The sequence below is a fragment of the Prionailurus bengalensis genome, chromosome E4, assembly GCF_016509475.1.
Source record: "Prionailurus bengalensis isolate Pbe53 chromosome E4, Fcat_Pben_1.1_paternal_pri, whole genome shotgun sequence".
Lineage (NCBI taxonomy): Eukaryota > Metazoa > Chordata > Mammalia > Carnivora > Felidae > Prionailurus > Prionailurus bengalensis.
Genome location: NC_057360.1, coordinates 37,569,580 through 37,641,668, shown reverse-complemented (window position 1 = coordinate 37,641,668; position 72,089 = coordinate 37,569,580). Strand labels below are relative to the sequence as shown.

The 72,089-nt window shown below is 35.6% G+C and overlaps 1 long non-coding RNA gene across 1 annotated transcript; it reads left to right on the top strand.

Moving 5' to 3' along the window:
• Positions 1-18,190: 18,190 nt before the first annotated feature.
• On the top strand, positions 18,191-58,489 carry LOC122475594. The gene is made up of 2 exons (XR_006295251.1): positions 18,191-18,433; positions 56,242-58,489. It is a non-coding gene; the product is annotated as an uncharacterized LOC122475594 (long non-coding RNA).
• Positions 58,490-72,089: the final 13,600 nt, after the last annotated feature.

The following is a 72,089-nucleotide window of genomic DNA, read 5'->3' as shown; positions in this document are numbered from 1 at the left end:
GGTAGGTCTACCTTCTGGGAGCTAGAGCTGGGGTAGGAAGCTCCATACTGCAATTGACGAATTGCTAGCAGCTCAGTGCAGACAACTTTGAGAATCAAAAACTCCAGGGGGACCTACTCATGCAGAGGGCCCTCAAAACATTGTGTGATTTAGGGGCACCTGGGCGGCTCAGTCAGTTAAGCGTCTGACTTTGGCTTGGGTCATGATCTCACAGTTCATGGGTTCATGGGTTTGGGCCCCACACTGGGCTCTATGCTGACAGCTCAGAGCCTGGAGCTTGCTTCGGATTCTGTGACTCCCCTCTCTCTGCCCTTCCTCCACTCATGTTCTTTCTTTATCTCTCAAAAATAAATAAAACATTAAAAATTAAAAAAAAATATATATATATATATATATATATATATATATTTGTGCAATTTATCTCCTGGAGTTCCCCCAGGTTCCTACAGTGAATATGGAACAGAAATACCCTTAGACTTCTGGCAGAGGGAAGGGGAAAGGAAACCATTTCAGGTACATCAGTGTAACTTATTCTCAACAAGAACTGCCCTCATGGGAATCTGCTTAACCAGAGCTTAACCTGCTGGCGGTTATAGGTGCCTAACTGACCCGGGAAGTGAAATGAAAACCTCTAGCTCATTCTAGCCATCCTGTTTCACCTAAGTGCTGGGGAGGAAGAGGAAAAAAACAAAACAAAACAAATAAAACTCTTGTGAAGTTCACAGTCCAGAAGTACAGTTTCACTAAAAGGCTGAGACCTATTCAGAGGACCAGAGAAAGCTTTCTCTCCTCTCATACCTCACTACCACATTACTAAGGACCTATTCACAGACACAATTTATGTCTATTATGTCTGCTTGTCAAGAATAAAAAAAAATTACAAGGCATACCAAAGGCAAACAACACAATTTGAAGAGACAGAGCAAGCATTAGAAACAGGCATGGCAGGGATGTTAAAAGCAGACCAGGAATTTAAAACAACTATGATTAACAAGGGATCTAATGGATAAAGGAGACAGCATGTAAGAACAGACAATGGAAGCAGAGAAGCAGAGAGCTGAGATCCCAAGAAAGAACAAAAAATGCTAGAGACAAAAACATTGTAACAGAAACAAAGGATGCTTCTGATGGACTTGTTAGTAGACAGGACACAGGGGAGGGAAAATCTCTTCCCCAGGTGCTTAAAGACACATCAGTACAAACCTCCAGGAATAAAGAGCAAAGAGAAGAGTGAGGAAAACAGAAGACCCAAGGACTGTGGGACAGCTACAAAAGGTATAACGTATGCCTGATGGGGACACAGGAAAGAAGAGAAAGAAAGAAAAGAACAGGAGAAGTATTTGAGACAATGACTGAGAATTTCCCCCAAATTAATACCAGACACCAAACCACAGATCTACAAAGCTCATAGAGCATGAAGCAGAATAAATGCAAAAAAAAAAAAAAAAAAAAAACAACAACAAAAACAAACCACCTCAGCATATAATTTTCTGGTTACAGAACATCAAACATACAGAAAAAAATCCTGAAAGAAGGCAGAAGGGGAAAAGGCCCACCTTACTTACAGAAGAACAAAGATAAGAGTTACATCTACCTTCTCCTTGGAAATCCTGCAGTCAAGAAAATAGTACAGTGAGATATTTAAAGCTTTGGGAGAACGAACGCATCAACCTAGAATTCTGTATGCTGCAAAATTATCTTTCAAAAGCGAAGGAGAAATAAAAACTCAGACAAACAAAAATTGAGGGAATTTGTTGCCAGTGGATCTGCTTTATAAGAAATCATATAAATTTGCTTTATAAGATCTGCTTTTTAAGAAATCTTAGAACTTTCTAAAAGCAGTCCTTTAGAAAGAAGGAAAATGAGACAAGTCAGAAGCTTAGATCTACAAAAAGAAAGGAAGAACATTGAAAACAGAACAAGTGAAGGCAAAATAAGCTTTCATTCTTCTTATTTTTAATTAATCTAACACAACAGTTCAGAGTAATTGCAACAAGTGTTCAGTATGTATGCTTCTGTATATATCTTATAATAAATGTGTATGATATATATGTATTTATCCATGTTTATGTTTACTTATATATAAGAGAAATGAGTGAGAGCAGTGATACGAAGGGAGAGGAAGAAGGAAGTAGGATTATTTGGTTGTTACAAGGTACTCACACTATCCATGAAGTAGCACTGTGTTATTTGAAAGTGGACTTGGATTAGTTGTAAATGCATATTGAAAGCTCTAGGATAACCACTAAAAAAAGTAAAAAAAAAAGATTAATGATGTGCTAAGAAAAAAATGGAATCATATAAAACGCCCGATTAAAGCCACGAAAGTCAGGAAAAGAGTGAGAGAAGCACTGTTGCTGGCAAGGAGTGTTTGGTTATTCCTCAGCTATCAGAAATGCACGGATTTTGTTGGCTCAAGTGACTCTATCCAATAATCTGGAAATTAATGACAGAACCCAATTTGTGAAACTCTGATGGGTGTACCTCTTCTGTCTTTACTGTCTGTGTCCTCAATAGCCCAGTGGTAAGGGGTACTTCTGCTTATTGGAAGTCCTGTTCCTAAAATTGGCCCAACTCCTTCCCATAGTACATCTATGACTTCTGTCTTTACTGCAGGATTACCAGAATGTCTGTGTGGGCAGACTTCTGCAAAACTGCAGGATGGACCTAACAGTCCCTTACATGAGGAGGATTGGGCACGCTACATGGATGGAAGAGGGACATGTGACTCCTTCCTCTTAGATTCATGTGACTAGGACTTTACCTTAGAAAGAGGGAGAAGCTTCACAAGTGGCCTCATCCCTGCTCTTGTTAGCCTAGTTTTCTTTCCTCGTTTTGTCTAGAATGGCTCACACATTCTGCTCACGGACTTGGGTGTTCTTCTTGTCATCTTTAGGGCACTTGAGAGCTTCCCAGAGCTTCTCCAGTGCCTTTTCCACTCTGCTTATATATCACCACTCTCTTCCTTAAGCAAAGAATTTCCTCTGCCACCTTCTCCATTGAAACAAACGAAAGCCAGACTTAAACTATCCCCTCCCATTCTCTCCCTTTCTAACCCACCTTTGATTCAATTGATAAACTTGCTTTATCTCACTTATTCCCACATCTCCTATACCACCGTATGCCCCAGAGCAGATCATAGCATTTCCTGTCCTTGTTTTTTTCCTTACCCAGGCACTTGAATCTGTACTTTTTGCCCCGCCCATTCAAAGTATAGGCTGTATTGCTGCACACTCACCATGGTTGTATTGAGTTATCACAGAAAAAAGATGAATTCAACCAGTTGAGGCAATGTATTCATCACACAAAAACAAACGTTCATGTGTGGTTATACAGGCAGTAGGGGGTATCTGGCCAGCTCAAGGGACCTCCAAGTTTCCTTGATTTAAATTTTTTATTTTAAACCAGTTCCAGGGGCCATTTAGTCAACATTTAATGTATGAAATATCCACCATGTCACGATACTTAGGAACTCTCTAACTTAAGGCTTCTAATCAGAGGTAGAGTTTTCCAAGGAGAGACTACAATTTTTCATAGGCCTGGCAATGCCTATACTGCTCTCACAACCACTCATCCTAATCCAAATCTTCTCTCTACATCAGTTTAATCCCCACATTGCCACCAGAGTTATTTCCCTAAAAATAAATCAGTAAATTTGGTTTGAATGTCCCATTTTTCGCTCAAGGCTCCATGCCCTTCAGGCTCTACATAAACTGTTATAACCTTCTTCTCTTTGAATTTTTATTCTACAGACCTAACTCAGACACGTCACTTACATGAAACCTTCTGCTAACCTGCCTGGAAACTAGTCATTCTTCCCTCTGCGGTGTCTTTTCAGGAAAAAAAAAAAAAAAGAATACAAAGTTTATTTATTGAGTTGTTTTGACATGTAACTGTCTCTGCAAGGCTATATTTGGCCACACACATTTCTGGAAATTTTTATAGCATATAGATAATTACTCATAAAAACAGATAACTTGTAGGAAAATAAACCCTGAATGTAAGCAACCACAGTAAGCACATTTGCAGAAATCTGTTTTGAAAGTCTAGTGCAAATGTGAAAACTACCTAGTGGTTGGAATTGAAACCCCGCTGGATAGGCTTGTAGCAGCCAGTTGTACACATCTTCTCCTCATGTGTTCAGTGATGTCACATCAGCCACATTAGGTGCATTTACATCATGGAAATCAGCAAATGCTACAAATCAGGACTCTTTCCTACCTCCTCTGTACCCCTCCCCAAATCAAACATTTTTCAACACTCCACTGAGTAACGTTCCTTTTTACAAAACCATCCCGCATCTGTGGTTTGTAATCAAACCTTCTTTATTATCCTTATTTAAAAATTCTTAGTCTTATCATCAGATTTTATTTTAAAAAGAATGCTTTTGCTTACTAATACATTTCATGGCAGTATGAATTTATCTTCTGAGGTTATTTCCACAAACACTTGACTAGTTAAGCTCTATAGTTGACTCAATCAGCTTGATAAAATAATTCTGAATTTTAAAATCAATATTTTATACCATTATTATGGGAGAATATTACATAAAAATACAAATGATGTCACCAAAGTTAAAAATTATTTATAAGAATGAATGATTTAAACAAACTATGAAGTATAATGTGATTCTTCTATTATATTTAGCTTGTTTTCATTTTTCCTTGATACTTACATTCTGTTCCTTGTGGCTTGTAGCCTCTGGTGTCTGCTGGCATTCCTTGGGTTCTGGCCACATCATTCCCGTCTCTACCTCCGTCATCATCATACCTTCACGTGTGTGTGTGTGTGTGTGTGTCTTTTCTGCTTGTGTCAAATCTCCATGTGCCTCTGTCTTATAAGGTGACTTATAAATGTGATTACATTATACCCACCTGGAAAATCTCAAGATATTACCCATCTCCAAATATTTAATTACATCTTTTACCATTTAAGGTAATATTTACAGGTTCCAGAGATGAGATTAGAACTCAATATCATCCCACTACATCACTGATCATATTTTAAAAAACCACTAAGTATTTGTAAAAACCTATTCCAAGGGAGCCTAAGTGTTTCAACCATTTTTTTCAGAGGCTTGAACAAAGTTGTCTAGTATTGCCAAGCATTCACTGAACACTCAGGAGTGGCAAAAATAAAGACACAAACGATCTATCTTATTAATATTCATGGATTATTTTGGTTATTTTTGAACTTCATTCTATGCATGTCATTTTAAAGTTTATTATGTATGAAATACCTTGCTTCCCCCCCCCCCCTTTCATAGGTATGGTACAATCCCCTGTTCATTTTTAAAGTTAGGTTGTTTATTCATGAACAAATATTTTTCAATACTCACCTTGTATTAAGTACTTTTTAATTTCTTACCTGAACATTTTATGACAGGTGTTACCAATGATGTATTTTTTCATAAGTCCCAGCATACATGAATCAAACTGATTTGCCAAGATTCCTTATAATCATGATTTGAATTATAACATTCCCATTGAAAATGTTTTTATTGAATGCCAAGTATGTCTACAGTGCTTTATCATCTTCTCAGAAAAAGAAAAAAACCACAAGCTACTGTTAAGGAATTACAGAGTTTTAAAGGCAACAGAGAGAAGTGAACTAGTGCAGCAAGATCGAGACCTTCAGCCATTTCAGCTGGTTTAAAACAATGTATGAGAGTATTGATTCAGATGATCTTATTTTGCCAGGGTTTCATGTTTACTACCTCCTGTATTACATGGAATTTAACAATGGAGAAATCATTCATGAGTTATAGATAGCTTAGAAGGGTGATGGGGGATGTTTTTGGATTCAGACTTGGTTGGTTTCTTGATTCTGGCTCATATGTGGACAAATCATGAAACTAAACAAATAATTACCTTGCTGTATTCATTTATACTAAATGAATAGACATAGTCAGCCTCCCAATATATGATAATGCCTACTAGAATAAATAAAATATGAGAAGACATATTATATGGTTAGAGACTACATGTGCTTATGTGTACGGGATTTTTTTAATGACAATTATTTTTTGAGAGAATAAGAGAAGGCTTTAGGAAGGAAGGTCTTCAACCTTGAAAGATTGAGGAAAGGGATGAGGAGAAAACACATTACACACACACACACACACACACACACGAAGGAGGAATAAGATCAGAAGGAAGAGGATAAAGTTGTGGCAGATGAAACTAACATGGTATGTTTATATGACAGCTGGAAGCAGCCCTGACTGCATTAGGGAGAATGTTAGGTAATACTAGGAAATAACGTTCCACAGCTAGAAGACACAGACACTATAGATCTTGAAAATCAGGGGGAAAAATTGGTTACATATGATGAGACAAGAGATAGAGAACCATTGAAGGTTTTTGAGCAGAAGAGTGACATAATGGAAATAGTTGATAATTTGCATATATAGTGAAAGAGTTTAAAGAATACTAATCAAATGAAATTGGGAACTGAGAAAAATATTTCTTCTGAAATAGACAATTTAATGGAAAATAGTGACAGTATCCAAGTAAATAACATAACAAGAAAAAGACTTTGCAGAATATTGATTTAATGCATCACTTAAGCAAGAGAATATCTCAAACCTGCATTATCTATGCTCTATTTCCTTGTACCTTGGACAGCTTATCTATTTACCTCCCTCCAAAGAACAGGCACATTTTTCTACATGAATTGTTTGCTTATGATGTATAGTATTTAACAGTATGATAAACTGCATCTCAAAGAGTATTCAGCACTTTTAGAAGTTATGTATTTGTTAATATGCCATGGGTTAGAATATCATAATAAAAATGACTAAAATTAAATTCAGACCAGCAGAGAATAACTGCCATCATCATCATCTGTTGAAAACATATCACTGCCAAAGAAATCACTTTCAATATGCACAAAAGTTTGTAAATTGCAATTTGACCTCATTGTATAAATTTCAATAGTCATCTGAAACATCAAAAGAACCCATTTAAAATAATTATGTTGATTCTAAATTGTACATTCAAATGATATGTTCAGTTCACAGATTGATGAAATGACAAGAACATATGCCATAAAACCAAGATGAAAAGTTGAAGTTAGTTATCAAGCCTGTTGTTAATTTTTAGATGCAGGTATGGAAAATCTACCTCTTTAAATTAAGAGGTCTAATCTGAAAAAAAAAAAAACAAAGAGAAATTGTGTGGTTATATCTATGTAGTTACCATATTAGAGATAAAATTAGCCTTTATTACAAGGAAAACTCTGGAATTCTTTTAGGATAGGAAAATAAATGTCATTCCCCATTAGAATGAAGCAAATGCCTTATTTGGTCAAGGAAGCATGCATAATTTAATTAGATGCCTTAATATTCTGGAAAATGGCATGAAAGGGCAGCTCAAATATATTTAGCAGTTCTGAATTTTAGAGACACAGTAGCTAAAAGATGTGTATCCTTACAGAACACTTTATGATAGCATCATTTCTGCTCATGGGTGCAAAGGGTCTTAGTACATTTCTACTTCCCTGAAACAGCAGGGCACAATGGGAACAGGAATGAATGAATGTGAAAGTTGAGAGCCAGAGAGCTTCATGAATTTCATAACAAGGATCTGAAGAGATCAAGGTTTGCAGCAATCTGGAACTGGTAAGAGCTACAAAGCTTGTGGCTTTAGGGAGCAGAGGGCAGAGAGAGGAAAGTCCTTGTAATTGAAATTCTTTGGGGGGATGAGAAGTTTGATCTCACTTTTGTTTTCATGAATATAAGCAAATAAGAAAAGTGATATCTTATTATTTATAAAACCCTGAATATTTTGACAAACCCTAATTTAGGGTTGGAAATCAGAATCGAATGAAATACATCAGTGTCATTTGAGATTCCCTCCCCTGGGAGTTGATTTGACTCTAGTTCAATGAGAGAATCAGTAAACGTGAAATGATGGAGATGAACTCAAAACATTGATAAAAAGGTCTCTCAAAGAGCTTAATGAAAATCGTACCATTTACAGGCACTACAGAACACTCCAAATCAGAAGGAAAGAGTTGTAAGAGATATTTGCAGAGCGATGCTCTTAGTGTTGACTGGACTTTTACTTCCTTAATGTCAAGATTAGTTTTTATATTTTTGGATTATATATAATGCATTACATATAATTCAATATATCAAAAGAAGCCTAGAAATCAATGCCACATTTATTATTTTAGGTGCATTTCAATGATTCTATACCTTATCACTTCCTGTGAGGTAAGAAAAGTCATTCTCCTCATTTTCATTTTCTCAACTAATGATAGTGCTGGGTAATAGTACGTTGTCCATAAATATTTATTGGCTGACTTCACTCCATGGGACTTGAAGTGACTGATAAAAGGGGTATGTGTTTTTCTATTCAAATGCAATTTATTACACAAGTTAGAAGGAAAGTGAGGTTAATTTACATATCATACGATGGTTGTGATCAGAAGTTGCACCACACCTGTACGGAATGGATGTCTGTTTCTGTAACCGAACTTTGTCTCATCTGAATCAAAGGAACGTATGTCTTTGGGGGTTGAAGGAAAGATGGCAGGAAATCCGAGGGTCAGAACATAACCAACTCTTAGGACCGAGACCAGACTATGGCATTATAGAAAATTCAAGAACTGTACCGTCCACATCTGTAAGCTCCTGTGCATCACTCCTAATTCTTGCTGATGATTTGCTTTACTTCCTAGTCTATGGTCTTGCTGAAAATGGACCATCAATCCTGTATAGTCTATCGACTAACACTAAAATCTTTTAGTCACAAGTTCAAATTCCTAGTTAGCTGGGCTTAGATGAAGTCTCATTTCTGGACCAACACGTGGTGGGCTAGGTAATAGGAGACAACTGCTCCAGTTGCAGTGTGTGGATGAAACGTTGTGATGAGACTTTCTAGAAAGTATCCAAGAGGCATTCCTCTCTACCTGTAGCTGCTGGCAGGAATTCTCTCAATAAGAAATACCTGACAGTGGGACTTAAATACCTTTTCTCCCTGCCATGCCTCCATATCCTCCCAGGTGTTCTTGGCTAGATATTGGCCACTGCATTTTTATTTGATCTAGCAGCTATCAACCTAAGGACCAGTCTACAATCATCTTAGTATGCTCCATCCATTCCTGCTTTCTTTTACTCATGCCTGGATCTGCAGCTCATATTCTAGCATGCTTCACAGCCGATTGTGCCCACTGTAGAGTCCTTTCTGTCCTCACTAAGAAGCATATTTTTATCATTTGCTTTCCATTCCATGAGCCCATTTCTAGTGCTAAAGCTCAACCCAGAAATTTCCAACATAACAATCATCTGTTAAAGCAGCCCAGTGATGTTACTATCCCCCCTCACCTCCCAAATCCGTACAAGTGGAAAAAATAATCCATTTGGGGAAGGCAGCAGAAGGATTCCATTTTCTTTTTAACCTTTCTTTCAATAATTTTTATATAGACAAGAAGGATTTATATATTCAAAGTTTTATATAGACAAGAAAGATTTTTTTCCTGTTTTCAAAGTATTTTAAAATAATATTGAAATGCACATCCAACAACCCATTTTTCTAACTGAAAATTTCATTGCTTATTCTGAAACTTTAAAATTTCAAGCTTCACTGATAAAACTTTCAGCATAAATTATTAATCCAATTTAATTTAAATTTTCATAAGTTATTAAAGAAGATTGCATGTGAGTAACCAATTTTCAGATTTGGTAAGTTCTAATTCAAGACAGCGCTAATGTGCAGCCTTTGGGTATTAACTTTCCTTAAGTAAAGCATGAAATAATTTCTTTCATCCAAGACAAAATGTGCATGGCAGATGCTTTTCAAAGGGTATAATTAATTATCTCAATTTTAGACCACCCAAGAGTTGGAAGTAGACTTGGAATTGAGTATATAGATACAACTCAAAAGTAATGTGATGTCTGGTAAGGCTAACAATTTTCATAATTGAAGATCTTAATAGATAATTTGGTGTGTCTGTGAAAGCCATGCACTTACGTAGGTTAAGAAACTAGGGTTGTGGAGTGAATTATTATTCTTTGTGACTTCTTTATTTTATTTTCTAGGGTCAATAAGATAATTTCTTAAAGTTAATTGCCTAGAAGGCACTTTCACTAGATACAGTTATCCATTCAGTCATTATCATAGCCTGAGGATTATTTTTGAAGATAAGTAAGAAGTAACAGAAAAGAAATTTTCGTGAAAGAGTCCTAGGAAGACTAAATGAGCATTCTGCAGAAGTTTCCATAAATATTTACAACTCCCTAAATAGGGCTGAAAGTACTTCAACCTTGGCATTTCACTGCGTTACTACCATATGGATACTCAATTTATACCAAGGAAGCTAGAACAGCTTAAGTTACTCATATGTGTGATATTAGAAAAAACAAATGCCAAACCCAGAATGCAGTAGATAGCACATCACTTAATGGTGTTATTTAAGGATCATAAAACAATCTCACCTCTTACCAAAATGTTTCCTCTCCAAGTAGTCATTGCCTAAAATTTTCACCACTGGATATCCAAATGGATAAATATCTTACCTAATTATATTTATTCATGCAGGTGCTGTCTCGTGGAACAACACCACTGGAGAATGCTCTTTAACAAAATCAGTCCAACACTAAATTTCATATATTAAAAAATAATAAATAAAATAAAAAAATAATTAAAAAAAAAGAAGATTAAAAATAAATAAATAAATAAATCTTTCTTCTTATAAGGGCACTAATCCCATCCACGAAGACTCCAGCCATATGACCTAATTACCTTCCAAACGCCCTATGTTTTAATATCATTACAGTGGGTGTTAAGGGTTTCAACATATGGATTTTGGGGGGACAGAAACATTTAGTCTGTAACTGCTATAAATTATATTGGGACTGCAGTAGATATATAGATTAATTTGTGGGGACTTGATAGCCTAAAAATTCATGAACATGGTATATCTCTTTAATTGCTTAAATCTTTAATTTCTCTCAGTAATGTTAATTAGTTTTTGGTACATAAGTCTTACACATCTTTCATTAGATTCCTCAAATATTTTGATTATTTTGGTGCTATCATAAATGATCTTTCTAAAATTTTATTTTCTACTTTTTGTTGCTTACTAGCCACAAATACAATTATTTTGTTTTATAAAAATATAATAATTCTTGTATATTGATTTTTCTTGTACTCGGCAACTTTGCTACATTTATTGTCAATTCTAAAAGTTTACAGATTCTTTTGTATGTTGTCGTTCCACAATCATGTAAACAATATCAGCTTTACCCATTTCTTTTCTATCCTTAGTGCTTTTTATTTCTTTTTGTTTGTTAATGTTTTGTTGTATCTGTTATGGCAACCAGTAGAATATTGAATAGAAATAATGAAAGTGGGCATTTCTGACTTCAAATAAAGTTTTCAATATTTGTAAAAAAAAATCAGTCCAGCAAAATGTTGAGCAAGCATTTCAGGAAAAAAGTTATATTATTTTAAAATTTATTTTGGCATAAAAATATAACAAAAACTAGGCAAAAATTAGTTTTCATAGTTTTAAGTCCCCCCCCCCCCAAAATTCAAGGACTAAGTGAGATCATATCAGAGTGCAAATCTGGATTAAAGATGACTGTAATATCTCAAATGGAGAAATAAAATAGCAGTACTCTGAGCAGGAGCTGTGGCATGGCTCAGCAGACATTTTATAGATTCTGCTTGGCTGAAGATCAGATGAGAATGTTGTGCCCCCTTTTTAAAGGCATCACCTGGAGTTCAGCAACTGCATGAAACATCATACGCCAAGTGATAGCAAGGTGTGACAAAATGTGGAGGGTGAGGGAGAAAATGGACAGCTGAGGAGAAAGGGGGGGGGGGAAAGAAAATGAGAGAAACTCTCCCACTGGAGATAATTAGTAAGCCGTATTGAGTAGTTGGTCCCTAATGCTATGTTCTAATCTAATACTTCTAAGTGGCTTCCAGAGCCTTGCTAATAAAAGTGTCCTCAGCTGACCAGCATCATCAGCATCACAAGGGAGATTGCTAGACAGACATGCTGAATCTAAAACCATGCCCCCCACCTACGGAACCAGCTTTAAACCAAGTCCAAGGTAATTCATGGGCACATTAGTGTTAGAAAAGCATTGCCATGTGGTAGGTAGATATAAACACTCAAAAGATATACTGATAAGTGAAATTAAGACTCTAATGAAATCATTGTTCTTTCACATAAATGTAATTGTGTTATATTAATCTGAGACAAGCTAATGATGATACCTTGTTTTGGTGACTTTTGTTCTAAAAATTAGAGTCTCTGTTTATAGACTGTATGCTGTCCACATAGCTGTTTCCTTCTGATTGGAAGAAACAGAAAATGCACTTTGCTTTTGATCATCGAAGGCATTAGAAGTCGGGAGATTTAAGACAACAGTAGGTCAGCCTACTTCTCTCGCTTGTTCACTTTATGCCAACACAGCCACATGAAAAGTGACAAGCCAAAATAGTGGGGTTTTTACTGAGTTCTACATTAATCATGTGCATATTTGGGAAATCCTCTATGTCTGGATATTAATTTTTACTTGTAGGAAATGTGAACACCACACTCAAGAGAGGGTAATAAACTGAGAAAAATCAAAAGCATTTCAGTCACTTAAAGGTAAACATCTAAGTTCATAAAAGGTTTGTCTTTTACGAAGTTCAAAAAAAAGAAAAAGAAAAAAAAAGAGTAAGAAGCAAACTCTTCAGTATGTTTGGCCCAACTCCCTGAGATCTGACCACACATCCCAATATGTGCTCATTATAAATTCAGAACAGTTGAGAGACTTCCTGCTCAGATATCTCTCATTTTCGTCTGATCCCAATTTTCCCACCCAAGTCTCAGACCACCCATGACAAACAAACAAAATTACTACCAACAGCTAATTTTATAACAAAAAACATTTTGTATGTAAATGTGTGAAAAGCAGAAATTTCTATGTGTCCTTTATTTCAGAATACAAAGTTGAGGCCAAGTTAGAAGGCTTAACATAATCCAATAATTTAATACTTGCATATTTGAGCTACGGAACTCTTAACCTCCTGCCCTCGTATAGCCCACATCTCATGACATCATACCTTGTGTTGCGAGTGCAGAGACATGGTACTGATTCTATGTTGCATTGTTTCTATAAATCATGTAATTTTCCACATCTCAGTCTCTCTGTACATAGTCAAGGGGATAGCAATACTTTTCTCACTGAGTCATTGTAAATATCAAATATAACAGTGGGCCTTAAAGAGCTTTGAAATATAAGATATATCAAGTACATATCAAGTACTGTACATATAAAAGACAGTTACTGGTAAATGTGTTTCTTAAAGACATTTTAGGATTTATAATATGGTATGTATTCTGGGATTATTTAATAATATGCAATTTAGAAGGTCCAAATCTTCCATCAATGACATTTCATTCTTTAATAGATTTTCCTTCAGAAAGTTGAAAGTATAAATTGAGCTTTTTAATGTAGAAAGAATATTTTTATTTTTTTATTTTTAATTTTTTTTCAACGTTTATTTATTTTTGGGACAGAGAGAGACAGAGCACGAACGGGGGAGGGGCAGAGAGAGAGGGAGACACAGAATTGGAAACAGGCTCCAGGCTCCGAGCCATCAGCCCAGAGCCCGACGCGGGGCTCGAACTCACGGACCGCGAGATCGTTACCTGGCTGAAGTCGGACGCTTAACCGACTGCGCCACCCAGGAGCCCTGTATTTTTATTTTTTGTAAATATTTATTTATTTATTTATTTTTGAGAGACAGAGAAAGCCAGGGAGAAACAGAGAGTTCCAAGCAGGCTCTATGCTGTCAGCACAGAGCCTGACATGGGGTTTGAACTCATGAACCTTGAGATCATGACCTGAGCCGAAATCAAGAGTTAGATTCTTAACTGACTGAGCCACCCAGGCACCCTAGAAAGAGTATCTTTATGTAACAAAAATATAGATATACTCTTTTTATTTATTTACTGGACTTAAATAATTATAAAAGCACATAGATACAAATTTTAAAGAATCAGCAAAACATATAAACACAAAACTAATTTATTGGTGTTATTTTAATTTTATTTACATCACCACTGCATTGGACATTTTATTCAGTTTCATTTTCTCAACCAGTCCTTTGCAGCTGAACATACTGAATGGCTGTTATATAGGATATTTGGAATTTTTTATCTCAAAGTGTGAACAATAAACACAACAAACTTCAGAAAACAAGGCTCATATTCAGGTGGGGAGAGACATATGGCAGACAAGTACATTTGGAAAATGATATATTTTCTGATGATAATAAGTTCAATGGGCAAAAAACAAATCCAGGCAATAAATTAGATTGGATAATAGGTGGGTGTCATTCTATGAAGAAAAGTTTGCCTGAGCAGTAACATGTGAAGAGAAACAGATGATGAAGGAGCCAACAGGTAAAGATCTAGGACAAAGGTGTTCCAGGCAGTGGGGACAATGAATCAAACAGCTTGAGCAAAGTCTGATATATATATATATATATATACATATATTGATATATATATATATGGCAAGGACACAAGCCAGATTGCATAAGTAGAGAAGTGAGAAAAAAGAAACTACAAATAGTGAATGTCACTAAATCATTTAAGAGGTTTACCCAGGAAAGACACAATACAGGATGGGGGACCTGGTACCTAAGGCAAGGATTTTCAAATATCGAAGACCCTTGAGCATCTTAAAATGCTAGTAAAAAAACTTTGTAGGCAAGGAGCTGCTGACAATTTGAGAAAGGTAGAGACATTTAAGAAAAGTTTTCTGAAAAGAGCAGGAGGAGTTATCTAGGAACACTGTAATTGATTTGCCTTAGGTAGGTTGAAAAACTTTTCCATTGTAATGGGAAAGAATAAGAAAAGGATGAATCTACCTTTTGGCAAGTTAGTTAGTTCCTCTAAGGATGGGAAGGCAATGCAATCTAGGGAGAAAGAGTAGAGAGAGAAAAAAGAGTGGATAGCATTGTGGAAAATGAGAAAAGCTGAGTGAGCAACCATAAGTTTTATACAGCATTGAGTAGTCAAATCTGGAGACTCTGAACTTATAGTGACGTCTTTTATAGATGGATTTGATTTTTATCTAGCATCCCTTGGAAGCCCAGAATAGAGGAGATTATCCTCTGTATTTATCCTAAATTGGATTTTGCCTGGTGGAACTGATGGGACATCAAAAGGCAAACCAGGCAAGAAAGTTGGGTATCTTGACCAGATGTGGTATGATGTCATGAAATATGGCTATTCTAGGGCAAGGCGTATGAAAGGAAAGGGAATGGAACATGGAAGAGAATGATAGATAAAGAGACAATGGAGGAGCCAGAGAATTGGAGGTATCAGAAAAGGTTGAAAAAGAGGTGTAGAAGGGTGGAAATAGTAGAGAGTAGGTGACTTGACTTTGCAGTATTAACAGTACACTTTTCCAATCTACAGTTTGTGTGGAGTGATTGTGGTGGGAGTGGAGGCGGCCCCATCATCAGAATTGAGATCAGTGAAGTCAGATATTAGAGTGTTGATTAGATTGCCTGTATGAGCATTGAACTCAACCAGGGTGATGGCAGAACTAGAGATAAAGGGGGAATCTGAGACCCAGAAGCCTTGTGTCCAGTGAATAAGGACTGAAGACAACAAGGAAGAGTTAGGTAACTGTGTGCCAATCTTGCGACCATTAGTTTAAATCAGTGTAAGTGTCCTGTATGATTAATTTAGACTAAAATTGGTGAGAATCTGTGGTCTCAAAATAGTTTCCCTATTTGTCCTCCAGTGTCTGATTCATTTATTTGGACTTTATTTTAAAATATTCTTTTTAACACACGAGCATTATTTATCATATTTTTTTTGTGATCTGTTGGCCACCAGTGAATAGGTCACTGCAAAACAAACAAACAAAAAAACAGCAAAAATTAGTGTCATCTCTACTATGATAGGAATTAAGAGGGATTAAAAATAGTGAAATACAATTCAGCCCTTGAAATATTTACACTATGGTAGAGAAACTTAACAAAAATAGGATAACATAATATTATCACTTGAGTGTTGTGTGAGAAGACAGAACTAGCAAAATTCTGGATGGGGTGGCAACAATTTATGGGAAACTAAGCACCACTCAATGAAAAAAATATTCAAAAAGAAGAGGACTAAACATTATCTTCTAATTCTACTTAGGACCTGCATAACCTATTCTAGCTACAACACACTCTAGGAGATAGCAGTGTGTACTTTAGATTGCATAGGTGGTGAGGATGCAGTCATATTTCCTTCAGGAATTGCCTCCAGTCTACAAATAGGCCACATGGAGATGAGGAGGAGTGAATGCAAGTTCCTTAGGCTGGAGGAGGGACACATTCAAAAAACTCCAGGAGGACTCTTGATATTTCCCTAGCAGAAATAGAATTTTTGATGCCATTTTGGAAAGGATCCATGACTTGTCTGATCCTATTAATTCATGGGTTTCAAGCTCCAAACCAGTTGCAGGACTCCTTAAACTACAGACTAATGTTCTGGGAAAATGCATTCCTTCAACAAATATGGAAGCTTCTATTGTTACAAGATTCTATGGAGGGGCTCTCTCGTGAGGCCCAAAGAAAAATATGGCTCCATGCCTGCTACGCTAATGCCTATTTATAGTCACATTAGGGTCACTTTTAATGGTATGGTCTAGGTCTGATCTAAGCACACTTACATGACTGTATATTCTCTGTTTATGCCGAAACATTCAAATATATTATACCAGAAAGAAAAAGGAAGGAAGGAAGGGAGGAAGGAAAGGAGGAAGGGAAAAAATATCGTCTTATTCAACATCATGATGACAATCTCTATACAACGCATAGTAAAATGGATGAGAATTGGTTTGAATCAAGTGCCACCAACTACCAACTTTATGACACTGGGTAGTATAAACCCCATTTTCTCATCTACAAAGTGGGGATAACAGAATAACTAACCTATTAATAGTTGTAAGGATTGAGCAAGATGATGTGAAGTGCTGTGCACATTACCTCGCATACACAAAAGGAAGATACCCATAAGAGATAACCATTATTGTTTTAGAAGGGAACATATCTATTTGAAAAACAAGGACATGAAATCAGTCAAATATGGGTTCAAAACATGGCAGCAAATTATCTGTCTTTGCCACAGAGAAACGAAAGTAATAAAAGGGACTCTATGGATTGTTGTAATGATTGAATTAAACAAGAGTGATTATGTCTTGGTAGGCACACAAGAAAGAGCGAACTCCTATTCACTTCGCTATCCATTTATTTTGCGTAACTCTGTGGATCAGTGTGAATGGATAGAGTTAGTATTTGTCAGAGACCGCCTTCCTCACCTTCAACCCTAGAAATATGGGATTTGATCATCTCTTGGGTAACTTGTACCCCTAAATCTTTACAAATGCACCAGTGATTTTTAGGAATCGGGTGAATGAAATCATCCTGAAGTGACTGAAAAATAAATTCTGGCTGTCAGTATTATTACAGTTTTGCATTACCGTAAGTGCTAAATTAAAGAATGACTTTAGAAAAATTATACTTCCTCTCCAGCCCTGCTTAGCTGAAGCCCTTACTTTGATTTCTTTGACATTGTTGCCTTTTAATGTTTTCCAGAGTTATTTTTCCCCCTGCTTTCAGCAGCAACTCAAAAAAGTTAATTTTATTTCTGGGTCACTATTGAATAATTTAGTCTGCTAGTTTAGAACTGCATAAAGCTTGTGTATCAAAATAAAATCTGAAAATTCATGATTGACAAAAAGAAAGTGATTTTGTGCTTCCAAATGTGATTGAGTTCCACAAAGGAATGAGATGAGAATTTACTTTCTGTCACCTCCAAAGTTAACTGGGAAAACACACACACACACACACACACGTTTTTCTGACAGGCAACCAGGCAAATCACAGACAAAACTGCAGGGCAGGGGGATAAAAAGGAAAGAAAAATCTTGAAAAAGCTGAGCTTCCAATCTCCTCCCACTGGTTTCTGTGAAGGATGACTTCAGTCCCTTTCTTAACTAATTCTGTCACTGTAAAATCCTACAGTCATTCTTCCACACATAAAGGACAAATAAACTCAAGAGGAGGATCCAGATGCTTTCAGTTTTAACTATTCACCAATGGTGGAAAAGGCAGAATGCCTAAGCTATGTCTTGGTGGCCAATGGGATGGCTGTGTATCTCCCACATGACTCGCTGCCTCTGTCTTTCACATGGGCTGTAATTTAGTTCAATTCAGAACTGCAGATAGTACAGCTTTCACAGGAGCAAGGATGCCTGAGCACAAGTGGCTGAGTTCCGAGTGACTTTATGAAGCACTTTCCTACCTCCCTCCGTCATGAAAACGGGGATTCTGCACCTGCATCAGGGACAGTCTGGCAAAAGCCTCTGCTATGCCTCCGGGGACAAGGAACTAGCACAAATAACCATTTTGAAATTGTAAGTATACATTTCTTTCCGTCAAGTGTACTGATTAAAATAGTTTTATGTCATAAGCATCAAATATTTGAAGATTTTTTTTAGGGTACTCTTTTATACGTGTACGGAAAGGTATTCAGCAGGCAGGAAAATGTTTCAGGGACAATTGTTGCATGCTTTATTACGTTAAAGATAAAGAATTAAAAATAAAAGTCAGGCATTCCAAAGAGTAGCTGCAGGAAGCTGCACCCCGGAACATTGCTCCAGTATGCTGCTTTGTTCATAAGAAAAAATGAAGGCACACACATATGTACTTACTTCACTTCTTTTCATTCTTTATGTCTAATCAGATCTGATCTGTCCCCAAGAAAAATAAAAGACAAACTTTGCTGACTCCACTGACAAGGGTACCATAGACTTTCCAGACATCTGACAGTTATTATAATTAGCTATGAAAGACTGCTAAGACACTTGGGGGCAAATAGCTCTGAAATTCTGAACAATGGCTTCAAGCCAGAGCTTTCTTTTTATTTATGTTTTTTAACTACCACTTTTCATTTCATAATAATGATAGAGACTGAACTGGTTTCAGCATTTTAGTCCACAAAATGTGAAATAAAGTCCCGGCAGAAGTGAAAGGTGACCGTGTAAAGTGGTCAGTGTAAAGACAGAAGGAAAAGACAGCTTTCTGTATCAGGATCCAGCCTTCCATGTATAAAGATTTTTTTTTTTTGAAATTCCTAATAGGGTGGAGTGAGGATGTGGGGGTGGGGAGGAAGCATGCGGAAGCTTCTTTATAGAAGAATGCTTGAAGAATAAAATAATTTGGGATTTCTTCTTACTAGAAGGCAAAAGATATGCTTAGCATCTCACATTCTTGGTAAGGTTTTTTTGATGGAGTTTCAAACAGAAGCGACGTACAAACCAGTTTTTTTTTATTTATTTATAAAATAATTGGAAACAAATGGGGGAGAATGATCCTGTATTATTGCTTTCTTTTTACATTCAGCTAAGGTAATCTAGCAATGCATTATGCCTTTACTTCTAGAATCATCCAAATTCTTAAAAAGTTATAAGCTAAGTCTCATAAGAAATTAAAAGGCAAATCAAATCGACGTGATTGTGACTGATGAAGATTTTGAACGACAAAGCCTCCAACAAAAAGAGAGTTTGTAAGAAAACATTGCCCTCCTTATTTTTAAAAGAGAGTATCAACTCCATCAATTATTGAAAGGAATTATTCAAAGGCTCCAGACATAACTAATTATGGCTTAAAGAGATCTGCCAGAGCAGAGCTTGCGTTCTAATTATAAAAGTCCAAGACGGTAGGATTCATTTTTTAAAGAGGACTTGGACACAAATTTTCGCATAATCTTTTTAAAATACACCATTTTTTTTTCTTTGTCTGCTCTCATGTTATCTACACCTCCCCCACCGCCGCCCACTGTGTGCTGAGACACCTGAAGGCTAGACATAATGATCAACAGAGCTCCAGCCTGTCTGGACTCCAGCCAGGTTTTTTTCCCCCCTCTACAATCAAGGAGCTTGCACGCAATGCATGCCGAGCCTATTCCGCTGCTATGTGCAGATCCGGGATGGAAGTCTTACACATACTGCGGAAAGATTAAAGACAACAATATCCCCTTTCTTTTACCCCAGACAGCCTCAATTTTTAACCCTTTCATTACCTTTACAACCAAGACGTCTTATCCTTTCAAAGGCAGGTCTCAAGGGACCCTGCAAGTCCTGCATCATATTATACAGATACACATGCCTCATTTGGTATAGAAATCTCATCTCAGCAGACCCATCGGGGGGATATTTTAGGATTAACAGTGTGCTAACTAAACAAAACATAATTTGCCTGTGCGGGAAATGCATTTTTGAATGAACTCAAGCTGTAAGAAATCTGGAAAAAGTCAAAGGTCTGTGGAAAGATTCTTGCAAACCTTGCAGAAGGTTATAGCATTTCTGATGATGCTGTTCTTTAAGGCTCTCTGGTCTCTCTCTCTCTCTCTCTCTCTCCCCACCCCCCCCCCACACACACTCAAGAGACACACTCAGCCAGGCAATTATATCATTATATCACAGAGAAACCCGGGTTTGCTGGTGATGTCATCACATATAAAATTTCGCCTTTGTGGGCAACATTTTCAATCACCTAATCGCCAATGTCTGTTGGGTGTGTGCCATAGGAAGTTCACATGTTTGTGGGGTTAACCAACACCCACAGGAAAGGACTATTTTATTTGTAGCTATCTCTTTCTTGAAGATGTGTTTGTGGGGCAGCATGGGCATGTTTATAAAGATATATGTAGTCAGGCAGAGTTTTTTCGTTCTGGGAAGCATTACTAATATGCTGGTTGAACGTTTCAGAGCTGGTTGAATTTCAATGATATGAATAGGAGGTAGAACTCCAGAACATTTTGCAATCACTTGGATAAAAATGTTATAATGCTGATAGATGTTATGACTTGGTGATTCTTATTTGCCATTTAAATTTTTGCAAATATTAAATCGTTTCACTCTCAACTTATTGGTTAAAGAATATATGCAAATGATTTAAATATAATGCTTATTTCATGTGCTCTGGGTTAGACGTTAATTTGGTTAAAATTTTGTGGGCCGGTATAGAGCTTATATCTGTTTTCAAGTTTATTTTGTGGGTTTTACACTAGACAGTTATCCACCAAAGGAGTGTCCAGATTGTTAATAATGTGTGTATTTACTTGTACTATTTTATTTTACTCAAACAGAACAAAGTTGAATAATTTTACTGAAACATATTGCCATATCTGAGACATCAATACAGAACAACTTTGCATACATAATGTTTCTTCATTACTAAGTTTTTATATGTAATTTAAATTAATCTCTATTATTCTAGAATGGCCAGGTATACTTAACCAGTTCTTATATGCCAAACATTCGATAAATTCTGTTTTAAATTTTGGAAGTTGAACTTAATACTCCCTTCTTGCACACTTGGAAAAGGATTAATTTTGAAAGGATTTGTAAGACACATGTATATGAACAGCACTATTTATACACCAACATACAAATTAATGAGATGAACCTTGCCGATGTATTGTGTGATTGTTTTAAAACAAGAGAAAAAGTGTTTTGTTCTTTTTTTGCTTTCATGTTACTTTTGTTGAGAAAAGTATATAGCTCAAAGAATGGACACATTTTGTACTTAGAAAAAACAAGCCACACAAGTTAGGTGACATTCTGTGGGGTAAAGACTCCAGTGTGAACTAATAAATAACTTTTTTTGAGAAATTTTGGGGCCTGACTCCATAATTTTTACATAAATAGTTTTTCCAGCGTATAGTGGAGTTCTTGCCTGAGGATGAGTTAAGAATTGTTTTATCAAACATAAAAAATTAAAAATTGTTGGATTTAAATTTCACCTACTTTCTAAAAACAAAACATGACATTGCCCACTGGGAATACAGGTTACTAAAGAGGCATCTTTCAAAGAGAAGAAGATAATGGACTTGATTGAAATAGTTGAACTACGTAACGCCAATTCAAGAACAAATGGTTTTTCAGAGCATAAAGGAGAAAGAACAATTTACTATAGTACAGTTTATTCTTCTTACACAATAGTAATGATTTATTTGAAATGGCAGAACAAACATAGTAAATATACAAAAACAACCAATGATATCTTATGTCAGAGATCTGTCAAGATTGTTGTGTTTCATATATGAGAATATTCTTAATTCAATTATTTTTCTGAAGACTTTAGTGAAAACCTACACTCTTGCTTAGCATATATGTTGATATTATAATCGTGTATTCTTGCACATGTGTGTAGATACAGTACATATAAAATGTATTTGAAGAGAGTCTGATGACCAAATATAATTGTTGGTATTTTATTATAACCAGAGTTATTTTTAAATGCTGTTGCATTAGGATATTAACATATTTTAACACAATGAAATTTACATGGGGAGGTCAACTAGCTATGTCTGTGCTAGCAGAAGGGCATAGTCAGATAATGGCCAAATTAATGTGTTGATGATGTAATTATTGCAAATGCCTCATATCAAACTATATTTCAATCATGTCCAAATAGAGACAACTCTAATGTGGCAAGAGGTATACAATGTTATTTAAAGAAACTTTGTTTCTTTACATTATGAAGATGGTTTCTAAAAGTAGACTCACATTCAGTTTCTCTTATGAAAAGACAGATTGGGTTTTTTTTTTTTAAAAAACTTAGCCTTTAGGCTTTGAGGCCTGAAGTTATTTTGAGTGGATGTCTGAGCACCGCAAAGAGAATGCCCAGGAACCTCAAGTCACAATGAGAAAAGAAAGGAAATTGGTTTGGCTGCTTCATGCCTCAGATTTTATTCTGTCAAATCTACCTGCAGACAGCCCTCAAAATTAATTTGAGTGAAAACTATCCAAGTTATTTTCACAATTTTCGAAAGACCCACGGTCCTGTTGATATCCCATTAAGGAATAGTATTCTAAGAGTGATTGAATGTTCCACTGCCTGAAACTCAGTCAAGCTCAGTGAGGCGCTGGGGTCAAATGGGCTCATGAATCACAGATAGGAAATGATCTGTGTATTGCATATTTGGAGGTTTAAAAAGAAACATTTGGGATATTTTACCGTAAACAGATTTGGGGTTGGTTTTTGGCACATCTTTTTAAACACCAAGTCTGCAGTTCAGCTGAAATAACTTTTTATATGTATAGCTAAGACCAGATGGCCACGTGCTCCTTTCTTATTTAGATGAGACTTTTCCTTTCAATAACATCTTTCTTCCTGACCTGCTTAAAAATTCCAGCGAATGAAATCAGCTCAGGATTTTCAATTCTAATTGACCATGTGCAAAGGAAGGGCCAGTGGAGAAATCAGTGGAGGCATTGTGAGGCTCACTGCCTCAGTTTTGTCTTTGTGTTTTCCCCTTACTAGTCAATCTAAACTAATTGAAAACATTTAATATTTAGTCATATTAATATAGCTACAAGATTATTGCTCAACGCAAATTATTTGAGTCGGGTGTTTCTGCCATTTCATAAGTAATCAAAAAAAGTTATCACACACCTCCATAGTCTCTCAACTACCTGGTAAGCGATTTATGGGTTAAAAAAACATTACAATATTGGCATAATGATTGAATTAAGATGAAAGAATTATGATGCTAAACTTATTTGAACACATCATTATTTTTGAAACACATATATACTGTTAAATTTACCTTGAAAGTATCTACTATACAAAATTCCTGGTCCATTACATGTGAAGTCATTATATTTATAATTTTTTTTTTCTGGAGATTTCATTTGGACTTGGATTTGTAAAAGATACCAAACATTGAAGATGATCTATAGGGTCAATGGCTAAGTACCAAATCATATATGCTGGTAAAGTGGGCATGTGAATTTTTAGGGTGTTTTTCTTCTTGACAAGTTCTTGACTCAAATAATTTTCTTCATAGTTTATTACTTCAAAAAGTCAAAGATGTTCCCTTTTTAAAAATGTAATTTTAGAATGGCAAAAGTGTTAGATGAAAACAAATTATCCTTCTGATACAGACATTATTTTGACTAATAAAGACAGAAACCCGTACCAAAGGTGCAGATTTTTAAAATACATGCTAGAGATAAGAAAAACTCTGAATTAATTATCATTGTTATTGAGAAAACACTGGCCTCACAGCAACACTGTCTCAGATTTGGAATTCTTTGCTCATTCTTATCCAGGTAACCTTTTATCCACTAGTTATCAAAAATGGGATGCCTAATCAAAAGCCACACTAGTGCAATTGTTTGAAAAATGCTTTTTATGAGTGATAAGATCAAAACGAATTTCTTTGTGTCAAAAGTACACAAAAATCGACATGCGGTTGGTCATGGGATTCACATCTATGAAGGCATGTTCTATGCCACCAACGTATAAAGTCAATTCTTTATGCACCTTGTAAAACTTAAATTTCTGAGATTTTCATATATGTATATTATATATATATATGAGTCAATTTGTATTAACAAAATATTAAAACTCCCATTGCATCAAATATATGTGTTAGTTAAGGTGTCTCATATTTTATAAATTTTCCTCCTGATTTGTGAATCATAAAAATCCATTAGAAAAAATATATATGGCAGGGATTTAGCACATTTTTGTTCTACTACCGGAAATGAATAAAATATATTTAGGGACTTGAGACATCAAAATATAAACAGAAAACCTAAGAAACACAAAGTCTAAAAATTATACATATTTTTAGCTTAGTTTTACTCCTAAAAATAACAGATTCCAAATGAAAGTGAACGTGGCTCTTATGTAGGAGATAATGGATAACGTGATCTTGAGAAAAATAGTGAAAATTATATTGGCGGAGTAATTTCAGATGGTTGAAGCTAAGATGGTCAAAACGGATAGGTAAAAACAAGGAATACAACTGGGAGTTACTCCCACTTTCTCTTCTTCCATGTTATTCTGAAAAATAGACCTCAATTCCTCAGGATCATAGATAATCAGGCATTTTAAATGAGCTTTACTCTTTTTATTTATATGGGGTCATGATTGAGACTTGCTACTCTGTTTTCCTGTATACCCTAATTCTTTAGATGAAGAGCACAGGAGAAACTATAATCAGTTTTGGGAGCTTTGCAGCTGTGTAAGATGTCTGCCCCTCACTATATCCCCTCTGCTGTTCTGTAAGCCTGTGATCATCAGTCAGAAACAGAGATCCTTGAGAAACCCAGGCCCCTTTAATTCTCTGGGGGCACCATTTGTATCTGTTTTCACGTTCCTTCTGAAGAATCTTTCCCCAGACTATAGCACACATCTGAACACTTGCTTCCCACCCAGTTTGCTATGTTCACAGCCATTTCTGCTTAGGTAAGACTTTGCCTCATCCTTAATTATGCAGCTACGGTTCACACTCAGAGCTGTATTTTTTTTTAATTTTATATTTTTAAACTGTGAAGGAAGTGGGGCCAACCGGGTCTACGTGACCTCAAAAGAATAAGTGTAGGAGCAGACGCAGATGTCTTTGGCATTCTGAAAGTCTGCAGTGTGGTAAACAGAATAACAAGATTGCACTGAATTTGATTGGACAGCTCTCACTTCCAGCAAGTGGACTATGCCCACTTTGGAGTGGAAGTTTTCTCTTAAGTAATGCACTTGTGGTGGACTCTTCATTCCTGCAACTCATACTTGATTTGGTGTATTTCCTGCAGGGAAATTTACTGTTTTAATTTAAAGGGCCTAACCTCTTCCTCAGCAAATGCTGAATAGGACAACGGTATGAAAAGAGATTATGCCCATAAGCATATGAGAGAGCAAACTGCACCAGATGATCCAAAACGAGGCTAATATGTCAAAAAGTTGATTCGAGTTAATTATATGTTTATCATGCATATGGGTTATCTAGTAATCTGTAGGTAAATGCAACCTCTCTGTGTGATGGGAAACCAGAACTGAACCAAAATTCTATTTAAGGTTCTAAGTATTATGTTTATTGTTTAGAAGCATTCGTAAAAGAGACATATTTCACTGATTTGTACAGTCGTCTGATTGCCTTGGTACTATTAGCCATCGCTAGGCTATTCGTCCACGTTAAATGGGAGAAAATGCCAATGCTCTGGTTGTTGTAAGCACTTCACAATGTGTTCCCCTCACCCTGAAAGGACGTAAAGATTTAAGCTGACAACAGTGACCGGGAAGAAATTCGTTCTTTGGTTAGTCTGAGGACAGAAAAGGGTTAATTTTTCAAATCTCTGTGAAGAGGTGGGGAACAAGCCCTGGAAGATAAAAATCAAACCAAAGCCTAAGCTGCTAGTGATTTGGTTGTATTTATGGATTATACTACATCTTGAAAAGAAGAAAATCAGAGCTGTAAGATGACGCTGCAGGGGTCGTCTGGACTTTTCACTGAGTCTAAAGTCTGTGTAGTCAATGCTTATTAAGGCCTGGATTTGACCTTTGCTCTCCTCACTCCTCCCTGTCCCAGGTGCAACATTTTTGCAAGTGCTTTACCATTATTGGACACTATGTGCAAGCTTCAAATTGTGAATGAACAGAGTGCTCTTAGCATAAAAAGCAATCCAGTAGTCACCATGCCCGCGTTTAAAAAAAAAACAAAACGTTAAGATTTGTAAACTTACATCCACTTTCTTTTATAATTAATAAACAATGACTGTAGGTGTTCTTCCAGATATAACGAAGCACAACTTACATTTAAACCAGCTTGGTACGTTTGCTGTTATGGTGAAGTTTTTTTATGATAAATTTTTGTAAGAATATTTAAGATAGTGATTTCTATCTAAACAAATTATCTTTGAAGTTAACATAGAAAAACATATATAATGATTTTGTTTAAATTTTTACATAGACACTCTTATAATACCTGAAGCTCCTATGGTCTAGGTTTTGTTTTTGGTTTTGTCTGTTTTCCTAGAGGATGAATTTTACTTCTAAAAACTGCATTAGCTAAGAGAAGAGGACAGAAATGCCTTAGTATTCGCTCCTGGGATATAGTATAACTTGTTTACTTCAACATTTCTATGAAGTATATTTCTGTATTTGCATAGTGTTTGATAACTATAAGAGAAAATCCATTTATACAATTTATTAATCGATATTTTGAATAAAATAGCCAGGTTTATGCCTCTGGAATGATAGCTAACATGCTTAAAGCATATAAAATGACTCAAAATTAATTATGTAAACATAAAGGGAGAAAACAGAACTATTCACCTATAGAATACACTAAAATATTTACACTTTTATTTTATCTTTCTGCTGAGTGTTTTGTTTAATTGACAATTCTTTAAATGGCGTAAATTTACGGTTGAAAACCCCAGCCCCCTTTCCATTTTTCGATGTCCCTTTGGATATAGAAGTAATCACTATTTTTTACTTGCTAGGCTATCTTTTATATCTTCATTTTTAATCACCTAGTTATGTACCACAAGCAGTACAAAATGGATGAAATATCAAATATGAAGTTCCTAAATTCGCTGCTTCTAAATTTACCTTAAAATTATTGAGAATTTTTCAAGTGAACATATTTGTTGGAAATAGCATTTATCCATTTGTAGTTAAAAAACTGTAATGATGATTTAATATAAAGACTTAACAGATTTCTTTACCCCATGTCGACTAACTCCCTTGGTTGCAGAAATTGAGAAAATGTCTGTCTCCCTTTTATTCAAACTCTGTAGAATCGAGTCCTGCACGCTTTACTATTTTCACTTTACATAAAGGATTGGCAATATGGTTAAAGCTTTATACTTTAACACGACCTCTATTGCTCTCATTGTATTGTTTTTATAAAGGAGCATGCATTATAGACAACTTCATGCATGGATGTTAATTTTCATACTTTACACTTACAGCATCTCATAAGGATGCTTATTTTAAAATATTCTAAGGAGCCACAGATTTATGTTTGGTTTGATTTGATAAGAAAATATCAACAGTATCATAGGTAAAGAAATGAGCATTGACTTTAGGATTGTTCTTTGTCTCCTCATGTGGAGCCAGACTTCCCTCTAAAGAGGAGCAAATGCATTTCTGAAAAATGGATTGAAACTGAGATCCTTATTTGGAGACAGTGTTGCTACCGATTTGCATAAACTATTTGGTAATGCCTTGCCATATAGACCTTTTAATGCTACGTACCCCCCTGTGAGGGCATCGGAGTGGAAATCTGCTTCCAAATTTTAATGGTGTGTGTTCCCCTTAAACATAACCTTCAGAGAAAAAAATTCAGAATTACATTAGGGTGAGTTTAAATATATTTTTCCCTGTAGATCCCTTACTAATTATTTAGGTAGCGGTGTATCAAGAGATACCTAAAGTCAATTTAAAACCATAAGAGACTCTTAAATACAGAGAACAAACTGAGGGTTGATGCGGGTGGAGGGGGAGAGGGGCAAATGAGTGATGGGCATTGAGGAGGGCATTTGTTGGGATGACCACTGGGTGTTGTATGTAAGCGATGAATCATGGGAATCTACCCCCAAAACCAAGAGCACACTGTACTCACTGTATGTTAGCCAACTTGACAATAAATTATTTTTAAAATAATAATAAATACATACATACATACATACATACATAAATATTGGGACAGACAAGTACACACACAAAATTAAGTCAAGATCTTAGTGCCTAAAGGGAAAACATGCAAAGAAGTCCCTAGGTTAGATAACTTGAGCTTGCTCTCCAACCAAACTCAGTTTTTTCAACTTTCATTTATGAACTACATGTTATTTCAAGATTGGACCATATTAATCACTAGTAAATATTTACTTCAGGCAATATGTAGGCTAAGATAGTTTAAAGATGGTAAGAGATGAGTACGTAGGATTCCATCTTTTTATCTGGTTCAAGCCAGAGTATCCTGTAAGCTTCAATAAATGTGACCTTTCATATTTTATGTTAGGGGTAAATAATAATAATTATGATAATAATAATCATAATACAATGATTCTGACTGCACCATTTCTTAAAAGAATAAATTGCTATACAGCGTATTTAAAATTTATCTCTTCTATAATTTTTGTACAGCAAAGTGATTCTAAGATATCACTCTATTTCTATAAAATGAATTCAAGAGTATGGAAAAATGTTTTTTTTTAAGTTTATTTATTTATTTTGAGAGAGAGAGAGAGAGAGAGAGAGAGAGAGAGAGAGAATGAGTGGGGAAGGGGCAGAGAAAGGGAGAGAGAGATAATCCCAAGCAGGCTCTGCACTTAGCCAGATGCGGGGCTCTATCTCATGACAGTGAGATCATGACCAGAGCCAAAATCAAGTGTCGGATGCTTAACCAACTGAAACACTCAAACACCCCGGGAAAACTGATTTTTAAAAGCTCTTTTCCTATAACATGGCCCAAAGAACAGCAAACATATTTACTAAATATCTATGGAACTTTTTTCTTTTTTCTCTCTCAGCTTCCTATCATCTTCCTTAGCCTTTTAGCTGCCAATATCCTTTTCCTCCAGATAACTTCTTTTTTTTTTTTAATTTCTTTAAATGTTTACTTATTTTTGAGAGAGAGGGAGAGAGAGAGACAGTGCGAGCTGGGAGGGGCAGAGAGGGAGACACAGAATTTGAATCAGGCTCCAGGCTCTGAGCTGTCAGCACAGAGCCCAATGCGGTGCTCGAACCCACTAACTGAAATCATGACCTGAGCCAAAGTCAAGACGCTTAATGGACTGAGCCACCCAGGCACCCCTCCTTCCAAATAATTTCATAGTGCCATTCATTGAGGTCTTTTTTATTCTCATTTCTCCAAAACTCTGGTTAATTTATTAACATCTCTCAGTATTTTGATGTCAGTTTCTCATTAGAGTCACACAGCAAATAGAAAGAACACTAGGTATGGAGTAAGAAGATATGTTACTAAATAACTGAGTGACTCCTCTGGGATCTCAATTTCCCTGTCAGTAGTTTAGGGAATTAGGGACACAAGACCTCCAAGGTCCCAGGACATACCTCTGCATGATTAGCTGAAATTGAGACTATTAACAGATTAATGAATTCTGTGCTTGCAAAATAATCTCAATATGGTATACATGTGCCAAGTGGTCCAGCCTATTGGAAACACAGTCATATTTACACTTTCTCAAAACTATTGCTTTTAAATGTTTAATTTTCACTTGTTAAATCCCTTTGTATGTAAACTTTGATTCTTGAATGTGCCTTCTGATGGATATTCTTCATGTGAATCTGCTAATATCCTGCATGAAGTATCATATGTAAAATCATATAGTGTAAGGAAAGCCTAGATAATTCAGACAATGCATTTTACTATTAAGCCAAGTCAAGTCAGGAAACAACATGGTCACTTTTTCATAAACATTTTTTTAAGTAGACTAGTCTTTACAAACTCCATAATAATCTGGAACCACTGGGTTGTACAACCAAAGAAGGGATTCACTGAAGAGTAGATCTTAACTGTTATTACTGCAATCATGTGATATGACTGTGGGGGTTTCCCAGATGCTGATCTAGACTTTAGTACTAAGAGTTACAAAATAGACATCTTCAAAGTATTACCAAAGTTGTATTTCAAGTTAGCACTACCACTATTTTTATTATAGGGAAGTTGATCATTGAAAGACTGTTGAGGAACTCTGACAACATTTTTACCCTGGATTTTAGCAATGCAAATTTGTTCAAGTTTCTTGTTTACGAACAACTTAAGCAAGTTATAAATTCTCTTGCTAATTTAGGCTATGCTTTAGGTTTAAACTAGTTTATGACTGTGGTGTATATATATTGAACTCCCACAGGGGTTAAATATACAGAACGGAATTTTCAGATTCAAATGTCAGAAGCAAAGGTAATACTAAAAGTCCAAAAATCAAGAGTACAGCATGAGTGATGGGAGTCCATGGAAGAAATTATGTCAAGTGCGTTAACTAATAAACATAAAGTGAATTACAAAAATGCACTTGAAATATAAAGAGCTATAATTATATTGAGTTTTTTTCTACTAAAGTCTATGTAAGAGATTTAATTTACCCTTTTAGGAAATTGTGATCAACAATCTAACAGCTATTCAGATTGTGTCATAAATCAGACAATTACAGATTAATTTCTTAAGCTTATTTGTCCACCAAAATGATCTCTGCCTTCAGAATATTGTAAAAACACAAAAGAGATCCAAATTAAAGTTCCTGGTAGATATCCACAGAATACAAAAATCAAGTGTTATCAAATTATCTATAATATGAAATTGTAGAAATGTCTGTGATTTCCTTTATCCTTCTTTTAGAAAATATTTTGGGACACCTGGGTGGCTCAGTTGGTTAGATGTCTGACTTCAGTTGAGGTCATGATCTCACCAGCCTCATATAGGGCTCTGTGTTGACAGCTCAGAGCCTGGAGCCTGCTTTGGATTCTGTGTCTCCTTCTCTCTCTGCCCCTCCCCTGCTCATGATCTGTCTCTCTCCATATCTCAAAAATAAATAAATGTTTAAAAATTTTTTGTAAATAATAAAAATATCATTTTATCCAAATAGTCATATAAGCTTAATCTTTAGAAAGAAGGAATGAAGAAGAAAAATAAAAGTATCATATTAAATCTAGAAAGTAGTTTCTTAACTTAAAATGTGAAGTTAATGATTTAATGAAAATCATGTCCGCTTTCAGAAATATTTACTTATATCAGGTTTGAATTTTGTCTATCGTTATGTAAAGCTGTGACACATTATACATATGCGCATGCTGACACACAATACATTATTAACGATCACATTTGGACTTGGTAAGGAAAAGTTTAATTCCATAATTGCTGTCAATGCTAAGTTGATTTTATGCATCTGAATTTCCATTATAACTATTTCTGAATTGGGATGTTAAACAAAAGGAGGTAGGAAACATCAGTGCCTGAATAACACTTATAAAATGAAATGCAACATTTTTTTTATGATCACAATGTGGATTTCTTTTCTTTTAACTTGAGAAATTTATTTATTAGAGTCAAATCTCAAAAACTCAAGAGTTTATCTGGTTTGTGAAATAATGTTATTTTCACTGTTGCCAGTAGACAACAGAAACCGAGCCTTGAAAAAAGAAGTGAGTAATCCAGATTCAGAGAGTAAATTATCTAGAATGATAAGGTAGAATTCTTTCAGTTTCTCAGGTGTCTCTCTAAAAATGACTGGATAAAAGAAAACATATAGAGATGAAAGCACAACATTTCCATTTGCCTAATAACATCAGTTCTGATAAAAGTCCTGGTAAAGATAAAGCTGAGTCAATTTGCTTTAATGAAAGGCATCAAACCTCCTACAGAAGCACTTAAAGCCTTTGTTATTCAGCTCCTCATTTGTGAACAGTCTAACACATACCCCATACATCCCATGACACTAAGCATGTTTATTAAGTGTTTACAGCCTCTTAAATCATGGTACTATGTACAGTGTGCATCTAATTCCTATTAAAATTTCCGTGATGTAAGTCCCATTATCATCCCTTCTTTGGAAGTGAAGGAATTTAGAAACAGGATGGCCAAGTAGTAAGCCCGAGCTGCCACAACGCCTGTCATGGTGGAGTAGCATTTGAACCCAAAGACCAGACATCACATGTGCATCTAACTGCTTTTCTTCCATTATTGTCCTAAACTATGGAATAATAAGTGATGGTGGGGGGGGGGGGACATCAATGTAATAAAGCATTTTATAAATGGAAGATGGTATTAATTCTAGAAAGGATGCCTGCCCGATCTCACATTATCATGGGTAATCAATTCTTAGATGTGCAGGTCAAATCTCTCTAATGAGTCCCATTACAAGGAAGATTGAGACAGAACATATATTAGCACCATGGAAAAGCCCATTTATTTTACTTATTTATTTAAAATTCGTCTATACTGAGTTCTCTTTATAGGATTTGACCTGTGTGGATAATACACCTTTTATTTTCACACCAATTATATTTGTTTTATGAAATCAATTTGTTCTCAGTCATATTTCCCTGTGGCTCATCAGTTTCTTGTTTTTATCTGCTTTACCTAATCAACAATTATATTCTGCTATTCCATCTAAATAGCACTAATGCTGTTTCAGACAAAAATGTATATCAGTAATGGTTGCAAACTTAAAAAAAATTAATCTCAAAGCACTTTAGTAAATGCACTAACTTGGCTTTAAGACAATTTACAGTAGCACAGAAGTCCAGTCTGTAATGGCCTTCGTCCAAATGAATGTAGCCACCAATGATCCTTACAAAAGGACAAAATTACACCCACAGACAGTGCTATCAAATTGTTACAGTGTGGCCATTTAATAATCAATCTAAAATGTTTACTGAATGTTAGCTCTAGGGAAGATATTGGACATCAACATAGTTCGTGTTCTCATGCTTTAAAAAAGAAAATCTGTAAACAATCTCAATCTTGGATCAGGGTTAATGGAGTCTGTCAAGAAATAAAAATATGTACTTAGAAATTCTAAAATCTCACACCTCTCATTTTTTTTTCTGTCATTTTCTAAAATTTCTATAAACAGCTAAAATTTGGTTTAGTTGGAGGCTTGGCTGGACTCACAAGACTTTCTCTCTCATGATTTTTTAAGTGTTATTCAACTGGATGTTTCTAGATGTGAAACTCTGACTCAAATCAACTTTTCTCTTGGAGAAGAAATGTCAGTCACTGCCCGAAAATTTTCTTGTTGCTTCTCAGCTTTCTAAAAAAAAAAAAGTTCTTGATTTCACGGCAGGTAGTGAAACTCATTACAGAAACTCATTCATTCCATAAACAACAGTAGAGCATTTTTAAAAAATATGCTACATCTGAAAGAGTTTTTACTATATGTATTTTTAATTCACTTGAAAGTATCTTTGAAGGTACTCACTATTTTAAAAGATGTATCTAGTGTGTCTATGTGTAATTTCAGCCTACTATGGTAAAACTTGTGAAAGGTCAAAGGCAACATCCTAGCAAGGGACTGGAGGCTATTTTGGCAGTTTCCTGTCTGCAATATTGCTCTAAATTCTGAGAAGTTCTACAATAAATTTGAAATTGTCTTCTAAATTTATGTTGACTATCCTGAAGAAGTTCCATTAATTTGTCTCTGAGAAATAACCACTCTAATCAGTCTTTCAAGTGGTACTGAGTAGTTATTGCAAAAGTCTCTTAGAAAACTCTTATTAGAAAGTTTTATATTTAAATACTTGTTCATAATTTCCATTCAGTTTTCTCTTAAACATTCATATTCATAAGTGATTTTCAAATCATTCGATGAAATATCCATGTGTTATCATGGGTTTGTTACCAAGTACATAAAGAGTAAAGTTAAACTAATATGGTGTCTGTGAAGAGTAGAAAGCAAAAGAGATGTTAACCAAATTGCATAGATTCTGGTCATAGCAAAAAGATAGAGACTGGATCACTGTGCTACTTTAGTTCAATGCCTATTTATCAAGCTCTTGTTAATGTAAATACTAGGCTACACAGGTAAAAAGGTATCCAAAACATGAGAAAAATTTATTCTCCATCCTCAAAGTGTTCATAATCAAGTTGGTTAAAAATAAAAGTGCTGAAAGTAATTAATTTTTATTCAAAATATATGCTAAAGTTAAGAGACAATGATCTTTCTGCATGGTTGTAGGAAATTTTATCATAAAATCTTAAATGTGAAGATAGCAACCTCTTAAGTATGCACAATCCAAAACAAGCAGAAATTTCAAAGAATTGCATTTTCTTTAAAAAAAATTTTAATGTTTATTCATTTTTGAGAGACAGAGCACCAGTGGTGCAGGGGCAGAGAGAGAAAGAGAGAGAGAGAGAGAGAGAGAGAATCTGAAACAGACTCCAAGCTCTGAGCTGTCGGCACAGAGCCCAATGCGGGGCTTGAACTCACTAAGTATGAGGTTATGACCTGAGCTGAAGTCAGACGCTCAACTGACTGAGCCACCCAGGAGCCCCAAAGAATTACATTTTCAAAATTATCCTTCTTTCAATAATTTTCAGATAATGGATGTTCACAATAAAGACCAGAGAAATATCCTAAACTCAGAATTATAAAAGTAAACATTGGATTATATACAGTTTAATTTTGGGATAACGTCTATGTTTTAATACCGACAATATTTGAAAATGGCAATCTAAGGATTAATCAAATGTATCAGTTCATTTTCAGAAAAAAAGAGACAGATCTGTATTAATGTTCCTTGTTTTGTGTAATTTGAAAGAGTATTTTTAATTAGATAACTACCACTTGTTCTGATAGTGATGTCAAGTCATTATTATTTGACTATAATCCCATTCTCCCCAGTTATGAGAACATGTACATATTTTGAAAGGAAACACTAAGCAGGATACCTTCAATGTGATCAAACAAGTACCTTCTGCTGGAGGACATTTGTTCCAATAAATCTACAGGCATTTGGAAGAACTCAGATACATTTCAAGTAACACTTTGGATCTTAAAATTCATTCATGTTATTCTCTGTGTTCTAGGGGTCACATTCATCAAATCAGTGATATCATTGAGGATGTAGATGGCACAGCATTAGCACAGTGGGCATAAGCATTGACCACATGTTTTGGGTCAACTTAGTCTTACCTGTAGCTGCTTCAAGAATCTTCAAAATTAGAGCTGGTCTATTACTTTTTAAAAATTTGTTTTAAGTTTATGTATTTGTTTTGAAAGAAATGTAAACAGCACAAGTGGGGAAGGGTCAGAGAGAGAGAGGGAAAGACAGAATCCTAAGCAAGCTCCACACTGCCAGTGCAGAGCCTGATGTGGGGCTCGAACCCATGAAACCTTGAGATCATGACCTGAGCCAAAACCAAGAGTCAGACACTTAATTGACCGAGCCACCCAGGCGCCCCAGAGCTAGTCTATTCTTATGGCTTAAATGTGTTATAGTATATAATCTTTACAGCAGACTTGAAAACCAAAAAAAAAAAAATGTGGTCTCAAAGTTATTTCAGAGCAGTGCAATTGATGAAATACCATAATGCTTAGGGAGCTAGAGAGATGGAAACAAAATATTCCCATCAAACTGTAATTTCTAGAATAATTTGGAGTCTCATAACAAGAGTAGCTCATGGGATCATTGATTATAGAGCCAGTGGTCCAATTTACAAGTGAGTTCTTGCCACTTGTCATCTTGAAACTTGGGTCTTTATTTCTTAGATCCTAATATGAATCCTCATATTATTTCTGTCCCATTCATCAACATCACCGTGATGACCTTTCTACTCCTTTCTTTATGCAAGGAAAATGAGGAGGGGCTTATTTTGATGTTGACTCATCTGCAATTAACCTTCAGAAGATTTGAGCCAGATGACAGAATCCTCCTTTCTAGGAATGGCCATATCAACATCAGGGGTTTTGATTCATTCTGGAGAGGGACCTGGAGGGAGCTATGCCAAATGGAACTGCTCAACAGATCTTAAGCTAAGATAGGTTGCAGGATGGCATAGAATGGTTCAACGAAGAAAAGAAAATGTCAGGAAAATAGCAAGGGAACATATTGCAAAGACTACAGGGAGGCCATGGGACACTACACTCTGACCGGGGATTCGGCATGAAACTTGTGAGGCATTCAGAAGCAACAGCCACATTTCTCATTTGGTCATAGAGACTCAGGTGCACGGGGCTACTTCCAAAGAGATTTCAAGTGTCACGAATGGAATGGTAGCCCCTGCCATTCTGCTCTCACCTCTCATTTTTGTGGGAATGACACTTTGGTGTAGGATTCCAAGCACCTCTGATAACAGCTACCATGTGCTCCCCCAGAAAGGCCCTCTCTTTCTGTTTACTCAGGTCGTGGTCTCTAGTGAGCCTGTCAGTATGAATATTGTTCTTTGTCAGCCGCCTCTGAAATGCTGACTGTGACATACATGTAGTCTCAGCTTGTGTTTGGTTTACTACTGTGTCTTTTTGCCCCCAATGCAGCCACTTTCAAGAGTTTTGACTAAATTGTCATCGCTTTCGTATGGTTAAGCATTCTGATGCTAGAGTGGCATCCTACCTCTACTGACACCTCTATGGTTCCAATTGCTGAGAAAGTAAATGAGAAGGGAGACTTTTACTTAGCTTTTAGCTTTCACGGTTTTCTCAATGGAGATAAATGCTCCCTCTAAATTATGAGGAACACCCAAGAAAAGAATAAAGAAATCATCATACGGTAACAGGGCAGGCATCATACTCTATCTTGGCTCTTTGTATGTCTAAAAGTAGTAAAGGATTAAGAGGTTTGCAACAGCAGTACACATCAGTTCTGAAAAATAGCAAAGCCTGTGGTAAAACTTTAAAAAAAAAAGAAAAGAAAATTGTTAAAGCGATTTGTTTTGGGTCAAATTTACATAATCTAATAGAGCAAAAGAAGGCATAATACAGGTGTTTGCCATCAAAAGTTTTCATTTGTATTCGCTGGACTTATCCTAAAATAGGTACAGGTTATGATTTCACCTCAGAGAAAATGAAGTGTCAACACAACTAATTGAAGATATTGAGCTAAGGCTTTTTTTAAGAGAAAAATAAAAATATGTCACATTGGGCCCTTTTACACACACAGTTATGAGCCACAATTAAAAAAGAACAGGGGTTATCATAATAGCAGTATGACATATAGGTAAATATATGCTGGTAGTGCTTTGTTTCCTGCAGAGGACAAGGATTTTGTTTGTCTCAAACAATGCTTGCATAGTTCAGATTCTCGAGGCACTCAATAAATAGTACCCTTCTTTCCTGCTCAAGTTCTGAAATAAAAAAAGTAAGACAGATGGAGAGAGGATATCAACTTTATTACTGCTGCAGATAATCATTTTGAAAAAAAATATGGCTTATACCTTTGAGCATGCAGGCTGAACATTATGGCATGAAGGTCATCCAAGAGTATATACATTCTGCAGGCAGACCAGTTCTTCAGGGAGAGAAACAGAGAGAACAAAAGACAGACAGAAACACACACACACACACGCACACGCACATGCACACACACACAGATGCATGTATGCTGGCTCACATACCCAGTTTGTCCTTCCAAACTTTCCAATTAACTGCCTCTCGGAGTAGAATGAATAAGAGTGAAGAGTATTATGCAGGTGTGCCGGTAGAGTCACTGCCCACAGATAATGAAGAGCAATAGAAGGAACCTTTCCCCATAAAGATATACACAAAAGACATAAAAGGAAGTAGAATATACAGAACAAAATAATAAAATATAGGTTTAGAGTAAAAAAAATCCCATCTTCAATGATCTAAATTAATATTCTTTTTTATTAAAAAAATTTTTAATGTTTATTTATTTTTGAGAGAGAGAGAGTGTGTGAGTGGGGGAAGAGCAGAGAGGGAGACACAGCATCGGAAGCAGGCTCCAGGCTCTGAGCTGTCAGCACAGACTCCGATGCGGGGCTCGAACTCACGAACCGTGAGATCATGACCTGAGCTGAAGTCGGACAGTTAACGACTGAGCCACCCAGGCGCCCCTAAATTAATATTCTTAAAAACAGCTAACAAATAACGTGTGTGTGTGTGTGTGTGTGTATAGAGAGAGAGAGAGAGAGTCAAAAGGAAAAAAATTCTCCATAAGGAAGAGTTGTGACCAAAGGTTGAAGTGATGGCCAAATATCTCCTTTTAGAGCTGTATGTAAAGAGCCCGTGGAGATTTGCACCAAAGGCATATTCCCTTTATTTTCCCCAGGACTAAGATATAGGGTTCCAAACTGTAAAGGGCAGAGTAAATTGATCCTTCGCCTAAGGCCGCCCGAAGAAAATTGCTTCTCAACCTTCTGTCCACCTTTCTACCAACCATTCAACTCTGGTTTCACTATCAAATTAAACATGCTTTTAAATAAAGGATTCCATTCAATGTTTCCACAAAGGCTCCTTCTAAAAGCACCTCACTATCCTAATAATTAAAATAAGAGGGCATTGCAAATATCTGGAAAAAAGTATTTTGTCATATGAAAAATTTTGTTGCCTGAGATTGGTGTTTGATAAAAATTCTGCCACAAATACTTAAAATTGTAATCACAGAAAGAGAACTTCTCTAACCAAGTCATTTCACCGTGCACAATGAATTAATTTTTGCAGATACTGGAAACCATTTTGCTCAAAATATTGATGGAGGCATGGAATTCTCTCATTTTTCTCCCTCACTGTCTTCTGTTCTCAGCCTTTCCACTGATATCAACTCTTTGCCTCCTGGAGCAGCTAACAGCAGGATGTGGCATACAAGAGAAATAACCTTCACAGTTGCTGCCTTTCAGCACAGACGTTCTAGAGATGTAATAGTGACTCTCAGAATAGCTGGTCTTGAATGTTGGAATAATTCTAGTAGAAAGGTGAAGCCAACGCATCCAACTGATCTCTACTGACCTAGTTCTAAAATTATTCCAAAAGGGAGTCTGTGACAGGATTTGCCAAGGAGTTATGCAGCAAAACCTACCTGAAGAGGCTAACTGGTGTTTAGATAGCTATTTTTTCTAATTTTTTTTAACATTTATTTATTTTTGAGAGAGAGTCACACACAGAGCACAAGCACAGGAGGGGCAGAGAGAGGGAGACACAGAATCCGAAGCAGGCCCCAGGCTCCGAGCTGTCAGCACAGAGCATGCCAGGAGGCTCAAACCCACGAACTGTGAGATCATGACCTGAGCTGAAGTGAGCCACCCAGACACCCCTAGATAGCTATTTTTAAGACATCCAACCTTTCTGTATCAGTGGTGTTCTCCATACAAACAACCAGTAGTGTGCATCAGCACATGCACATGCGTGCATGTGTGTGTGTGTGTGTAGATAGAAGGAAAGAGAAAGACTGACTTTAAGGAATTGCTCATGCAATTGAGAAGGGTAACAAGTCCAAACTCTGTAATATAGTCTAACAGGCTGGAGACCAAGAGAAGAGTCGCAATTTCAGTCTGAAGGCAGTCTGCTACCTAATTCCCACAAAACACCTTGGGTTTACAGAGGCATCTATTCAATAGGTACATGTGGAGTTCTTTATTCTGGAAGTCCCATGTAGCCCTTATGTAAACACCTGGCTCATTCACGCAACCATAAAGCACTTGCTATGCATCAGGTAATCAGGGGTCACTCAGTCTTTCCAGGATTATGAACAGAGAGTATGGCAGGATCAAATCTGCATTTTGGAAGAATAACTCAGGCATCAGTTCAGATGAGGTAACATCATATTTGCCAAAAATAAAATAATGATCCAAACATGAACTATAACTTGTGTTTGTCCCAAATAGTTTATTCTCTAAACAAAATACTAAAAACACACAGCCGTTTATTTTCCTCTTTATTGTGTCCTCATTTACACATTTGGAGCACATGCTGAAGTCAGTGTAGGTAATTTCAGGCTAGATATAATTTTATTCTTGGAAGTATAAAAAGCAAATGCAGCCCACGTAAGGAAGGACTCTAGCTTGTTAATCCTAAGAGTATGTGCCTGGCTCCTAAAGGGGCTGATGGTACCTTGGGCCTCCCAATGCCCATGTAACTGCTCTGCCTTGCTCAATATCCACTTTGTACAGGAACATTGACAGTTTGCATTTGAAAATGATGCTATATAAAGTATAAGATGCTTTCAGATGTGGAAAGTGCACAATGCTGACATTCTAACTGGAAGTAATATTCTCTTCCTTTGCCACTTATTTGCTAGTAATGCGATGGAACATGAAAGTTATACTGAAATTATAAATCGTTTGTTCTCACTAGAAATACAAAAATGGAAGAACGGTATTACCCTAAGTCCTCCCAGCAAGTTTGCCATATTTGTATTCATTGGGTATACAAAACAGGAAAACAACCTCCATGTGCCTATGAAGGCATGCATCTTGCCACATAAGCAAATACCTGATCACTTACGATGTAACCTAATATATGTGGCACATTTCCTAATGGCTTGAAAATGTATATTATTTTTTCTTTTTTTTTCTTCAAGTGCTCAAAGCTAAATATGAGTACATTACCTGTGATAATGTATCATTATTGCGTACAGAATTCTCTAATCTACTGTGATCATTGAAAATTTATTTTTGCTTCAAAATATAAAACTAGGAAAAACAATGGAGATGTTTTAGTTTTTGAAATGAATATTTTCAAGTGTATACACAAGTGCATTTAAATTTAGGCCTTACTGTATATTGGAGTTAGTATATTTTTATACAGAGAACTTAAGTGTATAAACAGTCATAGTCCAAGATTTCCCATTATTATGGGAAGCTATTGTTTTCTTTTCCATATACCTCCCTAGTTTGCTTATGCTATTTCCTCCTATTGAAATGATTTTTCCCTGCTCTTCTCTGAATGTCCAAATGTGGCCCAACTCAAATGCCACCTTCTCCAATACGCCTCCCTATCTATCACTGCTGGACTTAATCTCTTCTTTAAACTCTAATAACCTTTCAGCTCTATCCCTTTCAGGGCACTTAACACTTTGTTTCTTGTGTTATTGTCTTTCATCCTTAGAAGACCAATCCTTGAAGGCAGGATCTCAATCACTCAGCAGAGTGCTCTTAATCTAGTAGGTGCAAAGTGAATATTTGTTGAAATACTGAATGGGTGGGTAAAGGACTTAGAAAAACTGCGGAAATCTGAGAATTGGTTCTAAGAATGAAATAGCTCTAGCAATTTTAAGAGTACTAAATTTTCTCTGTCTAAATTGTAATAATCAAATAGTTGCAATTTCTGTATAAGCTGAATATAACAACCTTAGAAATTGAGGGAATCAGGTAGGAGTTGTATCATTTTATCATATAGATTGCATTTAATTCTCATGACTACAAATCTGTGATCAGTAATGGCCAGCGTGGAACACAATGGTGACTTCTCCAGATTTTAATGAGAGTATACTCTAAGTGTTAATCATTAAAAAGTACAGATAAAGAACTCATCAAAGAATAAACCTTGAGAAATCAGTGAATCACATAAACAGACATACTACTGCAAGATTAGAAGAGGTGACTGGGGTGTGCAAAAATAGATGTAATCTGAAGAGATTTGTATGGCTTATATACCTCTAAAACTGATTGCTAGTCATTAGTTCTGTTATTCCATATGTATTACGCACCTATATTTTAAGTCTGACACTCCTTTAGTTACTGAAAAGACAACGATAAGCAAACAAATTCTCTGCTTACAGTAAATACATGTATAAAATCAGTAAGGTGACAGGCAATAAGTGTGGTATGAAATTTTATATAAAGCTCTCAGGGAAGACCTCTATGATAAGATCATATTTGAGCTAAGGTTTGAATAAAAAAGTAGTGGGGACAATATGAATATTCAAAGAAAGCTTTTGAGACCAGGCCACAGCAAGTGCAAATGCCCTGGGGAAGGAATGTGCGTAAGGTGCTTGAGGAAGAGTAAGGTGACCATTAGAGTTAAAACAGAGTGAACAAGGGAACAGTGGCGGGAGATAATGTGAAGGTATGGGGTGGGGGAGATTCTGCAGAGCCCTTGCAAGACATGGTTAAGCTTTGGACTCTTATTCTGAGCAGTGGACTTAATGTGATTTGGCTCTAGACTTAAAAGGTCCACTATGATTTCTGGGTGAAGAGCATGTTAGGCTAGGTTGGTGGTGATGTGTAAGGATAAAGGATGGAGACCAGTCAGGACATTATGGTGATAATCCAGGCAAGAGATGCAGGTGTCTTGTATGAGGACGGTAGCAGTGGGGTGCTGAGGAATGGCTGGATTCTGGATATATTTTAAGATAGTACCAAGGTCAAATTATTCATTCAGATTTTTACTAAGTAGAATTCTACCAGATGATGATTAAAGAAAAGTCCCTTTTCTAAGAGACCCCATGATATCGTATTTATCATGGCAATTATTTTCCCACTTACTCTTTGGGGGGCTCATCTGTTAGGATGAATCCCACTTCTCAAAGATTCCTGGTGGCATGCTTTGTGTCAGAAGTGAAGCCAGATCCCAGATCCCAAGCTCCAAAGCTACTGTTCTTTCCACTTTTCACATTTTCCCAGGTTTTTTCTGCATAACCAGGAAGAGTTTTGAGCTAAAAGGTCATATGTAAAATATTTTTGGCATTAAGAAAAATTCTGAATATTAACTACATGGTTAGTTTCATAAAAAATCATGAGCATTTTATGGGGCGCCTGGGTGGCTCAGTTAGTTGAGCGTCCGACTTCAGCTCAGGTCATGATCTCATAGCTTGTGAGTTCCAGCCCCATGTCAGGCTCTGTGCTGACAGCTCGGAGCCTGGAGCCCACTTCAGATTCTGTGCCTCCCTCTCTCTCTGCCCCAACCCACTCACATTCTGTCTCTGTCTCTCTCAAAAATAAATAAACATTAAAAAAATTTTTTTTAAGTCATGAGCATTTTATTTTCAAAAGATTGTTGTAGTGATTTTTAAAAATTAATTAATTTATTTTGAGAGGAGGGGAGGGGCAGAGAGAAGGAGAGACAGGATCCCAAGCGGGCTCCGTGCTGCCAGTGCAGAGCCAGGCAGGGGGTTCAAACTCACAAACCGTGAGATCATGACCCGAGCAGAGATCAAGATGGGATACTTAACCAACTGAGCCACCCAGGGGCTCCTGTATGATTTTTTTTATCAACGTTTTGAATTTGATAGGCCTCAAACAGTAATGCAATAATTCATATTTGAGTGATTTTTAACTCTATGTGGGAGAATGCTGACATTTGATTAGTGATATTGTCTTTGTTGCCTTGTTTTTAAATATGTGTGTTTAAAAATTAAATGTTATTAAAAGCAGGCCTGAAGATACCATTTAACAAACTATTTTTAAATGTAAAAATTTAAGTTTCCCTCTATTGACTAATTCATAATTAGTCAATATTGACATATTGACTATGGACATAATTCTTTATTGTGAAATGTTAGCCAAAGACCTGTCTATTTTAATTCTAAAAAAATTCTCAATCATCTATTCATTTACTTTAAAATATTAACTAATCAGCTAACAGGTTTTATTGTAATGGTAGTACATTTTACTGGACCATTAAGGGTCTACCCAGTTAGTTTTTTCCTGTTCTTGAATAAGGATTGAAGCAATTAAGACTCTTGAAGAGTCTTAGTTGCTATTATATTTAGACTGCTAAAGCATGATGCAAATGTCCGTATTTTAATCAGGAAATATGGACATTGACATTAAAAAATCTTCCCCCTCACATTCTTATGAGTCATTTTTCCTCCATAAGAATCCTTTCTGCATATTTCTACTAGACCCACACCTGACTCAAATAAACTCTCAGCCTCTTGAGTCAAGCATTCATTTCTCTCTCTTCCCCATCTCATTCCTCTGAAAATTCAAAGAGAATTTAATGCATTGTGCATCTACAGATGGTCCCTAAAATGCTTGCCATCCAGGCTAGAAGATAGGAAGAATAACAGAGAATTGGACACAGCCCTTGCTTTCTGAAGACTTGACTCCTAAGTAATTGTTTTAAATGATCTGAGGAAAATCCCGCCATTAGCCTTGAGAAGCTAAATAATATCTGGTGACTCCTACCAGTTGTTTCTTCTTAAAGAGGGCAAAAAGGCATTTTGTTCAGTATCCAAAGAGAATTTTTATTTGGAGAATTCTCCAAAGAGAATTTTTAACCTCTTTCTGTCCCATCAAAGATTAAGTTTCATCATCTCTCTTAAGATAGTTTCCCTTTGGATCCCTCTTTTTATTTTTTTTTCCTCAATGATTGTGCTAATTAATCTTTGACCATAGGAGAATTTGCAGATGTGAGTATAGAAGATGTGGAGCATAAGAAATAGGAAACATCAACCATCTTCTACCAGGGCTACTCATTCCGTGCATATTTACTGGACTGAGAATATATTAAAATACAGAAAGGAACAGTGTTTAAACATGTATAGTCACCAAGGGCATTCAAGATGGCACTCTATATTTGTTATGTAGAGTATCGTTGGGTCCAAGGATGCTTCCAATGCAAATCTTTCATGTTCCCATACAGATGTTAAGAGGAACAAGTGATTTTTCCTGTCTTAGGAGATGCTATAATGGATGCATGTAGATTCACTATAAGTAGGATAGAATAATTTATTCTCTTAGAGCCACTGATGCTCAACCCTATCTTTCTAAAAATTGGTTTGATTGAAAGCCAGGCATGCTTAAACCCTGATTGCATATTTTAGATGTTTTCAAAAGATTATGTAAGAGTAGAAATTGGAATGTATTATCCTCTGTGTCTTCTATTTAACGTTCTGTTCTGTTTTCAATGAGCATACTAAGTATGATGAAAGAGTATAATGAAATAGCTATTTGGTAGTTTTGTTAGGTTCCAGGGCCCAAAATTTTCTAATCCCATTAACAAAAAATACATTGCCCCTCAAAACCACAAATATCTCAAATATTTAAGTTTCTGAAACTAATAATTAGCATTAGGAATATTTTCTCATAGAGCCTTACAACATAACCAAATAATTCTTCTTGAAATTATACATGGAAATGTAGTAACAAAATATAAAAAATAAAGAAGTTTTCTTTTCATACTGTATTGACAATAAATTTCATAATCTACATGTTAAACTTTGTAAGAGCTAATTATTAAAAAAAAGATATTGCTGCATTATATATAATTAACATTGTACGCTATGCTGAAAGAAAAATAAATGTTGAATGGTTTTGCTTCAGAAGCATTGTTAAAAGAAGAATTTTTATTTTCTGAAATTGTAATTTAAACTCGTGTAGCAAGTTTGGCTTGATCACTATATGCGGCCATGGAATTTACAAGAGAAAGTGCAAGGCATACCAGAAAGAAAAGAAAATCTGTGGTTTTCCTATTCAATACACCCCTTTCCTAGATGTGCAAATGGCTGTTGGTTCTATTCCCATCCTGTGAAATGTGGACCACAAGGAAGAAATCCGGGCTGCCAAATAAAAGGGCACGCCCCCTGTTTATATGAGCAATAAATACTTATTTAGGGAACGAAAAAAAAAAAAAAACAGAAACAAGCAGAGCTGATTTGTGTCCCATTCTCTGTGCACAATTTGACATGCCTATTCATCACTCTTCAATAAAAGTGAGCCGAAAACTTCAGGGATATTGTATCCCATGCAGAATAGAAATGTAGAATTGAACAGCATCGGTCCCCAAAAGTTGTGCACACATTGTTCCAGTTTCCTTTCATGGAGAATTTATGTACCATGTTTTTAAAGTTTCAATAAACCTTTTATCTGGAAGCAAATAAAATTTAACAAAATTCGTGATGCATCCTTAGGTTTTCTAAGCAATCTTTAAGTAAATCACAGCCTCTTAAAACTTCAGGAATTCTCTTTAAGCAATGTCATTCAAATTTTTCATTTACATTTAAAAACTGCAAATTATACTTTAAAGTTATTTTTATTCTTAAATTCCCACAGATTTTGTAAAGCAGAACTAGATCAGCTTCCGAATATATTTTGGATGTAATATATTGTACCTGTTAAGCTACCAAGGCAAACTTTATGCTTTTGCTTTCTAAAATTAAAACTTATACACATAATTTCCCTTCTAGCAAAGCAAATTTGGTTTTCTTTGAAGGAGTACTACACAAAACTGGTAGGAAAAGAAAATGAAAGAAGCATAATATTAATTAATGGCAGTAATAGTTCGCCATTTGCCCTGATTGTAAGGCAAAAAATAGAAAGGGTGATGTTTATATCTTAGACATGCTCTATTGTTCATTACAGAAGAATCAGCATTCCTGGTATTTATAGACCACGTACATGTCCAGTCCTGATCTATATTTATACTACAAATAAAATTTTAATTGTTACTCCAACGTAAGTGCCACCAAAACCACCATTTATTCATGCTTGGGTATTTAAAAACTGGTCTTCAATCTCAATAGTTTCTGCTGCTAGCACATTATTAACCAAATAACATGTTTTCCATCAATAGGTTTGGTATATTGCAGATTGCATTGTTTAGAAAGATGACAATAACAGGAAATATATTGAAATGTGCTAACTCAAGCACACAAAAATGCAAGACAAAAAGAGCTCCAGAAACCTGGTTGAAGTTGGGAAGAATCTCCTCGTTTTGAGAAGTGTGGAATAGTTGTTAGAGTTTTGTTTGATGATAACAATGAAGCTCAAGGGGGAGCAGGGTGGGGGGTATTGAAACTGCTACATTCCCTGTTAGAGAGTTGGACAAATACCCCAACTGTTTCCTAGCTCTTCAGTCAATGGTGTAAATGGAAATTGCCCACCTTGCACCTGACAGTCATAGCAGAAATTTCCAGCTTATATTGGGAATTTGCTAGGTGCCGGGTAGACCACAGGAGCTACTAATGATGTTAGAAGGCAAGAGTCATCATGCAGTCAAGAAATAATTTTGCCGGCTTCCATTCATATCCAAGTTGTACCTATTTGAAATACGCTTTAGAGAAAATTTACAAAGGGCTAAGTATATAAATACACACGTACATAAATAAAAATAAAAAAGGGAAAGGCAGAAGTCAGGTGATAGATTTTCGGTGTTTCCTGGGGCAGTTTCCTAAAACACAAATGAAAACTAGAAAACAGTGCCATCAAACAAGAAGCCATCAAACCTAGATTTATGTGATGGACAAACAGAAGAGTGAAATTCATATGCTGTACACAAGCCACTTGAACCCAAAGGTGTCACCATTAGAAAATTTACACAAGTCTAACTTTGCTTTATCTGTTTTAGCTCTTGGATCAAAATATTGTTCCAAGCCCAATGCAATACTGAGATTCATGTCCATTATATTTTTTTCTTTCCAGACCGCATTTTTAGGAAATGAAATTGTAGTTAGTACTTTCCTACAAAAGCAAGATGATTTACTGACTCGGTGGCAATTATGTGCAGAGCTCATTGTTATTCTCTTGATAAATGCACTGAAATTTCCCCATCAGGTTCATCTAAAAACTAGTACATCGCGCTCTGATGGAGTCAAAGGAAAGAGGGGAGGTATCCTTGCCAGGCATTGGTAACCCTATTCAACCCACCTGAGAAATAAGTGTAACCAGATCTTGAGTGGCTCTGGGATCATTTCACTGAACAATGTAACTCATATCATCTATATCATCTTTAGGAAGAACCATTTCCAAGAACAACTTTAAATACTCTGACATGAGTGCATACAATAATGAGTCTGCCTGTGAAGACAAATATTTTTAAGTGTATCTTCATTGCTTCCATATAAATTTATGGTTAATAATTAATAGATTTTAGTTTATACTTAAAGTCTTTCAAGAAAATCCTTTACCTAAGAATTTTGGAAAAATATTTTATGTATTTCAAAGCATCAATTTGCAAATGGCATAATCCTAGGACTAAACCTGCTGGGCTTTACTTTCCTTTAAGGATCTAACAAAAGAGAAGTGTGATGACATTTCTTGTAATTTAGGATTTATTAATTTATGTTTTTCTTACAAAAATTATTCTGAATAACTGCCATATTCTTCATAATCAATGTGTGTAGTTCATCCCCTACTTCAAAAAATCCAAATAAGTATGCTTTAAATTTAATCATTTAAAATTTTACACACTTTTCTTGCTCTTCTACAAACTTATTACATTTTACAGCTTAAAAAATATTTTACTTGCACTTTCAATTAACAAAGATTTATCCTTATATTTTTCCAATTCATTTTTTCTTTAAATTAAAGATATTCATTTTGTGGGTTTCAAAATCCACAATGACTAAAAGATTCTGGAGATAAAGTGTGTCACATTTACTTTTCCTTATCCACACATATATATAATATGAAAATTCACATTTATTTTTAATTAGACTTACTCTGCTTAAATTAGACTTACTCTGCTTTAAATTTATATTTATTGCAGATTTTGCTAGTTCAGTTACATGTATGTATATTACACATGGACAAATACCACTGCCCCTAGTACCCAGAATACATTCTATTCTCATTGCTCTAGTGTTCAGATGTGACTTACTAGGAGCTCACCAGGAAAACACATAGCTCTGGCTGTGTAACACAGTTTAGATTTCTCCTTATTACACTAGAATCATCAAAATACATCCTTTAATTTGCAACATAGTTCATCATAAAACAAAAACATTTCCTCACTTTTGCCATAATTTTTTATTTCCCTATTCATCCTCTAAAACCAGAAATAAACATTTGATAAAGCTTCATTTTGCACTTAGCAGTTCTTGGATGGATAATTACCTTTAAAATGTAGTAAGACAGTGTCGCTAAAAGGATTGCCATTTATACCTAAAAATTCACTGCAAATTAAGTGGCTACTGATGTAAAAAAAAAAAAAAAAAAGAACAAATTCAAATCGAATTCAGTGTTTCTAAGAAGCAGGGAAACCACATATCACATCAATTTGCTGCTTCCGAGGTCAGTACTAAGATCAGAGAGCCCCACTGTATGATACAATTGGAAGATAAAGACACATTACTTCCCAGGGAAGCTTTGTCTGAAGCTTTAGCACAAGTGGGTCAAGTTCCCAGTGATCCTTTGCGCCTGTCTAATTAATGACTGTTGCATTTAGTTTGCCTGAGACTTTATGATTATATACCCCCTCCCACTCCAAATAAAACAATCTTACACACACCAAAATTATCCTATTAAGTGTTCTCATTTCCAGAGTTTGCAGTAAGAATAGGCTTTAAAAATCTCATAATAATGGTAAAAAAAAAAAGATTTCCCTCCTTCATATTTATTTGATTGTCTAGAAATTCTGTTTTCCAGAAATAAGGCTTTTCTGCCTAAATGTTAAGCACACAAATAACCTGAGATCACTTCAAATACTAACCAGTGGGAGAAAGGATTACACTCTACAAGCGTGTGTTTGAATGGTCAGAAATTGACTTGAAATGTAAAATTAATGATCATTTACTCTGGAGTTTTATGTGAGTATTGCATAAGTCCGTGGTAATGGAGCCACTGTGGTGTAACCGTACAATGATGCATTGTTTCATTTCCCACGTTTCTGTGTATATGTTACTGTTTTCAGTTTCATTTGTCAGCAAATGTCTGTTTACCCCGCTTCCTGTTATTAATTATGGGAAACAGGTTTTCTTGAAATATATTAGAGACTCTTTTAACTCTTGTCCAGACACTTCCAAGGCAAGATATTGATGATTCCTTTAATGTCTGTACAAAGCCGGAAACTGAGTTAAAATACATTGTTGTCTCACATAGCTTACAACTTCTTTTCTCTCCCAGAAAAAAAAAAGGACAAAAATAATAAACAAATCACAGCAGCTTCTATTCCTAAGACTAGACACTGAGATAACAGAGTTGGATACTTTCTTCATTGGCCACAACAATTAATCAACATTTCACACTGTGAATTCTGAACTCAACCCACAAAAATATTTCAATGATCAACTCATAGTCAAGTGCTAAAACACAATAAGATATATTCTAACGTAAGTGAATCCATAAAGAGACAAAAATACTGATCATATTATTGGTGTATTACAAAGCTTTTTATGTAGAAACATATGGTCAGTCCATCTAGCTCTGTGTCTTTGAAATAGGAGCAAATATACTTGCATGCATTAAAATCATAAAGGAGCCAAAACATCTGGAAGTTTTAGAAGAAAAGCAAAATAGTTATGGGAGGAAAGTCCAGATTAAAAAATGCAGATGTTTAATTGGGCTGTCAGTTATGTTACGAGGAAATAAGGGCAGAAATAACCAGAAGCCACTGGTGGAAAATTAAAATAGTTTCATGAGCCATTGCCAAGCTAAAAGAAATGAAATCGGTAACATAATATGGACAGGGGCTTTCTAAACTGAGATCTGAAAATGTTACCATGTGCAATTTTGTAAATTAGCCATCTCCCCAAAAAAATCTTTTTCATTAAAGCACAATAAAAGTTTTTCAGACTCTCCTTTCTCTCTTCAGTCATTAACATCGGGCAGTTATTTGGAGTTTGGCTTTCATCAATGACAAGCTCTCCCCCCACTCTCCTCACCCCGTTTGTGAGACCCTCTAATACTGCTGAGTGGCCAGAAATTACAGATGCAAGTAAAGCTGACAAATGACTGCCAGGCCCCTCCCCCAGTGCCTCGATAGTCAAAGCCCCTGCCAGAACATGCCTGAAAGCAGTACACGGAGAGACAAAGACACAAAGATTCCATTTTCTCAGTGAAAATAGATTTCATGTGTAAAACACTAGTGAGAAAAAATTGAAAGCTGACACATATGTGCAATTTTAGAGAGGCAGGGCTGAATATTTCAAGAAGATTGAAATTGCATTTGATTGCATCAAAGCCTAACAAATGTTGTTTAACCTAAAAGTCTTTTCAGTCTGTAAAAAGACATTCAGTGGCAAGATATTTTATTTTTTTAAGCACATGGTTAAAAAAGAAAAAAGAATCTTGAGCTCAGTAGAGAGATGTTGATTACATACTACTGTTGCATAAAGAATTAACACTGGCTCACATCACTGGGTCTACAAAATAAAGGGGGAAAGTTAAAAAAAAAACCTATTGAATCAAAGGGTTCAGAAAGATAATATTAAATCCTTATGAGTATGTTTCCTATAAAAAGAATCTCCTCCCAGCAGCCCCAGGGTATCATTACTGGAGAGGCAGCGAGTGGTTTATTAGAGATTCAAACCTTGGCATCTGAGCCTTGCCAAGCATGCAAGTTTTAGCTTGTGAGCCCAGGGCCCTTGGCTTACACAGTCCCTTCTGGCATCTAACAGTGAGGGCCGTCTGGTTGGTCTCCACACGCCAGGCAGTGTGTGGGTGCAGGGGCTCAGCCTGGGAGACAAAGGAAGATCATCACTTGCTATGGAAGGTCATGCTTTGTGTTTTTCTTCCTACCTAGATTCATACAGGCCAGGGTAACATTTAGGGATGAAAAGAGAAATATGTGAAAAAGGAAGAAATAACAAAATGAATCAGGGAATCCATCCATAACGTATCTTCAAGTGATATTATAAATAAATACACAGAGAAAGAGGGGAAAGAGAGAGAGAGAAAAAAAGAGAAAGAGAGAGAGAAATGGAGAGAAAGAGAGAGAGGTCAAAGGTTTGATTTAAAATAATCTTTTCAGGGGCGCCTGGGTGGCTCCGTCGGTTAAGCGCCAACTTCTGCTCAGGTCATGTTCTTGCACTCCGTGAGGAGCATGGAGCCTGTTTCAGATTCTGTGTCTCCCTCTCTCCCTCTCTCTGCTCCTTCCCCGCTCATTCTCTCTCTCTCTCTCCTCTCTCTCTCTCTTTCAAAAGTAAAATAAACATCTAAAATTAAAAAAAAATAATAATCTTTTCAGGGCTGCTTGGGTGGTTCAGTCGGTTAAGTGTCCGACTTCAATTCAGGTCATGATCTCCTGGTTTGTGGGTTCAAGCTCCACGCCGGGCTCTGTGCTGACAGCTCCGAGCCTGGAGCCTGTTTTGGATTCTGTGTCTCCCTCTTTCTCTACCCCTCCTCTGTTTGTTCTCTGTGTCTCTCAAAAATAAATAAACATGAAAAAAATTGAAAAAAAAATCTTTTCATGCAAGGAAGGGATTTCTCCCACCTGCCTTTTAGATTTTTAACTTTGGTTTGTGTTTGTAAATCTTTAACTTCATATACCATGCAAAGCAAATTCAGTATATGAAAAGTGACTGAGGTCATTTTTGTTTATTTTTTAAAAGTTTGTATTGAAGTATAATTGATATGCAATATTCTGTTAGGTTCAGGTGTACATCATAGTCATTTGCTATGTTTAGTTACTGTCACCATAGAAAGTTATTACAATGTTATTGACTATATTCCCGATGCTGTACATTATATACCCATGACTTACTTATTTTGTAACTGTAAATTTGTGTCTCTTAATCCCCTTCACTTATTTTGCAAACCTCCTAAACCCTCCTCACTCTGGTACCCAATAGCTTATTTCCTGCATCAGTGAGTCTATTTCTGTTTTGTTTTATTTGTTTTGTTTTTTTAGATACCACACATACGTGAAATCATACAGTATTTGTCTTTCTCTACCTGACTTATTTCACTTTGCATAACACCCTGAAGGTCCATCCATGTTGTCACAAACGGCAAGATTCCATTCTTTTTATGGCTGAGTAATATTTTATTGTACATATACACCACATCTTCTTTATCTGTTCATTTATGGATGGACACAAGTTGCTTCGATATTTTGGCTATTGTAAATAATGTTGCAAGGAAGAAAGAGGTACATGTATATATATTTTAATTGGTGCTTTTATTTTCTTAGATACTTACTCAGAAATGGAATTGCTGGATCATATGGTATATATGTTTTTTAATTTTTTGACGAATCTCCGTACTGTTGACCAGCGTGGCTCTACCAATTTACATTTTCACCAACAGTGTATGAAGGTTTCCTTTTCTCCGCATCCTCACCAACACTTGTTAATTTTTGTCTTCTTGATGATAGCCATTCTGACAGGTGTGAGGTGATGTCTCATTGTGGCTTTGATTTGCATTTCCCTGATAATTAGTGATGTTGAGCATCTTTTTGTGTGTCTGCTGGATATCTGTATGTCTTCTTTGGAATAATGTTCTGTTTAGGTCCTCTGCCCTTTTTAAAATCAGGTTGTGGGAGGTTTATATTAAGCTGTGTACATTCTTTATAATTTTGAATATTAACCTCTTATCAGATGTATGATTTGCAAATATCTTCTTCCAATCAGCAGGTTGCTCTTTTGTTTTGTTGTTGGTTTCCTTAGCTGTGTAAAAAATGTTTTAGTTTGATGTCATCCCATTGGTTTATTTTAGCTTTTTTTTTGCCCTTGTCTGAGGAGACTGGTGCCCCCAAATATTTCTAAGACCGATGTCCAAGAGCTCACTGCTTACGTTTTCTTCTCTCTCAAATTGGGCCTGCTTGCAATCCTGACCCAATCCATTCAATAGCATGCTGTCCTTCATTGATAGGCTCAATATTTGCCGAATAGTTGGAATTTACTTAATATGTGTTGAAAGTGTTAGACCATTAACAGGTTAAAATGTAGTTAATACCAGCTGTCAAGGGTTATAGACCAAAGAAGTGTGCTGGGAATATTTTAATTAAAAAAAATTACAATAAAGTTTTTAAAAATTGAGGACACATTTTGTACTCTGCCACTCCCTTTGAAGCCCCTATAGTTCTTAAATCCCTTTCATCAATAGGAATATCAGAGAGAGAGAGAGAGAGAGAGAGAGAGGAAACTAATTACTTCATAGTCTCATAAGAGACGGCTGGGGGGAAAGGAGGATATTAGGTAATTCCTATGACCACTAAAATGCTTTGCACAAACTCTTTATTCCCACAATATTCATATCAGGATGCATTATAGCTATCCTTTCCCATCAAATGAAAATACTAGACAGCATTTTGAGCAAGATATTTATAACATTAATAAAACTGATATTTCAATTAGGATATTAAAAATAATCTAAGAGTTAAAAGCGTTCACCTATTTGCCATCAAAAAGGAGTGGAATATATATTTGGGAGTTTGGGAGCATAATTTATTATGCATATTCAACCCTCTGTACTTTTAGTGAGTTTCTGAGTCTCAGTTTCCCTGTGTATAATATGAGGAATTTTGTCAGTCATAGGAAATTGGGGATTAATCTTCTAAGCCGGTGTTGGCTCCAAAGTGCTAACATGCAGTGTGCTCAGTGGGACGGGAGTACAAAACTTTTACTGTGTTTTTATTTATTTGTTACTGTTTATTTTTGAGTGAGAGAGCGAGAGCGAGAGAGTGAGAGCTTGTGCATATGAGCAGGGGGAGGGGAAGAGAGAGGGGGAGAAAGAGAATCTCAAAACAAGCTCCACATTGAGTATGGAGCCCTACGTGGGGCTTGAACCCACCAACTGTGAGATCGTGACCTGAGCTGAAATCAAGAATAGGGCACCTAGGGGCACCTGGGTGGCTCATTCAGTTGGGCATCAGACTTTGGCTCAGGTCATGATCTCACAGCTTGTGTGTTCCAGCCCGTGTCTGTGCTGGAAGCTGGGAGCCTGGAGCCTACTTCAGATTCTGTCTCCTTCTCTCTCTGCCCCGCCCCCACTCGCACTCTATCTCTCCCTCAAGGATAAGTAAACATTAAAAATAAAAAATAAAAAAAAAAAGAATAGGGCACTTAACCTACTGAACCACCCAGGCACCCACTGTTGTATTTCAATTTTTAAGGTTTAATATGAAGAGAAACCTCATGTCATTAATAGAGATAGGAAGCCCCCGGTGAATTCAGTGAAATAAATCAGGCAAAAACTATGTAATTACCACACCACAGACCGGTTAATTGATGTCTTGGTACACATTTCAGAATGTGTCTGTAACTTGGAATCTGATACTCTGTGATTTCAAATTTCTTGAAGTACATGTCACATATTTACATTAACTTTCTCCCCCCGGTAGTCATTTTTCTGCTAAGTGGATATGCACGGAGTAGCTGAGTGAGCCAAAATGAATCAGCATAAGGTCCAAAACTCTGAACAGAAAGAACTAGTTATCTTAGGCCCCGCCCCTCCCTGCCAAGCCCACCGCCTCAGAAGACTTGGGAATAGCAGCGGAGGATGTGCCAAGTGGTTCAATACACGTCCTAGCGGTCCCAGCCCAGGACGGTGTCATCCACACCTCTTAAGTTGTGCTTCCTCAGTCCCCAGCGCATGACCTCAGGTGCTGATGAACCCAGAAGAAAATTATGAAAATGAAGCATGTTGTTATATGGAGGATATTGGGGAAACTATTGATAATCTTTTAACAGAAATCTATTCTTGAAGACAGAATATGTATGTCTAACCTGAAAAAGTCAACAAATTTATTAATTCTAAACAGTGTTTCCCAGAATAATTTTTTAACCAAATAACAGGATTCCCTAATTCAGTAGTAAAAAGGAAAATAATACAAGTTCTTGTCCTCATTTAACCTAATTGAAAGGGAGAACACCACTTTGCTTCATCACATTCAATATTTTCCTTTCGGAAAATTCAACTGCTATCATAGACTAGAATAATGATATAAAATAGCATTATATTATTTAGACAAATTAGTCTCTTTAGAGAAATTAGATGATGAAAACAAAGCAAAGATATTTAATATGTCTGGGAATAAAATCTAGATTATCTATCAATTGTACTAATAGTAGGTAATATTATAAAAACCTTTTGAAACATGGAGATTACATCCAAAGGAAAATGAACCCTTATAATTAATCAGCATATTGAAGGTAGCCAAAAGTGTTTGTTTTATATTTTCAGGGGTTTCTGGTTTTTACTTGGCATTTTATGGGGAAACCCAGACAATGTTTCTAGGGCCAAAATAGTAGCCTTAGAAAAGAAAAAAAAAAACTTAGGATATGAAAAGTTGGTAGATCTCTGTGGATTGTTGGATTGGAAAACATCCCCATAAGAGGATAAAAATCAATTTTAGCTAATTTGCTTAGCATGGCTTGAGTTTCACATAATATCTCTTTTTGTTTTGTACAGGGATCTTGGCAAAATTAGCAACAAACCATAAAGGAAACTGAAAGCAATTGGATCTCCATCTTCAGTGGAGTCCCACAAAAGTTGGAGAAATACGTTGTCTCCAAAGAGGATACAGCTGTACCCTAAAATTAGGACATAATTAAGGTATGAAATTTCTTTTAGTTCATTTCTTTAGTTTGGTTGCAATGCTTTGTTCTTTCCATTACAGATAATTTTTTCTTTTTTTTCCCCCAGTCTCTCTCTCTCTCTTCCTTTTCTTCCTCTCATTAGCAAATGTCTTTTATAATTGATCTTGTTTACTGTCCTTTCATCAAATATATGCCACATCACTCAGGCGAGCCATCTGACAGGGCACCTAAATACACATTAGAAAGTACTGGGAGCCATGCGTCACTTTGACTGTCTCATCAGGGCAGTTATAATAAGCATCTTGATGCCACTGAAGGCAATGCTGTAGTCCGATAATAGCCTTCATTTTTACCCTTTTTAAATATAAAAGTAAACCCTGAAGCATTTGAAGGACCTAACTAAACAACACACATGTGGAAACAGACCAGGCAGCCTTTGAAAAAAAAAAATCTCTATGTAAAATCTGTAAAGAATCTTAGCAGTTTTTCAAAAAGACCTCCAGATACATGATGCCTGTGAATAAGACACATGACCACCTTAATTATGAGAATCATTATTGTAGGCCCTCTGGGCCATTTTTGCTCCCAGCAGGATTTTTCTTTCCTCATCCAGTTTCCGGGGATGTCTACTATTCTCTGTGTGTAAAGCACATTATAAGTGGTCCCACAAAGCTGCACTAATTAAACACACACACACACACACACACACACACCAATAACAACCAAAAAAAAAATACAAAACACTTTGTCAAGTGGTCAGACAGACTGGAACTAGAGGATTATAGGTAAGAGGGATAAAATGAAGGGTTGAAAGCCATAATTTCTATTTTTTGTGGTAGTAACCGCATCAGCTGTTGGAGTCAGGCAGTTTAAAGATATGGCTACTTAAGCATAGAGTCTGGGAAGAATGCCCTTCAAAATGTAACAGTAAATCAGGCCTTCAGTGGTAAAGATGCAGTAAATGTTGGGGATTCCTTGCTGGATCCCTTTTCCAGTTGTCCCGGCTTCTTTCCTCTTTCCCACACCAGTGTCTCCCACTTCCCATTTGATTCCATGCCTACCTTTGACAATTCCATCTATTACTTTCTTTCTCATATATATATATATGTATATATATATATATTTATATGCATTTATATTTTATATTTATATGTATTTATACATATTTATATTATTTATATGTATTTATATTTATATGCATTTATATTTTTTATTTATATATTTATATATGTTTTTAAGCCTTCTATTTTAATCTTAGTTGCTTGGCCTTTAACTACCAATCCCATTCTCTGTGCTGCTAGAAAACAAAGAACATGTTATAAAAGGAGACACTGCATCTCAAAGGGTTCCTTCATTTGGCCAGAGACTAGTTCATTCTTGAACATGATGTGGCTTTAGATTTTCAGAAAAAGCCCCTTCCTTGGGGTGGTTTTGAAGAACATGTAGGTACATATGGGTGTCAGGCAATCAAATTTGTAGATGCAGTAATTTGAAGAATGAATTATGATAGTGACAGGATCGCCCATAAAATGATAAGAAATATAGAGGTCTTTCTAGCTTACATAATACTGACTATGATCTTGAGAGTTTCATTCCATAATTTGGCTTTATCCTTATTTTTATTGGAATTAACAGAATCAGAGAGTTGGTAGAAAGCATAGAAATTTTGTAATACAGCTCTCATATTGAAATGAAGAAAATGAAGCCCAGAAAATAATCTGTTCTAAGTCATTCTGTTTGTCTATAAATGTCATTGGTTTAATTTTAGTTTTGCATATATTTAGACAAAGAAAATATTTTCCCAGAAACTGGTTACAAATCTTTGAGATGAGATATAACCATTAAAATACATATGCAGTAAAATAAAACTATCATTCAGTAGTCGATAACATACATTGAAATTGCCTGGGGATATTATTCATATAATAAAACTTACTTTCATTGTTAATATATTATCTGACTTCTATGTATGTATAATATGTAAGCCAGCTCAAATTATCTATATAAATGAACATTATTTTTGTATACAAATATAATCCCCTTTTGATGTTTTTATGTGCTGATTATATATTACTCACAGTTTTGTAATTTTAACCAGAAAAAAAAAAAAGGATTGCCCAGAAGAAAAGAAGGTAAGTTATTTCATAAGTTGGGTTGGAAATTCAGAAGTTCTTTTTCCATTACTAACATTGTGTTCTTAAAAAAATAAGACAAATTCTTATTTTTTCACTTATAAGTATTCCTATAAGAATTGGCAGAAGTGGGGGTGAGGAGGAAATCCACTGTAGACAGTTAGACCTTATTATTAGAGGCAGTTGGTGGTATCCTGTAGAAAAAATAGTATATTCTTGAAGACATAACTACTTAATGTTTAAAAAAACCCTAAGGTATCATGCATACAAAAAACATTTATAAAACAAAGCTTTTAAATTTTTAATTATACCCCTAAGCTGACTTTCTAGTTCTTTAGGATATCAAGGCATAAAAAAAGACAGAAAGACAGAAAGAAAGAAAAGAAAGAAAGAAAGAAAGAAAGAAAGAAAGAAAGAAGAAAGAAAGAAAGAAAGAAAGAAAGAAAGAAAGAAAGAAAGAAAGAAATATCACATAGAAATATGTGTGGTGATGTTACTGGAAATGAGTATTTTTGTAAAGTAAACAAGTAGACTGTCTGAGCTTTAAAAAGCCTGCCACACTGCCTTAAGGTTAAAAATGCAAGTCTAGATATATCTAAGAAATTGTACTGTTTAACTTTTTAGTTCTAAGTATGTTTTGATGCAAATAATTAAAAGATGCCTATGTCTGCAGTTAAAAATGAACATTTTGCTGAAGTGGTAATACTTAGGTTGTTTTCAGTTTCCATAATTAAATGCTACTTGCTACTTATGTATGTTTCAGTCCCAGAACACCGAGGACAGATCTAAGTGACATCAAATTTTAAAAAAAAGTTACACAAAAATTTTGTGGTAGCTTTCAGGTTTAATTTTAACTTGTGTTTTAGGGACTTCAGATTTAGTTAAACAGCATCGCGATCTGTATTGTCTCTATGATTGTCATACTTTAAGTAATGATATATAAAATATGGAGCACTATAGTATAGTGAATGCAGACTTACGGAAATATTGCATTCTCTTAGCCAAAAAAGTGGGGGAAATCAGAACAAATGAGGATGAACATGATTAATTTTCCCAGCTCTTTCATAAACTCATCTGTAAGAATTGGGTTTGATATGTCTTGTCTTAATGGTGTATGAAGAAACCCACGGCTGACATCAGAGTTTGTAGGTATGTGGTATGTGTATTCTTAATAATGATATCTATGATCAAACACTGCAGAGATCATTAGGCTTGACATAAAACTACCTCTTCTAGAATCTTCAGGGACAAGGAAATTCAGCTGTGTGTCATGCCCCCCTTGCGTAGATAGTGGCAACGGATCTAACTCAATGAAAATTCAAATCAGAATGCACGAAAACACAATATTCCCAATCTGCTATTTATATTGCCAGATAAATTACATATGCACGACATTTTTCCATTGTTAATTTTTATGTTGCACAATTATACTAAATTTTGAATGTCATCTTTAGCAAAAGAAGCCAAGAAACATCCTTTGGCTAACAAAGGAAAAAGCTATCACATATGCTGGAGGGAACTTCTTCAGAACTATTGTAGGGGTTGCTGAACTACACAGTGAAAGATGTTTATGAATCAAAAATGGATTTCATTTAGAAACTGAGCTGTGCTTTAGTATTTATCAGCTCCATAAAACACTTGATTTATAGGGCTCAGTCATAAAGGAAATGTAGAAAGAGAAGAAATGTAAACGAAAATCTTGTTAGAAGCAGTATTTATATAGATTGTGAAGTGACTGCTCGTTTTTTCAAGTTGAAGTCCCATTTTAAGTAAATAACATTTTTAGGGCAGGAATTGGTTAACAAAATTGAACATTCACACAAGGCAATGTGCCATATAACTCACAACACCAGTGCCAAAATATTAGCTTGTAAGAGGGGATTCAGTGCTGGTCTGTAATAATTAGCCATGGTTTCTCCACTGAGAAGAAAAGCTCTCTTCAGATCTTAAGGGCTAGTGCGGATGTGGACATTTTAAATATAAGAAAAGGAAATTTAATTCATGTCCCATAGTTATATGGCTATGGTGGAAGGCTTTGATTTCTCAAGTGGGTATCATGAAAATGATAATAGCTATGATGAAATTATATTGTCTAAATAGGACTTAATTTCTTTCTAGGCCGGGGTTCCTCAACAGAGGCACTACTGATGTTTTGAACCAGATAATTCTTTGGCATGGGGGATTGTACATTGTACCATTTTTAACCAGCATCCTTGGCCTCTACTCACCAGATGCTAGTAGCATCCCTCTCTCACCACAATATTACTAGGCATTGCCCTTGGTTGAGAACCACATGTCTAGACATTTCTTATTTCTTCTCTTATCTCGATGGAAAATGAGTTATGTTGGTTTTGTATTATTTTTAATAGACATTGTCTGTAGAGAACTCTTATGTACTAAGTGAAGAAGCAGTCTATAATGAAATGTTTCTGCAGGATATAAAAATGTAGGAATCTCAATGGTACATTCATTGCTTGAAATATTAATTTAAAAAAATTTGGTAATGTTTCTTCATTTTTGAGAGAGAGAGAGAGAGAGAGAGAGAGAGAGAGAGAGAACCAGCTGGGGAGGGGCAGAGAGAGAGGAAGACACAGAATCCAAAGCAGGCTCCAGGCTCTGAGCTGTCAGCACAGAGCCTGATGTGGGGCTCAAACTCACAAAGTGTGAGATCATGACTTGAGGCAAAGTGGGACGTTTAACCAACTGAACCACACAGGTGCCCCTGAAATATTAAATGTCATATGAAAAATACATGAATTTGAATGGATATTGAATGTGAGCTCATACTTCGTGCCATAGCTGAAAACTTGCGATGTAAGCCATGTAAATTAATAAAAAATATGTTTGCCTTTGATTGGACATGAAAATTAATTCTGTGTATTATAGTTAAATATAGCAATACATTTTCAGAGGGGAATCATCATCTAAATGGACTGATAATCATGTATCTAAAATGTGAATCATCAATTATTTTTTTAACTAACAGCAATGAGATGGTATAGAAGTTATTAACTTGATATGTCTTTGGTATTTGAGGGGTTTTGGTGGAAATACATCAATAGAAGAGGAAAAAAATAACCTGCATGGAAGTCTAAGAAGCACTTCCTCAAAAAGAAATATTCAGGAAGCAAGGAATCCTGTTTTAGTCCATAGGAAAAAAAATATGTTGATGGTATTGATCCATTGGTCTTCTGAAAACTGTGGAAGTCATTAAACCACTAAGTCTTAGCTTGGTTTAGCTTTAACAAAAAGCCACATGAATGATTTCAATACATTAAATGCCATTTTATTTAGCTTTTGTATACAATGATAAATGTATTATGAGTGTGTGTGGCCTCTCCTGTGAGTTCGTGAAAAAACTGGGATGATTTGCCCTTCCTTCTTAATGGCACTCATGAACTTTTTCAAAAGCTCTTTAAGATCACTGACCTAAAGACCTTATACTAGATGATGTAGAGGCATTAAAATTTAAATATACCAATACTTACTTTTTATTACATTTTTCAGACTTGAGATTTAAAAAAATCTCTGGATCTATGGAAGATAAAATAACAAGTTTGCCTTTTACAGACCTTGAGTTCTACACTAAGAATAGATATGGGCTGAGTTCCTTTCTAGTATGAATTGGATTATCACTGAACATATAGCCATGAATCTATAATGCCAAGAGTTAGACACAAAACTTGGAAGGGCTTATAGCTCCAACTTGTAGTAATGAAATTAGAAGATACAGTTATGCTTATAGCTTTTTTTTTCTTTATGAAAACCTCAGAGTAATGATGCTTTATTTCTGTATGTGCCATTTCCCTGGTAACATATAAGAGGAAAAGTGGATATGAGGACTTAGCATTGCTAGTGAATTTTAAAAGCAATAAAGCATTTTTATAAAAAAAATATGTAGAAATTGAAAATACAATTTCCTTTACCAGTGCACTATGTCACCATTTCTTGCAATTTAATTACTAAAGAATGATGTTGATAATCACACATTTTCTAGGTCAAGAGTTCCAAAACTTTTACTATATCAGAACTACTTGGAAGGTGTGTTAAAATATAGTTTGCTGAGTTTCCTGCCCAGGATTTCTGATTGAATCGTTGAGGCCTGAGAACCTGGTAATTTCTTGCAGATAATCCAGGTAATCCAGGACCAAAAAGGCCCACTGCTCCAGAGACATGTATAATTTCAAGTATAGTTTCTTAGTGTGACTTGATGCCTTCCTCTTTATGGAAAATTGAAAAGGCTGCAAAATATAAATACATTAAAAGAGTTGTATACATTTTAGTTTATTCATTTGCAATAGACCAAATTAGCTTTGTCACGGGGAAGAATGACTTATGAGAGTGGATGTTTTCAATGTTTATTTATTTTTGAGAGAGAGAGACAGAGTGCAAGTGGGGGAGGGGAAGAAAGAGAGGGAGACACAGAATCCCAAGCAGGCTCCAGGTTCTGAGCCGTCAGCACAGAGCCCAGCGCAGGGTCGAACTCTGGAACAGCGAGATCATGACCTGAGCTGACGTTGGATGCTTAACCGACAGAGCCACTCAGAGTGGAGGTTTTTAGTAAAATAGCCTAGAGAGTGGAGGTTTTTAGTAAAATAGCCTTCGCATTGCATTGAAAGACAGGAAACCTTAAAAGGAAAAGACAGCCAATAAACCACTCCCAAACAAAGATTTAAATTAGTTAAGAATATTAAAAAAAATAAAATAAAAGTTTGCTTACAAGTAAAGTTTCATTTTCCCACACTAGCAAACACTTAGTTATCATTATAATATATCAAACATAGTATCAATCATATTTTTCCTTAGTCATCCTTTTTCCACCTTCCAGGAAAGAATTAATCATTCTCACCACTCAGTGTCCACCGTCCCAAAGTATGCAATAGCTCTTGTCCTTATAAATTTTATAGCTTAAATGTACAGCAAGGCCCTATTAATTCAATACTTTTATTTAAATTTTGACAAGGTCCTACTATATTTAAGATGTCATTAAACTACAGAACATCAGGGGCACCTAGGTGGTTCAGTTGGTTAAGCTCTGACTTCGCTCAGGTCATGACCTCATGGTTTGTGGGTTCAAGCCCTGCGTCAGGCTCTGAACTGACAGTGTGGAGCCTGCTTGGGATTCTTTCTCTCTGCCCCTCTTCAACTTGCTCTTTCTCTCTCTCTCAAAACAAATAAATAAGCTTAAAAAATTTAAGCTACGGAACATCTAATATATTGAATAAATTATTCAGGATTCAAAAAAAAATCCTCTCCAAAGGTATTTAGAGCTATCACCTATGGCTATAATGGTTGTGCCCTGCAGAAGTCTGGGAGGGACCATTGATATGGATGATGATGTAAATGGTACTTTCTGGAATTGTGCAATCAGGTGTTCCTTAGTCAGAAGTAATAGGGCAGGTTTAATAATTCAGACATAATGTTCTTGTCTTAATTCCAAAATTCTACAGAATGGGGGAGACGTGGCTTAAGAATTGCACGTGTGATTTACTTCTATTTAGTTGACTGCTATTAGCTCAGTGTGAGTCAATAGTAACATACAACTGCCCACAAAAACCATGAAAAACTTAGTGTTTCGGTGGTTGGGTTTCTGAGGGAAAAGAAAAGTGTCTTATCTTCCCAGCTGGTAGAATGAATCCAGAAATGACCATTTCTCAGACACTATTTTCCATCCTGCCTTCTTTGTAGGTAAACCAAGGCACCAACTGTTAATGTTCATTTACAAAGAACCCTAATGATCTACACTCAGCATGATAATTGAGAACGTTAGACAGAAAAGCATGAAATTGTTAAGCTGAATTTGTTCAATTAATCCCAATGACCTGTGAACAAATATGTACTGGTTTTGCCAGTGAAATATGCCAAAATTGTGGAGTCTTTAATAGAAATATGACAACCCAGCAGGGGAAGCTGAGAAGGGAGTTATTTTAGCTGAATACTGGAAAATCATCATCCAGTTTCCTCTGCTCAATCACTAATAATCACAGGCAGCCATAAAAGAGTTGTTGATTAATTAATCTGTGTCCAAACATTTTATTTTTTTCTTAATGCAGTGCACAATCTGTAGTTCAGGAACACTTACAGTTAAAACTTGTTTGGTTCTATGCCTTGTAAGACCGACTTTATCTGGTAATACCTATTAACCCTTACAGATGCTTTGTAAAACAAGCAATATAATGCTTTGAGAGTTCTCACCCTTTGTTTCTCCCACATTTTAATAATTCTGGCCCATCCTTTCCTCCGAAGCAAGATGTGGAGACACTTGTACATGAAGACCTAGTTTCTAATGTGCGTATCCAAAGCACTGACATTGATGCTGTATCCATGGTTTTCAAAGGGGAGGGTAATCTGTGATAACAAAATTGTATCCCTTCCTTCCTGCAATTACCTCACTATCCTTACAGCCTTGACATCTGGAAACCCACTGCTACAGTAGCAGCTGTGATTCCTGTTCTACAGCAGGAAGTTAACTACACATTCCAAAGTGCCCTAATTGTTTTGATATTTTCTGGCTGCTTAAGAATTTTGGGTGTTGGAGAACACACTATTTTGCACCAACCACATTTTGGAACGAGACACCAAAGTATATCTTGTCACAATCTAAACCACTTAGGGGTGATGAAGGCTGTCGTTCTCTTCACAATATATAACTGTACGTTGTGATCAGATTCCAGATTTGGCCACGTTAAGCACAGCGCACTTTAGTAGAGAATTAAACCTGATTTTGTTCATAATCACTGTATTTTCCATAGTTTATGTGATGGTTTCACCTCTGCCACAATTTTCTCAAGTAATCAGCGTGGAAGAAGGCTTATCCAAAGACGTGTTCTTACATAAATATTTGGAAGAGGATTGATTAATTTAAGTTAAAAATCGATTCCCATAGTATTGTGAGAATCATGATGCTTTACATTTGCTCACATAGTGCCCCAGTTAACAGAGATTTGCAGATACTTATCGATTTGCTAGAAATCAAGAGATCTCCAAAAGAAGTGCACAATTATTAAGTGTTGGGCGAACACGCTTGTATTTTGGCTTCATTAAATGTCCAAAACTATTTTGTGTTTTGAGCCAATGAAATCTATATATTGTTTATTCAGAATGCTTTTATTCCTTAGAAAGAATCGAAAGGAATATCTTCTGTGTCATTTTACTGTTAATTTAACATTAAAATGGCTACAAATAATAGTTGTCTTTATTATAAAAGAATTAGTACTTTTTTTATTCATCAGATGAAGAATGAAATGGATTTTAGTAACACCCTACAATTACCTTATTAATCGAAATTATCACCAGTGATCTCTTAAAGCTAAACTCATTGGCTGCAAAACAGGTTGAGGATTGCTGTGATTCTAAGCATAACTCTGAACATAAAATATATCGATATATGACTTTTATTTAAATTACAAATTTTATTAAGATTTTCCTCTTTCCTATATTTCCTCCAGAATATGACGCTACCTCCCATTGTATATTTTTATTTGCGTTAATCTCCAGTTTAGTCTTTCTTTTCGCTTAATTGCTTCTTCTGGAATTTTACACTCATAAGTGATTAAATTCCAATCTCAATCTCTCTCTCTCTCTCTCTCTCTCTCTCTTTCGTAATTAAATAGTTGATATTAAATAATTATTTATGCTGTCTATTCTAGTGACTACAATCTCTGATATTCCCTTGTGGTTAGAAATGTTTTTATACTGTATTTATAATATATTTTCTGTGATATTGGTTCTATGGATGCTTAAGCATCTTGTCAGTTTTATCCAACTCTTCTGATGATAACCAGTAGATTTTGTGCCTTCTCCTACTATTTTAATACTCCAATGTATACTGAGTGGTTAAACAACCATAAAAGCAATATTTGTTTGCATAGCTATTGGTTTGTTTATCTTCACTGCTCCAGAAAATCTTGCTAAGCAATCTGCCTGGGGCTGATACTTGTAACGATTAGCAATTATGGATTCCAGAAAATTGTTGACATGAATTTTTTTAAAAACCATTTCAAAATCAGATACAAAATACGCAGTGTTTTCCTAGGATAGTTTTCTTTTGTTGCCATTCACACTCTTGCCCTTCTTGCCATCTTCACCGTACTTCACTTTTCATCAACCTGCACCCAGTAATAGGAAATTCTCTATCAACCTTGGGTTCTTCCTTGACATTCATAGGCAGATGCATTATTTGCCAAAATTAATAAAGCAGAATTACTTTCATATGATGGTGTGTTTACACACCACTTATGTTTTGCAGGGCTTTGGGTAAAATAGTGATGTACTTTTCATCGTCAAGGAATCCATCTACACAAAAGAGGCATGCGGGTGCATCAGCTAGCAGGTGGGGATCTGTCATCTGAGAGCCATATTGAGCTCTGGGGGAGACACAGAAAAGAGTGCGTGGGGTACTCTCTCAGGGAGGTTACACTCTAGAGTCTGTACTAATAATATGCCCCCGGTGGGCAACAAGAAAAGCTACGCAATGACTTTTCAACAGAAACCTCTCCACTAGTCCTCACACTGGGACAGTGTGGACAAAAGAAGCCCCCATTTCTGCTGAATGCAAACCACTCTCTGAAATATTTAGAACAGCATTAATGAAGAGTTCAATTATAGGCTTTGTTTTTTATTTTGTTTGCTTGTTGACGGATGTTTTGCAGAAAAGCCTGATGCATTTGAATTGTTTTACTTGGAGCATGATTTGCGCTGAATACGATTTTCCTTTTTCTTTCATTTTTAAAATAACTTCTATTTTTCTAAAAAAAAAAAACCTGTCAATCAAAAAGTTGACTTCTAGAATTTTGTTATGTCACGATATAACAAAAGGTATCAAGGAAGAAATAAATAAAAGAATCACTATTTATGCATAAGATGCTTCACCTTTAAACTATATCAAACCTGACTTTAGTAGTTGATTATCAAGATTTTAGTGGTTTATTGTCAGGATGGTATAAATTTGACAGCAGAAAAATGTGATTTTTTTGACCACTAAAAATCTGCTTCAATCATCCCAAAATTTTCACCCAGAAGAGAAACTGGAAATAGTTCCTAAGCATGAGAATAGAAAATAGAAAAAAAAAAAATGACATTTATGTAATATTAGATTCAATCTTGACAAAAATACTCTTTTTTAAGTTTCTTTTAATGTTTATTCACTTTTGAGAGAGAAAGAGAGACAGAGTGTGAGCAGGGGAGGGGCAGGGAGAGAAGGAGACACAGAATCAGAAGCAGGCTCCAGGCTCTGAGCTTTCAGCACAGAGCCCGACGCAGGATTGAGCTCACCAACCACAGGAAGGTGACCTGAGCTGAAGTTGGATTGAGCCACCCACCTGCTTCTGGAAAAAAATATCTATTTTTAATGAATTATTTCTCATTATTTAAAATAAAAAGAGAACCAAAATATAAATACTTAAGACCTAAAGTTTACTTTAGGTTCTGGGAACGATCACTGGCACATTGTGGTCTAAAAATAATATTTATTTTTGACATGAATTTATTTACAATGAGCTACCAAGACTATGTACAAATCACAATGAGTGATTACTTTTGTCAGATTTTCCAAAGAATAAGATACAATGAATCTATTATGAAAATCTCCCACATCATACTTTCCCTTAAAATGTAACATACACATTAAACCCCCCAAATTGTTAACATATCACAAGTTTTACAATAATTAAGAGTGTTACTCAGCAGAGAATTCACTGTGATTTTGCAAATGACTGTAGCATAAATTTTGTTGTAGATTATTAGCTACTGATTTTCCTCACGGAGGTCAAAGGTGTATTTATGTTCTGCTGAGTCTTATATGCAAAATATGTCCTTACTGTTTAAGAAGAAAAATGTATAGAAGAAACTACAATGTATTAATTCCTAAGATACAATTGCCAGTAAACTGTACACATCAAGACATTTGGAATTAGAGTCTAGTCACTTTAAACCCAGATGTGTGTATTTTGAGCACATTTTTTGAGCCCTACATAGTCATAAAGTAACCTAAAATAACAATGAAAGAAAACTGAGCTCTGCTGATAAAATACACTTTACTTTTTATGTGGTGTTAACAAAATGACTTAGATGGAAAATGAAATCTGTCTTAGCTTAAGACAGAAGCACAAAGACATTTCCCTTCTGGACAGCAGACTTTGGCATTGAAAGATCAAAGGAACAATTTTATCTGCATTGTGACTACAGACCCAAAAATTTTACAGTATTCCTGTCTCCATGCTAGAGCTTATGTGTCTTTAATGGCATTTAAATTATAGCCCTTCTGCAGTCAAGCAGTCAAAACACCACGTCATCTGATGAGACACCATATTATAATCTGTCAGTATGTCTCATTTAAAAATTCTCCTATACTGTACTTGCCCTCATTTTTCTCTTTTGCTAGAAAAATTGAGCAAATTGTTTTTTAAACTGGGTTTATGAGTTGACCTAATCAAGCTAGATAAAAGGCATACTTTGGTTTATGTTACTTTGATTTAATTAATTTAGACCAATTTGTAACTTTTTTCTTCCTTTTTATCATGATAACCCCTCACCATATTTTTTGGTTGTTTGTTTTTAGGGTTTTAATCTTACATGTGAAATGATATATGGTTTCCTATATACAAATATTAAATGAAAATTAAGAATGAGGGTCCATTAGAGAATAATAGCTAAACTATTTTTTTCTTAAAGCGAAGTATTTTATGTTAAGCTAAAATGTAATAGAGTGACTATTATATATAAATGAAAGGAGCTGTTGTCTGAATTTTTGTGTAGCACACAATATAGATGGTGTTTCAAATGTCACTGGAGAGACAAGTTTTGAATGTGTAGCTTTAAGGTAATGTTTATTATAGTTATTTAATAATCAAAACTTTCTGAAAATGACTATTTCACTTAGAATATTCCTGCTGATAGGTAAATAAAATGTTACATTTTCTACAAAAACAGTAATTTTTTTCTCAAAAATATAAAAATTTTAAGAATTTTATTAAAAAGATAGCAGGAATATGTAATCAATTATCTTATACCTTAATTAATGCTATACAATATTTTATATATTTACAGAAATAAATTGATTCTGAAGTTTCCAATTTTGAACTTTTATTGCTAATATTTTTTCATGTGGAAAATCACAGAAGAGTATGCTATCTGCTACATATTGAGTAGGAATTAAGGGAATCACCAGACATACAAAAGGTTTGAAGAGTTAGGTCTCTTTCCCAACCTGGAAATGCCACAGATGCTTCCATATTTTACTTACATGAGGAATTGCGCAAGATGCTTACTGAGCATGGGACAAAGTAATACATCACTTTTTCACGGAATCAGGAATGGATGTCTCTACGCTTAGTTGACATTTGACAAGAACTCTGGACAAGCATTTTATTTTCAGAATTTGGTGTAGGCCAAATGGAGTCATTTGGTACAATATTTTGATTTAAAATATGTATTTTTTCTTAGGTAGCAAAAAACAGTGATTTTTAGGGGTGAAAGAAAAGAGTAAAATAAAAAATTTTCCATGTATGGAAAACAGTTGACTTTAAATCCCCATTCTCTTCTACTCTGAAACCCAAGATATATCCTAGAATTATTCTGGGAGTCTATTAATTGATAAATACAAAAAATTATATGCAACATAATGAATACCTATAAATGTACTACCCAATTTAAGAACTAGAACGGTACAAGCAGTATTCTCTCTCCCTTCTTTCCCGGAAGTTACAGTTATCAAGGCCATTGTATACAGTTGTACAAAATGTGTACTTTACAAATATGCAAGATGTGTACTTTCATATCCATCTGGGCCTGATGTGAATGACGTCCTTTGAAGTATGCAGTGTAACCTACACATATTCCTACAATGGCTTTGCCACTTTTGTGGCTTGTTTTGTTATTATCTTTTCATATATGTGAGATAATTGTGCTTGCTTAAAACTTTGCAAAAATGACAACATTTTCTATAGAAAATGTTCACAGAACCAGCTTTTTTTCACTTAAAATTATGTTGTTAAGGGTAATCTACATTGTTGCATATAATTATATGTTTGTTTACTTCACTGCTGTATAGTATTCAATTATGCAAATACCCTCAATTTATTTCTCTATTCTCTTCTTTGACATTTGAGTTATTGTCTGCTTTTCAATTGTATATGCTGTTGCTATAAATATCCGTGTATACGTCCTTTGTTGCACATGGGCAAGAAATGTTCTAATAGACAAGAATAGAAATTTCTGAGTCTTAAAACTTTTGGATAGAGCAAAGGCATATGTGAAAAGTAAAACTTAAAAGTTTTACACTGATGAGTGTATATAGAGAATATTATGATACTTGACTGTACTTTGTATGAATACTCTTTATGTATAGGCATCAGTTTCATTCATAGGTAGCTATTTGGGTGTTCTATAAAATGCCTGCCTTGCTAATCAATCGATTATTCTACTCCAAATCCATTATCTAGAAGAGGAAGCAAATCCAAAAGCCATTTTGATTATCTTCACATGGATTAAATGAATTTATTTTAAACTCAGAAAATGGGGATTAGAATGAGATGATTCAATCAAAGCAAAAATGATCAATTTTACTCCCCTTTCCACATCCCATTCAAATTATTTTTGGAAATACTGAATACACACCAAAAACTGAAGATTGTGATTATAATTCTAAGGAGGCAGAAAACTATACAGTTAGGGGTGCCTGGGTGGCTCAGTTGGTTAAGCGACTGACTACAGCTCAGGTCATGATCTTGCAGTCTGTGAATTCAAGCCCCGCGTCAGGCTCTGTGCTGACAGCTCAGAGCCTGGAGTCCTGCTTCCGATTCTGTGTCTTCCCCTCTCTCTGCTCCTCCCCTGCTCACTTTCTGTGTCTCTGTCTCTCAATAATAAATAAACGTTAAAAATTTTAAAAAATATATAGACAGTTAATAGATGGGAGATAGCTTATGGTGTAAAATGTATATAACATAAAACTTAGATAACATTTAAGTGTACCTTTCAGTGGCATCAAATGCATTCACATCATTGAGCAGCCATCACCACTGTCCATTTCCAGAACTTTTTCATCCTCCTAAACTCAAACTCTATACCCATTAAACAACAACCCTCCGTGCCATCTTCCCCCAGCCCTGTCAATCGCCATTCTACTCTGTCTCTATGAATTTGACTACTCCAGGTACCGCAAGTGGAATCATATGTGTTTGTCCTTCTGTGATTGACTTATTTTACTTAGCATATTCAAGGTTCATCAGTGTTATAACAGAACCTCCTCACCTTTTAAAGCTGAATAATATTCCACTGTATGTACACACCACATTTTGTTAATTCATCCATCTACTGATGAACAGTAGGTTGCTCCTACTTTTTGGTCTTTCGCATGCTACTTACATTAATAATGGAATACTCATCTGCAAAATGCTTTCTTATACTTTATTAATATTTGCCAGCACTCACAATGTGATGATTACTTGGTAGATGAGTACATATGTAGATAGGAAGATTGATGATAGATGATAGATAGGTACATAGGCAGATAGATAGAAAAATAGATAGTGGGTAGATAAATAGATAGATAATAGAGAAACATATAACTAGTCATTCTGGCTCAACTTTT